Source organism: Papaver somniferum, chromosome 4 (genome assembly GCF_003573695.1).
Source record: "Papaver somniferum cultivar HN1 chromosome 4, ASM357369v1, whole genome shotgun sequence".
NCBI lineage: Eukaryota > Viridiplantae > Streptophyta > Magnoliopsida > Ranunculales > Papaveraceae > Papaver > Papaver somniferum.
Genome location: NC_039361.1, coordinates 54,119,124 through 54,191,212, shown reverse-complemented (window position 1 = coordinate 54,191,212; position 72,089 = coordinate 54,119,124). Strand labels below are relative to the sequence as shown.

At 35.5% G+C, this 72,089-nt stretch overlaps 2 protein-coding genes and 1 long non-coding RNA gene across 4 annotated transcripts; 1 reads left to right on the top strand and 2 right to left on the bottom strand.

The window, feature by feature from the left end:
* Positions 1-37,825: 37,825 nt before the first annotated feature.
* LOC113275531 lies at positions 37,826-41,331 on the top strand. The gene is made up of 7 exons (XM_026525061.1): positions 37,826-38,508; positions 38,852-39,099; positions 39,198-39,256; positions 39,379-39,457; positions 39,546-39,684; positions 40,472-40,585; positions 40,872-41,331. The coding sequence occupies exons 2-7, from the start codon at positions 38,960-38,962 to the stop codon at positions 41,061-41,063; spliced, it is 723 nt and encodes a 240-aa protein (XP_026380846.1). The 5' UTR covers positions 37,826-38,508; positions 38,852-38,959; the 3' UTR covers positions 41,064-41,331.
* A 166-nt stretch (positions 41,332-41,497) lies between these two features.
* Positions 41,498-43,331, bottom strand: LOC113275530 (tubulin beta chain-like). The gene is made up of 3 exons (XM_026525059.1): positions 42,858-43,331; positions 42,492-42,761; positions 41,498-42,375 (listed from the first exon to the last, which is right to left on the bottom strand). The coding sequence occupies exons 1-3, from the start codon at positions 43,249-43,251 to the stop codon at positions 41,699-41,701; spliced, it is 1,341 nt and encodes a 446-aa protein (XP_026380844.1). The 5' UTR covers positions 43,252-43,331; the 3' UTR covers positions 41,498-41,698.
* A 1,330-nt stretch (positions 43,332-44,661) lies between these two features.
* On the bottom strand, positions 44,662-46,989 carry LOC113273885. 2 transcript variants are annotated; one of them, XR_003322649.1, is made up of 6 exons: positions 46,915-46,989; positions 46,590-46,625; positions 46,372-46,390; positions 45,992-46,212; positions 45,723-45,915; positions 44,662-44,864 (listed from the first exon to the last, which is right to left on the bottom strand). It is a non-coding gene; the product is annotated as an uncharacterized LOC113273885 (long non-coding RNA). The 2 variants fall into 2 exon arrangements; XR_003322650.1 differs by lacking the exon at positions 44,662-44,864 and adding an exon at positions 44,969-45,599.
* Between the last annotated feature and the right edge of the window lie 25,100 nt (positions 46,990-72,089).

Sequence of the window (72,089 nt, the reverse complement as noted above, 5' to 3'; positions counted from 1 at the left end):
GATTCCAAAAATCTTGCCTATATTTGTTATGTACCTTTGTCCAAAATGTTTCGGCATCTACCCTTACAGAGTACTGATTTTTAATTCGAGTTTCGGCATACCATACTTTGGTGATTGTCAAATCTTTGACAGAGTTAAATGATCCAATTTCTTGTATGTGGATGTATGAAATGAGTAGTTGTGGAGTATATGCAGTGAGAGGGAATAGAATGAGCAATTTTGGGGTATATGGGGTTCAAGGATGAGGTCTTTATATATAGAAAAAGATCCCAACGACTATTTTTTTCGAAAAAAGTGAAATAATTTGGCACAATCGGTCTCGAAGATCCATATAATTCGATTATGTTTTTATGCCACCAAGAATCGGTCTTTATGTTATCCGATATAAACCGATTAAAGACAAGTAAAAAATCTGAATTTTCACCGACAATAATCGGTTTATATAACTTCACATATGATCTGATTCTATATAGAAATACATATAGAAAAAATCGCAACAATAATCAGATTATAATGACCCCACACATAAACTGATTTTTTGATGGACCCTCGACAATCGGGTTATGTTGACATATTGAGTAGCCCGATTGCTTGCCTATGTTTGGAAAACAAAATTATTGAGCATGCATAAACTTGTTTTACGATACACACAATTATAATTAAAACTTTAAGTGCATTAAGTTCAACACCAGGATCATCCAAAATATAAAACTTAATCATCCCAAAAAAATGTTAAAACTTAAACAACCAAGTCTTAAAACCTCAAATAAACTTGTTTTACGATACACACAATTATAATTAAAACTTTAAGTGCATTAAGTTCAACACCAGGATCATCCAAAATATAAAACTTAACCATCCCAAACGAATGTTAAAACTTAAACAACCAAGTCTTAAAACCTCAAACTTTTAATACCTAAAATTTAAACTTATAAATCATGGAGCATCAGGAGCAGCAACACAAAGGGGGAGATTGTTAGAGCACTACTCGGTCAAACTCGCAAGCGTTGCTATCTCAAGCTTGTTTGTCAAGTTTAATTGATCAAAACTATATACCTAGTCTACTTATAGCTATGTCTCGGATTAGGATAGAAGTGTGTAGTTGAGCTTTAGACTTCACGGTGTTCACCAATTGAAGAACAAGAGCTTGGAGAAACTTTATCAACAAAAGATATGTGGAGACTAAAACCTATTTATCACTCAGAAGTCTATTATATTCTTTCTTCTAATGAGACTAAGTCATATAGCTATATAGACTTTTACATTATACAAATATGATATTTCGAGTCGAGTTTATCTCGTATATCAATTTCTCAAAATATGTTCTGGAAGCTTTTAACTTTAGCTAAGTTCATCGTATTCTTGACGAGTTTAGTTGGAGACAATTTGTTTGTTGGAAATTAAATATTAAGTCAAAGATGATCTTGTGAAAATTACCTTGAACATCTTACATGATTTGTGTGAGACAATCGTTTGATGTCAACTTGGGAATTTTCGTATTGATCGATTAATCACTTGAAAATTACTTGAAGCTAGTGGTATGTGTAAGATTACTGTTGTTGTCTTCCAAGGATGTTTCAACAATTAAATGAAAGCTTTAGAATGACTACCATGTCTAGATATAATACAGGTTGTATACTTTGTATACTAACTGTGTAAGTCTGGTTCAAGTCCGGAACTATTGTTTGAGAACTGGTTTACCTGTAAAGGTCTAGAGTTGTTGTTCGCGTACCGTGTTTGTGAACGGGCTAGACAAGGCCAAGTCCGGAGCTGATGTTTGCATACCTTGTTTGCGAACGACTGGACAAAGTCAAAGTCCGGAACTCTTGTCCGCGTACTCAGTTTGCAAACATAGTGGTCAGGTTCTGAAACCGACAAGTATGGATTTTCATATTTATCAACTCAGGTTCGTTTGCGAACTCAGTTTGCGAACTAAAGTCCCTGGAACTTTAATGAAATAAGGTATTTGAACTAGTTTTACAAATGTTATAGCATTGCTCGGTTGAACCCACCAAGTGTTGGTATGTCAAGTTTGGTTGTCATACGTTAGTGAACCAAAACTCATCTAAAGAGTCGCTTGATTATTTACTAGAGTCAACTTCGTATAGGTTAGCTAGAAAGTTATTAGGATATGATACTTACAAGTATTACTCGAAGACTTGAAGAATGTGAAGAAGTAAAGGGCTACATCGACGACATCATCCTTCCTCTTGAGGTTAGTAATATTTTAACTTGAACTGTTTCATTACTAACATATCTTTCAAGTCGTGCTATATTGAAAACATAAATGTGAGGCTGCGAATGATTATACTCTAGTTAGACGTAGAATTAAGGAATTATAATACGAAGTATATAACGCCTATCTTTTGAACTTCGTATATAAGACATCGACATAATCGTATGAATGCTATTGTGATTATGTATGGGTATGGGTGAAGATTTCGTCCTAGGAAACAATATATTACATTCGTTTAAAGGAAGTACAATTCATAAACTTGTTTTGTGAATCGAAAGGGAAATCGCTAAGCTTATTGGTATTGTTATTCATTGTAAATATTTGGATTACTGACGAGGTGTCGAACTCGCAAAAATAAATTCCTTACTTCTCTTACACTAACTAGTAGTACAATGACAAACAGGTTCGTTCCTAAGGGAGAGTTGAGCTAAAGTTATCAATTAAATTTTTGTATAAGAAATATGCAAATATGAGGATGAATATGATCAAGGACTCTTTCTCAGTCACAAAACATGAATCTTATTGATATAGCTAGTTTCTGCAAAGTATCTTGTAACTAACAACCCTAGAATAATTAGTACGCTCAATTATTCCGTTATTATCTCCTAAGTTCACCGGATATGGAAGCGCTCGACTACCGGTTTCTACTTGCCAAGTTTCCTAGAAATACGCTCTCTAGGTGTGACTTAAACAAATGCTTTACGCTTTATGAGATAAGATTGCTCCTAGTGATAAAATCAAAAGCATGAATTACCTACTAGTGTCATTCAATACATATGATTACTTAACAAAATCCCATCGTCAATAACCACATATTACTACTTGTACTCGGAACATCTAAACAATTACTGGTCGAAGAGTTCTCGAATTAGCAATCGAACCATCCATAAACCAATTTAATTTGCAACTTAAACGATTCACAAACAATTCGCATAAGCAATAATGGCACGGTAGAGAATGAACAATAAAAAGACAGATTGCAAGAAACATGCAGTTTTAAATATCAATTGTGAATCATGTTCGGACGTCGAAATCGTCCCTAATCAAGATGCTTAGATACTGGAGTTCATGGAAAAGAGATAAATCAAATAGAAAACTCAGAATATAAACCAACTACGCAAACCAACAAGCAACAGATGAAGTGAATGGTGTATGGACTGGTGGAGCCTTGCGACTAGTGATAATGAATATTGTTGTACGTGGACTGGAACTGGTGATGCTGTGTTGATGCTGTAGCTGCAAACTGGTCTCGATGCAATGGACTGACGGTGTGGAGTATGAACTGCAGGTGATGGACTTGGTGGGTGTAGGTGCTCTGCAGATGGAGATGCAAGTATGTATGAAGATGGAGATGGATGCAGGTGGTGAAGTGATGTTGTATATGAATGGACTGATGGTGGTAAAGGTTATGCAGGTGGATGGAAGATGATGTATGCAGTGGAGATGAACTGGTGAAGTGCAGGTGGTATGGATGCAGATGATGATGATTGGAGAGGAGAGGAGCAGAGAGCTTGTCTCTGTTGATGGTGTTGTGCAGTCGCAGAGGGGGTATGAGATGTAATCTGTAGATTTTAGGTCTTCTTATATAGCTTCACCGTTTCCTGTTCTACAATCTCGCTCATCAGATAGATACCCAACTCCTATTTCCTCTGGTCTTCTAAATTACACACCTAAATCTCACCATTCATTACTTCAATCAAACGGCAGCAGCTAGTTTCCTTCACTTGCTGACTTCTCGCTCAAAACTGAACTCCTTCTAATCCTTGGTACAGACCACAAAAGTCATGGTACAAATCAGTGTATCTTGCTGTTTTCTCGGCTCAGAACCTATCCCCAGCTTCCCCGACTTTCCAAGCCTCTGAATCATGTCTCAACCCTTCCAAATACGTCCCATTTAATCCCCACAGAACCCTTGAAGATGAGCCTTGAACCATGGGTTGTCGACGCGTGAACTGGTGCAGTGAACAACAAGAACAAGTCCTCTTCTTTGGGCTATTTCAAATTCACATACTCTGCCAAGACTAACCCATATCACCATCATAACTCAGTCCCTTATTTGTCTCGTTGTTGGGTGCCAACTGTTCTCTCGACCCTTGATAAGAAGCCACAAGAATCATGGCTAATAGCTGCAGAGAATAAGACGGGCACAACACTCAGCCAGTTAAGCCTTTTATCGAACAGCCTGTGTGCGTCTAACCATCTGATGAAGGTTCTGTATTGCTTGTATATTGGAGATTGCACAAACTTCTTCCCTGTAGCAATTGTAAATTCAACACACACCCATTTCTCTTAATCATTCAGTGCTCAAATCCCCGACTGATTCTCACAAAGAACTATGGCAGCAGCTCCTTTCTTTCTCCCTGACTGATTCTCGATGAGTACTTGTCCAATTCAGTGAACAATACATACCCAGTCTTCATTTGCTTCTCAACTTCGATCTCCCCTCTTAACTCTTCAGTAATCTTCATAATCAAGGCAACAGCTTCAGTTCTTCACTGGCTTTTCTCGGTTCAAAAGCCTGACTTGTTAAACATCTTTTCCTAACCCAACAGACTATACAGAGTGTACCTTGCTCTTCTCGATTGTGAACTCGCTCATGGACCCCTGACAGCACCACATAGGACCTGAACTTTCCGGCGTGAATGAGCTTGGCTGCAACTGATAATGATAAGAAGAAATATAAGCTCTCAATTGTCTTGTTTGTGCTCGAGCTAGTTGTAAACAAGGAGGAGGTGCCCCCTTAACGAATTACAGTCTGCACAATATGAATCAATCAGCTGGTTGCCCCTTATCCTCTTCCGGGCTCCCAGTAGTACTTTGCCTATGAAGTGACAATTTTACTCCTTTTTGCACTTATTTCTCCTTTTTCACTCGAATGACTCCAAAATGCCTATAAAATGAAAACAAAGCGCAATATACGAAAAATACAAGAGGGATAGCTAAGAAAAGCGTAAGAAATTGATATTCAAAAGATGTATTTCAGACCCCTATCAAATTCCCCCACACTTAATCTTTGCTAGTCCTCGAGCAAACAGAACAAAACTAAAATACAACAACTCCATGTCGTCGAGGTTACGATTACTTTTAGCGAAAATAACAAGCCTTTAAACTCCTAGGTGTCCCGAGTGGACGAGTTATACTCTCGTGAAGGTTTACAAGAGGTGTACCTACAAAACCTATATTTCCAACTCCAGATACCTGTGACAAATCTATGAATGGATCCAAAATGATTACAGGAGGAAGTACCTTGATGTGAATCCAATTTATATATAAGTAGAGCTTTTCTCAGAAAGTCGAACAAACCACAATACTCGGAATCTAACTAACCACAATCACACATGAATAGATTAAGAAAATGGATATAGAAATAGATGTTTGCGAATGTTGACTAAGTGAACGGTGTTTCCCATATCTGTCTGAAGGTCACCGCCAAGATAAACCTAAAAATCCTATTGATTGAGATATTGGTCTGAATTCTAATATCAACTCAACTGGCATATACAAGAGAACCAGTGGTCGACAATCTTAATTCTAGATCAATTCATCTGGCATATACAAGGGAACCAGTGATCGACTTATTAACAAAACAAATAATAATATAACTTTCTTTTCTTTTTCTTTTTCACTTTTTTTTTATCAAGTGACAACATGATTAGATCTTTTGGATCCAAGCGCATGCTTCTTTTCAGCAGATTACATGGTAATTCCCATGGATCCTGCGTTCCATGCTTGCTTAGGCGACGGAGACAGGGAGAACACACACATATTGCTATCAAAGTGTCATTTTTTTTTCATTTTTTATATACTCTGGTTGGTCTAATTGGTCTGGTCTTTTTTTTTTAGCAACTCAATCACTCTATTTCATCCTAACAGTAATAACAATTCGATGTTAGTGATCCACCAAATCACTTAGAGAAACAAAAAATTTGCAAAAATAAAAACAGAAAGTGATATGGTGATGATTCCGAGATATGGTAACAACTATCATGTTACAACACTTGAGCTCTGTCCTTTTAGTTAGTGGGTTCCTCAACTCCTGCAACCAAGATGGTTCCATCCACTTATATTGGTAGTGTCATCATAAAGGCACAAGTTTCTAGATTTCGGAGTTTATAATTATTATTTTTTAACTAGAGGCATCAAAATCTATAAATTATATACAAATTACATACTACAAAATAGAGACTCTAACTCGTAACTACTTCTGAACAATAGAGGATAAATACTAAACTAGCTATTTAGTTGGCATCTAATCCCGACTCAGCTAAAATATACCTCATTGTGAATAAAAAATGCCATCTACTTAGAAAGGCTAGTGTTCATTCTAAATTGTTCAAAAATCTCTAAAAGTTAAAGTTTTGTATACGTCACTTTTTGTCTTATGGAACCCTACCCCCACACTTAAATCAAACATTGTCCTCAATGTTTCAAACCATTGCAAAAAGAATAAGATGAATACTTGAAAAAGACAAGGAAGTAAGAATTGGAATTGTTCACCTGATTGACGCATACGAGAAACATTCAAAATAGACTCCCCATATATCAACAATCTGAAAATTTGAGGATCCACCCACAAAACAATCTGCATAGATAGCAAAAGCTTCACAACAATGTTAGCAAGTGGTCGGAAAAATGAAATTATCATCCCACGAGAGTCACCCCAACACTTAGTTTTTTCTACACTCGGAAGTGTATACAAAACATAAGTGGAAGGAACTTCAATCGGCTCCTCTTTACAAACCTGCATGGTGTTAGGCTCAAACACATATGTTGGATACTTAGAAGCAAGAAATTCAGATAAAATTTTTGAAGCACATAATTCCAGCCCCAAATGAGGTATCTTCCTAAAAGATGGATTAACAACTCTTTGGAAAACTACTACTAATTTGGAAGGATCATCATTAGATACAGATTCACATAAAGGTTTAGACAAACCTTGCAAAACCTCATGTATTACCGGATCCTCGGTACTGCTGGACACTTCCATTCTCACATCACAAGTATCATTATTCTCACTCGAACTCTTGTCAAGACATTCATTGGTTTCTTCTATAACCAAGTCCTCCTCATCGGAAAAGAAATCAGAATCTTCCATAATCAAATTATCGTAATCCTTACGTTCTTCACAAGTTGACTTCTCATTCAAAGTATCCACTATCTCCGAATTTTGGGCATGATGCACAAAAAAGTCATAATCATCATCGTTCTCATACACAACGTAAGTCTTACCATCAATAATTGTAATGTTTCTAGACTCAACTTATTCCTTTTGAATAGGAGAATGATCATTATGATCATGAGTTGAGCTAGTAGCATCGTCATTATCAATATTTTCCAAAGGTTCATCATCCTCGGAAACTTCTTCTTGGGGATCTTCTCCATTATCAACATGGCGGTTAACCTCCATATGTATGGCCCTAGAAATTGCTTGAAGAGTATCTTCCGTTGCTTCATCTTTTTCCAACTTCACATATTGTTTAAAGAGTTTCTTTATGTTCACACGTTTTCCGCTACTACTCATAATAGGTTCTTTAGACCACGTCACTTCCCATTGAATGGGTGAAAGATCATAAGTACGATCCGGAACAGGTCTAAATACACTATCATATATTTCACTTGGTACGAAACTTGGCATATTGGGAGTTGAGTTAATATGGTTCCATGTACATCGCAAATTATCCTGCATGAAACTAGATTGGAACGTATGAGAAGTATAACTATCCCCTCATACTGGTGATTTTTCACTTACATAGCCGTCGTAGCCACCGTAAGGTTGCTGTGGTGTATGAAAATCACAAGGTCTTGTAGAATAGTCATCATAGCCAAAAGATTGGTTCTGATTGTATCTCACATATAGTCGGAAGTTATTGTAAGAGTGAGATTGAAAATCAGAATTATTTCCATAGTATGCTTGGTCTTGTGAACCATATATGTTGTTTCCAAAAGAATACATCTTGCACACAATTCATTTAGAGACTTACCACTTGTTCCCAATTGTGCACACACCAAAACGAGTGATTTATTGTACCTGAAATAAGATTCTAAAAAGATAAATTAGTAAAAGATAGGAATAAAACTAAATGAAAAATCAAAAAAGTAAATAACAACTCAAACTACTAACTACTCCCCGACAGCGGCGCCAGTTTTGACGAGGTGTCGAACTCGCAAAAATAAATTCCTTACTTCTCTTACACTAACTAGTAGTACAATGACAAACAGGTTCGTTCCTAAGGGAGAGTTGAGCTAAAGTTGTCAATTAAATTTATGTATAAGAAATATGCAAATATGAGGATGAATATGATCAAGGACTCTTTCTCAGTCACAAAACATGAATCTTATTGACATAGCTAGTTTTTGCAAAGTATCTTGTAACTAACAACCTTAGAATAATTAGTACGCTCAACTATTCCGTTATTATCTCCTAAGTTCACCGGATACGGAAGCGCTCGACTACCGGTTTCTACTTGCCAAGTTTCCTAGAAGTACGCTCTCTAGGTGTGACTTAAACAAATGCTTTATGCTTTATGAGATAAGATTGATCCTAGTGATAAAATCAAAAGCATGAATTACCTACTAGTGTCATTCAATACATATGATTACTTAACAAAATCCCATCGTCAATAACCACATATTACTACTTGTACTCGGAATATCTAAACAATTACGGGTCGAAGAGTTCTCAAATTAGCAATCGAATCATCCATACACCAATTTAATTTGCAACTTAAACGATTCACAAAAAATTCACATAAGCAATAATGGAACGGTAAAGAATGAACAATAAAAAGATAGATTGCAAGAAACAGGCAGTTTTATATATCAATTGTGAATCATGTTCGGACATCGAAATCGTCCATAATCAAGATGCTTAGCTACTGGAGTTCATGGCAAAGAGATAAATCAAATATAAAACTCGGAATGAAAACCAACTACGCAAACCAACAAGTAGCAGATGAAGTGAATGGTGTATGGACTGGTGGAGCCTTGTGACTGGTGATAATGAATATTGTTGTACGTGGACTGGAACTGGTGATGCTATGTTGATGTTGTAGCTGCAAACTGGTCTCGATGCAGTGGACTGATGTTGTGGAGTATGAACTGCAGGTGATGGACTTGGTGGGTGTAGGTGCAGTATTAGAGCTGTCAATTTCTAACCCGGCACGCGGGTTGGACCTAGCTTGGCTTGTTTTAACCCGGCTCGGCTTGGCTTGTTGTCTAAACAAGTCGGGTTAGGGTTGTCATATCTAGCCCTAGTAAAAACAAGCCGGGTTAGGGTCAACCCGCGGGTTACCCGTCAACCCGTCAATTTCATGTGAGTTACTAATTTAGGAATTTTAAGTTACTAATTTAAGAATTTTAGGGTGTTGTGCTAGAAATCAAAGTTCATATTTCCTTAAATGATTTAATACAATCCAAATTTCATTTGATTTAGGATTACGGAGTAGTGATCCCTCTGCCCACTAAATTTTTTATACATTTAAGTGATTTTAGTTTCAACCACCCCATTTAACAAGCCAACCCGCAACCCGTTAGAGCCAACCCGTCTAGGGCTAGGGTTGGGTTTTTTGGCTTGTACATGAATAGTACTAGGGCTAGGGCTGACCCTAACCCGTCCATGGCTTGTCAAGCTAGGGCCGGGTTGACCCTAGCTTGCCCGTTTGACAGTAGTATGTATGAAGATGGAGATGGATGCAGGTGGTGAAGTGATGTTGTATATGAATGGACTGATGGTGGTAAAGGTTATGCAGGTGGATGGAAGATGCTGTATGCAGTGGAGATGGACTGGTGAAGTGCAGGTGGTATGGATGCAGATGATGATGATTAGAGAGGAGCAGAGAGCTCCTCTCTGTTGACGGTGTTGTGCAGTCGTAGAGGGGGTATGAGATGTAATCTGTAGATTTTAGGTCTTCTTATATGGTTTCCTTCACTTGTTGACTTCTCGCTCAAAACTGAACTCCTTCTAATCCTTGGTACATACCACAAAAGTCACGGTACAAATCAGTGTATCTTGCTGTTTTCTCGGCTCAGAACCTATCCCCAGCTTCCCTGACTTTCCAATCCTCTGAATCATGTCTCAACCCTTCCAAATACGTCCCATTTAATCCCTACGGAACCCTTGAAGATGAGCCTTGAACCATGGGTTGTCGACGCGTGAACTGGTGCAGTGAATAACAAGAACAAGTCCTCTTCTTTCGGATATTTCAAATTCACATACTCTGCCAAGACTAACCCATATCACCATCATAACTCAGTCCCTTATTTGTCTCGTTGCTGGGTGTCAACTGTTCTCTTGACCCTTGATAAGAAACCACAAGAATCATGGCTAATAGCTGCATAGAATAAGACTGGCATAACACTCAGCCAGTTAAGCCTTTTATCGAACAGCCTGTGTGCGTGGTTCTGTATTGCTTCTATATTGGAGATTGCACAAACTCCTTCCCTGTAGCAATTGCACATTCAACACACACCCATTTCTCTTAATCATTCCGAGCTCAAATCCCCGACTCAATCTTCATTCATCACAAAGAACTATGGCAGCAGCTCCTTTCTTTCTCCCTGACTGATTCTCGATGAGTACTTGTCCAATTCAGTGAACAATACATACCCAGTCTTCATTTGCTTCAGCTTCGATCTCCCCTCTTAACTCTTCAGTAATCTTCATAATCAAGGCAACAGCTTCAGTTCTTCACTGGCTTTTCTCGGTTCAAAAGCCTGACTTGTTAAACATCTTTTCCTAACCCAACAGACTATACAGACTGTACCTTGCTCTTCTCGATTGTGAACTCGCTCATGGACCCTTGACAGCACCACACCGGACCTGAACTTGCCGGCGTGAATGAGCTTGGCTGCAACTGATAATGATAAGAAGAAATACAAGCTCTCAATTGTCTTGTTTGTGCTCGAGCTAGTTGTAAACAAGGATGAGGTGCCCCCTTAACGAATTACAGTCTGCCCATAATAAATCAATCAGCTGGTTGCCCCTTATCCTCTGCCGGTCTCCCAGTAGTACTTTGCCTATGAAGTGACAATTTTACTCCTTTTTGCACTTATTTCTTCCTTTTTACTTGAATGACTACAAAATGCCTATAAAATGAAAACAAAACGTAATATACGAAAAATACAAGAGAGATAGCTAAGAAAAGCATAAGAAATTGACATTCAAAAGATGTATTTTAGACCCCTATCAATTACCAATATGTGTGTTTAGTATAACCGCTCATAACTTGTTATGTATCTTGGTAAAACTATTCACAATGCCTGACTTATGTATCGGTATGACTTTTATTAATGAAACCAAACTTAAGTAATCACCTGAGATGGTATGACCGATATTTATAATTGGTGTGACCATTCCTAGTTATTGGGTAACCGATTCTAGAACTTGGTGGGACTAATCACAAGATGTGTAATCGATCCTTGTAGTAGGTTAACAAGTTTTAGTAATTGGTGTAACCGATCCTATAACTTGTGCAAACGATCACAAGTAATACCATGAGATAGTGGTAACCGATCCTGGTACTTAGTTAGCCATTTTATGGAAACTAGTGTAACCGATCCTAGTAGCCACTTGGAGGTAGAACCGAAACTTTGTGTTTGGTAGAACTATTAAACCCATAAATGGTGATTGAATGTTTTTGATCAATCACATAGTTCTTGGAAATCAGATGAACCAATTCTAAACTCGATTGGAAGCGTAGCAAATCGGTTCCAAGATTGTAAATATGAAAAAGGATTTATAAAGTAAAGATGTCGACATACTTTGAACATGTGCAATAATTCTTATCTATTATTGTTCAAAGATATTCCTTAATAACTAAAGGAGAATCCCAGATCGAAATAAATTGAGAATCTTTTAATTAAGGTTTTTAATTTTATATGCTTTTAATTTCCAGTAATTAGATGCATATCTTTAGAAAATAAAAATTGGTAATGTGCATTTATTAATTGGATATTTTCTACTGATATTTCGGTCAATATTTGGACATAGCACTTCCAGGAATTATGAAAACCGATTTTGGCTTTACTGCATATCTTTGAGAATATTCGGTTTTGGAAATTCCTTGGTGTCCAAACTTCTTTGGTCTATAAATATTGAAGTTTGCATTTCGAGCTAACTAATCCTCAGAGCCAGCAAAACTACCTAGTTGTGTTATTACTGGTGGAGCCGTCTATTCGGAGAGGAAAGTAGCCTAATTAGGCGAAATCTCTTACGACCGCTCGTTTTAAAAGACTTCTTTGGGATTGAGAAGCTCTACGAGTACCTTTGGTGGGAAACTAGATAATTGCAGTTTATTATTAGTTTTCGGTTGATTTGATTTACAACTGTTGTTTAACTTTGATTGCACCTAGTTTGTTTATACATGAGAATCTTCTCTTCTGATATAAGATTCACTCAAACTAGATCGAAGTATCGACGTGGATCTTTAGACTGTTTGTAGATCTAAAGACGTCTTGTGATAATCCATCGTTAACAGACTCCGCTCTGTGTGTGATTGATCAAAAGAGATTCAAGTTGTTTGTGTGCAGGTGTTTATTGAAGATCTAAGAAGATTTGAAGACAAAGAAGATATCTTATTTAAGTTCATAATCCTTGGTGTGCACAAAACTTGATCGGCTGGGGATAAAACTATAATAGGTTTATCTTTTGATAGATTGGATTGATTAGTTGCGTAGATCGGCATCAATTCATTTCTTTGTGATTCATAGTATTGATTGTATAGTCTAAACAATTACTTTGGTAGTTGTTGAATAGATTAATCTAGAACCCGACAAAGGATTTTATTGGTTAAATGGAAGAGCCTTTTGTCAAACTCGTATCACATTCTTTGAAAAGAGTTGTTACCGAACATATTTGTTGTTCCTTTTGTTAGAGAACTGCTCGGTCGAGCTCGCAAGCGTTGCTATCTCAAGCTTGTTTGTCAAGTTTAGTTACCAAAACATTAAGTCTTGATTTCTAGTCTACTTATAGATAAGTCTTGGACTAAGATAGAAAGTGTAGTTGAGCTCTAGACTCCATGGCGTTCATCATGCAAAGACGAAGAACTACTCAAGGAACTGGTGGAACTTCATCGACTAAAAGGTATATAGAGACTTGAACTTATCTATCACACAAAAAAGTCTATATACTCTATATCCTATCTTGAGACAAAATTCGCATTGCTATATAGACTTCGATTGTACACATTTTCTATTTCGAGCCGAGTTTATCTCGCTTATCTATTTCTCGAAATATGTGTTGGTAAGCTTTCGCTTTGGACAAGTTCATCTTTACAAGTGACGAAAGTCATGTTGATTATTTCAATATCTTGAAAATTGCTTTGATGAAAAATAGTGTGTGAATAACCTCTATTTAACATCCTCTAAGAATGTTTTAATGATTGAAATGAGAGTTTAGAATATATAACCTTGAATCGTTATAAACATTGTATGTAAACTCATACTTGTGTAAGTCCAAAATCCTTGAACTAAAGTATGCGTACTTTACTGTTCAGGATGTCCAGAAGCTAAGTCCGCGTACTGCCGGAAGTTCACATCCCGTGAATTTCTGCTGGAGTTTGTGAACTGAAAACAAACTCAATCCGGGTACTTACGTATGCGTACCGGTATGCATACTTGAGTGAGTTATTTTCTGAAAACGGTTTATTCATGAACTAAGACTTATATAAACTAAGGAATGTATATTTGCAAACCGTGGCTATAATGTTCATGAATCGATTCGAATGAATCAGAATCGTTTTTGTTTCGATTGTGTCTTATATATTTCTATAATATCTAAGCAATTGAACAACTCTATAACTAGTTCTTATGAGTCATTTGAACTAGTTATGGTGAAGATGAATAAGGTTGATATGAAAGTGCTCATATGGCTAACCACTGGTTAACTACTGTTGAACCAACTAGGTGTACACGTTTAGGTATGGTTACACAAACCTAAATGAACGTGCATTTCATTTGTGTATAACAAGCTAAAATTCGATCTAACAGTTGAAAGATATTAGCTTGAATCTAATCAGGTTTTCATCTAACAGTGAACATTGAATGCTTTGTTACCAAGGTATTATTGATTGCAAACCCTGATTTGAAGACTATATAAAGGAGAACTCTAGCAACTGGGAAACCTAATCCCCACACCTCCTGTGTGATACTAGTTGCATAAGCTAGAGTCGATTCTCCTTTAACATTAGGTTTCTATCGAGACCCTGTAGGTTAACTACTTGAAGACTTCATTGGGATTGTGAAGCCAAACCCAACTATTTTCTCTGTAGTTGCGTGATCTGATCTTGTTGTTTCTATCGTATTGAGTACAATTGTAAAATTGGCTCGAGATTAAATTCTCCGATAGGCAAGATAGAAAAGTAGTCACAAACATCTTCGTATCATCGTTTGTGATTCCACAATATCTGTTTCGCTAGTCGATTAAGATTATTGTGAGGTGATTGATATTTCTAGGCTGTTCTTCGGGAATATAAGTCCGGTATATCAATTGGTTCCTTTTCACCTTGATTTATCAAAAGACGGAACAAAACTTGTAGGTATTTCTGTGGGACACATATTTATCTATTCCTATGTACTTTTCTGTGTGATACAGATTTGTTTATTAAAGTATTCGACTTTGGGCCGTAGCAACTCTTAGTTGCGGGTGAGATCAGCTAAGGGAATCAAGTACGTAGTATCCTGCTGGGATCAGAGACGTAAGGAGCGCAACTGTACCTTGGATCAGTGTGAGATTGATTTGGGTTCAACTACAGTCCAGAACGATGTTAGTTTGTAGTAGGCTAGTGTCTGTAGTGGCTTAATACAGTGTGTGTTCAATCTGGACTAGGTCCCGGGGTTTTTCTGCATTTGCGGTTTCTTCGTTAACAAAACCTCTGATGTTTGTGTTATTTCTTTTTCGCACTATATTTTTTTATATAATTGAAATATCACAGGTTGTGCGTTGAATCGATCAATTGATAAATCCAACCTTTTGTTGTTGATTGAAATTGATTGATCTTTGAATATTGGTATTTAATACCGTTCAAGTTAATTTCTCTTGTATTCAATTAGACTCGCATATTCCTATTTTCTTGAGTAAGTATTGAATTGAGAAGTTGAGATATAAGTCCTTGATATACTTTTCTTAAGATTGAGTCTGACTGTCTAGTTGATTCTTTTGAAAGTATATTGGAGTTAGTCCATACAGATTGCTAAGCGAAATATTGGGTGAGGTTGTTAGACCCCACATTTTCAATTGGTATCAGAGCAGGCAAACACGTTTAAAGACCTTATAAGTCTGTGTTTGTAGCTATCTAACTCTATGGACATAAATTCTATCTCCATAAACGTACCACCAGTCTTCGATGGCACAAAGAACTTATGGTGGAAAATCTCTATGCGTGTTTTTCTTCAAGCTCGTGATCCTCCGGCTAATGGCTATGATCCTCCGGTTAATACATAAGGCGATTTTTCTATACCCAAGGATATTGGTAGATATAGTTCATAAGAAATCCTTGCTGCAAAGAAAAATTATGACGGATTAAATGATATCATACGTGCCATTACCCCAGATCTTCAGCACTATGTGACTACGTGCACAAAGTCTAAAGAAGCCTGGGATATCTTAGAAACAGTATTTGAAGGGAATACCTGTGAAAAAGAAGCTAGGCTTCAAAACCTAAATTCTGATTGGGAAAACCTTCGTATGGCATATGAAGATTCATTTGATGAGTTTAATCACAAAGTGTCTGAAATTGTTAATATATCCTTTATATCGGGTAAGACTATTCCTGAAAAAGACATTGTGATGAAAATTCTCAGATCGCTGCCATCCAGATACGATTCTAAGAAGCATGCCATCGTTGAAGGAAATAACCTTGATGAGCTTTCCATAAATACTCTAATTGGAAAGTTAAAAATTCTTGATCAAAAAACAGTCAGGACTTCTGCGTTCAATGTTGTGACCAATGCAAGTGAATCTTCTAACTTGTCTTGGTTTGATGAATGTTGTTCCGATCATGTTGATTTTGATAAATCACTGATAACAGAAAAGATCAAGGATTTTGCAAAAAGAAGAAAAAGATGTGATAAACGTCTCTCTCCAGTTAATGCTTCAGATGATTCAAATAAGAAAAATCTTCCCTGGGTGTCAACGTCTTGGATGCGTCTGATGTGTGCAATGAACTTTCAGCTCTTGCAGCAGAAACCTCCACCTACTCAATTTATGATTCAGAGTTTGAGTCTGACACAGAGATTTGTGAAATCTTGAATAAAAGTAGAGAGATTCACCAAGAAAATCTTGAGATAGATTGTATTAATGATGAATTCACCGGAACCGTGTCTCTAAAGGAAAAAAAATATTAATACTCTTAAGAATGACCTGCAAAGGTTATCCGGAAGTTCTGACAAAATCTCAGCAATGTTACTTGGTCATAAGTCCTTTGGATACACAAATGGTTTGGGGTTTAAAAGCAAAACCGTAAACACAAACAACTCTCTTGTTCCAATTAATGCTGGAACAGTGTATGTTGAGTGTTATGACAAACAGAAGGCATTTCAACAAGACAAAAAATCTTTATTGATTTGTTTGTTTTGTGGAAATGCAAATCATGTTCAAAGTATGTGTTGGAGATTCAAGAGGAACAACAAAAGAATTACCAAACTTCAAGAGAACATGCAGAGGATGAATCTGGCGTTGGATGATCAACAAGGTTTTCATAAAAAATCCAGAAATTCCAGATTCATACGAGGTAAGAAATATGTTTATACAACAAACCTTGATAAGCCACTAGTTGGTAAAAGATGTGAGCATTCGGCTCACTCCGTCACTGTCTAATACCAGTGACGTTCGCATTCCCATCTTTAGCTTGAGAAAATGAGGCTTGCATCAAAAGTGTCTCAAGTCCTTGTATTTGTGTATTCTTTTCTTATTTTTGTTAAGAAAATATTCTCCTAGTAATTCAGATAATGGATAATAAACCATGAAAAACTTTTTCAAAGTTCTTCTAGGGTTTTTGTGGGCATAAGCCTATTTATAATCATTTGTTATCAAGTCCTTTATCTCTTCTCCCCTTGAAAGATACAGTTTCATGGCTCCTGTAACTAGAGGTACCACAAAAAGGGATGCAGTTGAAGCATTTAATGGGTATCTGTGTCAAGGAATCAGTTCCTAAAGGAAGAAGAAAGAGATATCTACAAATGATGGAGAAGGTTTTTCCTCTAACTTCCTCTTGTCATTTTGTCACTTTGATAAGGACTTTAGAGGTATGGTGAAAGACTTCATCAGCAAAATAAATGATTTAAAATCTCAAATTATTTCGTCTTTAGAAAAGATAACTCACTATGAGAAAATGTTGTCTCTAACAAAAAACACCTTGCGTGAGATAAAAAGAGAACTTAGTGAGTTGGCTGATATTTCTGAAGATATAGAGGAATTGAATGATCCCATAATCAATGGGTTTTTCAATAATGATAAGGAATTCTCGGTAGATGCTCTGAGAAAGATCTACAATGTCTAGGAAATCTTCTTATGAGAATTTCATTCTTGTGTTTTTAAGAAGAATAACAAGGGTTTGGAATAGCCATTATTGTGACTACACATAGCTATGTCCAACGTTTTCATCTTGCAATGTTTTTAGATTTATTTATTTAAATTCTAAAGTTTGTTTGGAAGATGATTTTGCAGTATTAATCTTTATGGTTTTATATAATTGCAATTTTTTATGAGATATGTGTGTTTGCGTCTGTGAACTATGATTGTCCCATAGTGGTCAAAAGTTAAGTCTGTCGTATGTCGATATGCAAGTATTGATAAAAGAATGAATGAACTTTTGACAAACAAAAGTTAAGCTTTTTATGTCATTATGCAAATATTGATGGAAGAAAGGATGAACTTTTGTTTACAAAGATTAAGTCTATTAGATGTCATTGTGTAAATAGTGATGAAAGATAGAATGAATATTTGTTTATTCCACAGTATTGATCTTCCCTGATCCATGCGGCTCCGTAAGTTCTCTTATTTTGAGCATTTCCGACTAAATTAATCATGGGTGGTTCTCTTGTGGTTAATTTAATTGAGTATTTTGGATACAAATTCATGCTCCATGTGATTTGTAATGTCCAAATAAATCCTTCTTTTCTTGTGAAAGTAAGGTCGCTCCTGTTGTTCTTTCGGGAATGACATTTTGTGAGGGAGATTTCTTAATTGAACTTGTGCTTAATTTCCAAATCTTTGTGGGGAGTGCGGCTGTGGAATATTATAGGGGTTATCTTAAATCTTTATAAACTCCTTGATGAATGCATTTAGTTTCGTCTATATGATTGCATCTAAAAAGTTGATATGTGCTTTCTTTTGGTCATGAAGTGTCTCTATGGAAATTTCATTAGGATCCCACTAGTTTTCGTACCTTTGCCAATTTTATTGAAAAAAAGGGGGAGAATTAATGTGTAGTTCATACTAAAAATACATATGGTTTTCGGATCATTATGTAAGGGGGAGTGGTTTCACGTGAGATGAAGTATTGACTAAGGGGGAGTGACACATATCACCATAGTATTGTTGTCAAAGTTGTGATACAATTGAACTTTGATGCTGTGTAATAATACTATGACACTATGTAACAATGCTTGAGAGCTTTTGTTTTCTCATTTTTATGGCTACGGAAATTCAGCAACGATGACGCTGATTTGAATATCTTTGGAATCATTGGAGTACTTGGAAGTGACGAAGATTTCGAGTAATATTGAAGAACCAAGGAGATCATGCATGTGAAAGAGAAGCTGCAAAGTTAATTTATTTTGTATTCCATATGTATTGATAGTTTTGTCACTAAAATTGACAAAGGGGGATATTGTTAGAGCACTGCTCGGTCGAGCTTGCAAGCGTTGCTGTCTCAAGCTTGTTTGTCAAGTTTAGTTGCCAAAACTATAAGTCTTGATTTCTAGTCTACTTATAGATAAGTCTCAGACTAAGATAGAAAGTGTAGTTGAGCTCTAGACTCCACGACGTTCATCATGAAAAGACCACTCAAGGAACTGGTGGAACTTAATCGACTAAAAGGTATGTGGAGACTTGAACTTATCTATCACACAAAAGTCTATCTACTCTATCTCCTATCTTGAGACAAAATTCATATTGCTATATAAACTTCGATTATACACATTTTCTATTTCGAGCCGAGTTTATCTCGCTTATCTATTTCTCGAAATATGTGTTAGTAAGCTTTCGCTTTGGCCAAGTTCATCTTTACAAGTGACGAAAGTCATGTTGATTATTTCAATATCTTGAAAATCTTTGATGAAAAATAGTGTGTGAATAACCTCTATTTAACATCCTCTAAGAATGTTTCAACGATTGAAATGAGAGTTTAGAATATATAACCTTGAATGGATATAAACATTGTATGTAAACTCATACTTGTGTAAGTCCAAAATCCTTGAACTGAACTATGCGTACTTTACTGTTCAGGATGTTCGGAAGCTAAGTCCGCGTACTGCCGGAAGTTCATATCCCGTGAATTTCTGCTGGAGTTTGTGAACTGAAAACAAACTCAATCCGGGTACTTAAGTATGTGTACCGGTATGCATACTTGAGTGGGTATAATGTTCATGAATCGATTCGTGTGAATCAAAATCGTTTTTGTTTCGATTGTATCTTATATACTTCTATGAGATCTAAGCAATTGAACAACTCTCTAACTAGTTCTTATGAGTCATTTGAACTAGTTATGGTGAAGATGAATAAGGTTGGTATGAAAGTGCTCATATGGCTAACCATTGGTTAACCACTGTTGAACCAACTAGGTGTACACGTTTAGGTACGGTTACAAAAACCTAAATGAACGTGCATTTCATTTGTGTATAACAAGCTAATATTCGATCTAACGATTGAAAGATATTAGCTTGAATCTAATCAGGTTTTCATCTAACGGTGAATATTGAATGCTTTGTTACCAAGGTAGCATTGATTCAAACCTTGGTTTGAAGACTATATAAAGGAGAACTCTAGCAACTGGGAAACCTAATCCCCACACCTCCTGTGTGATACTAGTTGCATAAGCTAGAGTCGATTATCATTTAACCTTAGGTTTCTATCGAGACCCTGTAAGTTAACGACTTGAAGACTTCATTGGGATTGTGAAGCCAGACCCAACTATTTTCTCTGTAGTTGCGTGATCTGATCTTGTTGATTCTATCGTATTGAGTACAATTGTAAAATTGGCTCGAGATTAATTTCTCCGATAGGCAAGATAGAAAAGTAGTCACAAACATCTTCATCTCATTGTTTGTGATTCCACAATATCTTTTTTCGCTAGTCGATTAAGATTATTGTGAGGTGATTGATATTTCTAGGTTGTTCTTCGGGAATATAAGTCCGGTATATCAATTGGTTCCTGTTCACCTTAATTTATCAAAAGACGGAACAAAACTCGTAGGTATTTCTGTGGGAGACAGATTTATCTATTCCTATAGACTTTTCTGTGTGATACAGATTTGTTTATTAAAGTCTTCGACTTTGGGTCGTAGCAACTCCTAGTTGTGGGTGAGATCATCTAAGGTACGTAGTATCCTACTGGGATCAAAGACGTAAGGAGCGCAACTATACCTTGGATTAGTGTGAGATTGATTTGGGTTCAACTACAGTCCATAACAAAGTTAGTTTGTAGTAGACTAGTGTTTGTAGCGGCTTAATACAGTGTGTATTCAATCTGGACTAGGTTCCGGGGTTTTTATGCATTTGCGGTTTCCTCATTAACAAAACCTCTGGTGTCTGTATTATTTCTTTTTCGCATTATATTTTGTTATATAATTGAAATATCACAGGTTTTGCGTTGAATCGATCAATTGGTAATAACCTTTGGTTTTTGATTGAAATTGATTAATCCTTGAAAATTGGTCTTTGGTACCGTTCAAGTTAATTTCTCTTGTATTCAATTAGACTCGCATATTGCTATTTGCTTGAGTAAGTATTGAATTGATAAATTGAGACATAACTCCTTGATATAGTTTTCTTAAGATTGAGTCTGACTGTCTAGTTGATTCTCTTGAAAGTATATTGGAGGTCCATACAGATTGCTAAGCGAAATATTGAGTGAGGTTGTTAGACCCCCACTTTTTCACCTTTACTGTTTGGAATATGAACCAAAGGAATTGTTCCAAGTGCGTGACTTATTGCAAGTTGGAGACGCAGGGATACTGAGGGAACTAGGTGACTTTTAGGTTTAGTTGCTTGGTCTCAACCATACCAAGTTGGTTTAGATTTTGTATAACGGCTTAATTCTGAGAGTATTCAATTCTGTACAAGGTCCCGGGGGTTTTCAGCATTTGCGGTTTCCTCGTTAACAAAATATTGTCGTATATTTTACTTTTCTATTTCCGCAATTATAATTGATTTATTATAATTAGAAGTAAAATACACAAACGTTAATTCCTAATTACTTGATAGCAATCCTATAGTGTTTGGTTAAGTCCGAACCCATTATCAAGTAATCATGCTTCGTTGTTGTATTGTCTCGATCTTGTATCAATATTCAATCACACAAGTTATCTGGTTGTCGTATTGTCTCGATCTCGTATCCACATACGATCACACGAAGTGTGAACCGATTCGTTTTATTGTCTCGACTCAGTCCATAGACAATCATTTTCGGATAAAGGACTTATAGGTGGAAAAGTTTTAGATTGAGGTATATTTGGGTACCCTCGTATTTTCAACAAACCATGGCATTATGTTCATGAATTAGTTCATGTATAAGTACTTTGTACAATTACAAACCAAACCGATTTTGTCTCAAATGGTTTATATATATTTCTATAAGATGATGAACATTTGAACAACTCTCTTGAAACACATTTAGATTCACTTGATTGCCAATCATGATTGATTGATCATCATATTTGATCTAGTAAGTGTTAATATGGCTAACTTCGGTTAACTATTATTGATCATACAAGGTATACACGTTTGTGAAAAAACAGGGGTCTAACAACCACATCCAATATTTCTCTTAGCAATCTGTATGGACTAACTCCAATATACTTTCAAGAGAATCAACTAGACAGTCAGACTCAATCTTAAGAAAAGTATATCAAAGAGTTATCTCTCAGTTTCTCAATTCAATCTGCAATCTAACAAATAGGAATTTGCGAGCCTGGTTGAATATAAGAAATAACTTGGATGGTATCAAAAAACAAAATCCAAGTGTCAATCAATTTATATCAACAACCAAAAGTTGGATTATCTAATTGTTTGAACTTACGCACAACCTGTGATATTTCAATTATATAAACAGATAAAATGCGGAAAACAAATAACACAAACACCAGAAATTTTGTTAACGAGGAAACTGCAAATACAGAAAACCCCCGGAACCTAGTCCATATTTGAACACCACACTGTATTAAGCCGCCACAGACACTAGCCTACTACCATTTAAATTCGGAATGGAATGTAGTTGAGCCCTAACCAATCTCACACTGATCAAGGTACAGTCGCGTTCCTTACGCCTCTTGAACACGCCGGATTTTGCGCACTTGATTCCCTTAGCTGATCTCACCCACAACTAAGATTTTCTATGACCCAAAGTCGAAGACTTGATAAACAAATTTGTCTCACACATAAAAGTAGAGTGAATAGATAAATCTGTCTCCCACGGATATACCTACGAATTTTGTTCCATCTTTTGATAAATCAAGGTGAACATGAACCAATTGATAAACCAGACTTATATTCCCGAAAAACAGCCTAGTATTATCAATCACCTCACAATAATCTTAATCGATTAACAAAACAAGATACTGTGGAATCACAAACGATGAGACGAAGAAGTTTCTGACTACTTTTCAATATTGCCTATCGGAGAATAAATCTCGAGCAAATCTTAAAGAAGATAGTACTCAATCACAATAGAAAACAGCAAGATCAGAACACACAACTACAAAGAAAATAGTTGGGTCTGGCTTCACAATCCCAATGAAGTCTTACAGTCGTTAACCTACAGGATTTTGGAAAAACCTAAGGTTAAAGGAGAATCGAATTTAGTCGCAACTAGTATCACACAGGAGGTGTGGGGATTAGGTTTCCCAATTGCTAGAGTTCTCATTTATATAGTCTTCAAATCAGGGTTTGAAATCAATGTTACCTTGGTAACAAAACATTCAATAGTCACCGTTAGATGAAAACCTGATTAGATTTAATCTAATATCTTTCAACCATTAGATCGAACTTAGCTTGTTATACACAAATGAAATGTACCATCATTTATATACAGGTGACCGTCCCTAAACGTGTACACTTAGTTTGTTCAACAATAGTTAACCAATGGTTAGCCATATGATCACTTTCATATCAACCTTATTCATCTTTATCACAACTAGTTCAACTGAATCAAATGAAACTAGTTAAAGAGTTGTTCAATTGTTTATATGCTCATAGAAGTATACAAGACACAATTGAAGCAAAATCGATTTTTATTCACTCGAATCATTTCATGAACATTATAGCCACGATTTGCAAAATATTGCATTCCTTATTATATAAATATATTAGTTCATGAACAACCCGATTTTAGAACATAACCTACTTAAGTATGGAAATGGGTACGCATATCTAAGTAGACGTACTGAGTTTGGTTACGCCAATACTCGTACGGGTACGCATACGATACTACACTTCCAAACTCCACCAGAAATTCACGGAACTTGAACTTACGCCAGTATGCGTACAGGTACGCATACTTAGTTCCCGGACTTCCAACAACCAACCAGTATGCGTACAGGTACGCATACCATGGTTCTCGGTTTTGGACTTTACACAAATGTGAATACACACTATGTTTATATCCAATCATGGTTACATGTTCTAAACCCTCGTTTCAATCATTGAAACATTCTTGGAAGATGACAATAGATGTCTCACATAAACTATTAGCTTCAAAGCAATTTTTTAGTGATCGAACGATCAATACGAAACATTTCGAGTCTACATAAAATGACCGTCTCACACAAATCATGTAAGATGTTACAAGGAAATTTTCATATGGTCATCTTTTGATTTTCATCAAGAATAAAAGATGAACTTGGTTAAAGCGAAAGCTTACCAACACATATTTCGAGAAATAGATAAGCGAGATAAACTCGTCTCGAAATATCAAATCGGTATAATTGAAGTCTATATAAATATACGACTTTTATCTCAAATAGAACATAGAGTAGATAGACTTTTGAGTAATAGATGAGTTCAAGTCTCCACATACCTTTTGTTGATGAATTTCTACAAGTTCCCTTGAGTAGTTCTTCGTATTCATTCGATGAACGTCTTGAAGTCTAAAGCTCAACTACACTTACTATCCTAATCCGAGACTTAGCTTTAAGCAGACTAGAAATCAAAACTTATAGTTTTGGCAACTAAAATTGACAAATAAGCTTGAGATAACAACGCTTGCGAGTTCGACCGAGCAATGCTCTAACAATCTCCCCCTTTGTCAATTTTAGTGACAAAATTATCAATACATATGGATTACAAAATAAATAAACTTTGTAGATTCTCATCCAAATGCTTGATCTCATTGGTTCTTCAACATTATTTGAAATCTTCTTCACTTCCAAGTACTCCAATGATTCTAAATGTGTTCAACTCAGCATCATAGTTGTTGAAGATCCATAGCTATAACAATGAGAAAACAATAGCTTCAACCATTGTTATACAGTGTCATAGTATTATTACACAGCATCAAAGTTCAATTGTATCACAACTTATAAAACAATACTATGGTGATATGTATCACTCCTCTTATTCAATACTTCATCTCACATGAAAACCACTCTCCCTTACATAATGATCCGTAAACCATATGTATTTGTAGTGTGAACTACACATAAATTCTCCCCCTTTTTGTCAATATAAATTGGAAAATGTACGGAAACTAGTGGGATCCTAATGAAATTTCCGTAGAGATACTTCATGACCAAAAGAGAACCACATATCAACTTTGTTTAAATGCAATCATATAGCCGAAACTAAATGTACTCATCAAGGAGTTTATAAAGATACAAGATAAGCCCTATAATATTCCACAGCCGCACTCCCCATAAATATTTTGGCAATTAAGCACAAGTTCAAATAAGAACTCTCCCCCATAAAATGTCATCCCCAAAGGAACAACAAGAGCGACCTTACTTTCATAAGAAAAGAAAGATTTCTTTGGACATTAACAAATCACATGAAACATGAATTTGTATCCAAAATACTCAATTAAATTAACCACAAGAGAACCCATGATTAATTTAATCGGCAATGCTCAACATAAGAAAACTTACGGAGCCGCACAATATTTACACAAAGATGTGGATCATAACAACCAATACTGTGGAATATTCAAAGATTCATTTTATTTTTCATCAATATTTGCATAGAGACATATAATAGACTTAATCTTTGTAAACAAAATTTCATCCCATCTTTCATCAATATTTGCATAATGACATAATAGGCTTAACTTTTGTTTGTCAAAAGTTCATTCAATCTTTTATCAATATTTGCATAATGACATATAAAAGACTTAACTTTTGACCACGTATGGACAATCATAGCTCACGGACGCAAACACAAATATCCCAAAACAAGTTGAAATATATAAAACCATAAAGATTAATACTGCAAAATCATCTTCCAAATAAAGTTTAGAGTTTAAATAAATAAATCTAAAAACATTGCAAGATGAAAATCGTTGGAAATAGCTATGTGTACTCACAATAATGGCTATTCCAAACCCTAGTTATCCTTCTTAAAACACAAGAGTAAATTCTCATATGAAGTTTCCTAGACAAAATATGATAAGATAAAAGAAAGAGAATTTTAGGCATCATCTTCATCATCGGAAACCATCAAAGTAGCTTGAATCTTATCCATATCTTCCTTGATATCTGGAAACTTGGTTGCAATAACACACAATTGTTCTTGCACACACTTTACCTTGGAATTTATCTTACACATACCCTTGTGAATTTGATGAAGAAGACTCAAGGTGGTAGAATCACAAGAACCGGCAATGGTATCACATCTTTGTCTCTTGCAAGCATTCTCCTTCATACGTTTAAAGGTACAAGGGCGAACAAGCTTGGGAGTTCCAATAGAGTTGCCAGTAGGAGCAACGGAGTAGGTGTGACAAATTTTCTCAATCAAACAAGGAAAGTATAACTTCTTGTTGGAAGACGTCATCAAACCCATTTGAAGAATGATGAATCCACAAATGTCGAGTCTTTGAGTACCCAATTCAAGGAAATAGACCAACTCCGCAAACTCACGACTCCACCGATAATTCTCAATTATGGAGGGACAAAGATTAGATATTCCAAGTTTTCCAAAGGAAATCAAGGAAAAATTAAGATAATTAGTAGGAAATTTTCCATTGATCCAATCAACACTTTTCCCACAAAGACCATTAGAAATGGTTTCATTGGATGTTCTTTCTTCCCTTAGTCTAGGAAGGCGAAAATTACCCAAAGAGATTTTGGTAATTCTTGAAATCAACTCTCTATTAACAAGAATCCTTTATATATTTATCATGATCTTGAATTCCATGTCAACAAGATCAACATCATGGATGTTAACATAGAAAATTATTGTTAGAGTGTCAAAACCTTCACCAAGACCATTAAAGATGTTTCCAAGCTTAAATTTTTAAAAGAAAACCAAATCTTCTTAATGACCACTAACCATATCTAATCTCTTTTCTAGAATGAACCCATTAGAAGAAATTCTTTCAAAGGTATCACTACTTGAATCATTGATAAATCTAATTCTAATAGAATCTTGATTTTGAGGCATAGTCATGCTAGAAGATGATGAATCCAAGTTTTTTGAAACCTTCTTTGAAACCTTGAAATTCCCCATGAGATCTAGGAATTGAGAGTACAAGAAGAAGGGGAAAAAAACTTACTTGGTATTCTCCTTGAAGATGAGGAAAGTACTTAGTCTCTTTTGAATCTCCAAAAAAATTTTTAATGGAAATAATACATGAACCCTAGAATAGTTCACGTACGCGGACTAGAAAGGGAAGAAGAAAGGTACACGTACCATACTTCTTATATACCCATTAATGGGCTTGGACCCGTTTGTGAACCGCGACCCGCAAGAGAAAGACAAGATTTCTCAAAGGTATCAAACAACCAAGGTTCGCACACTGAAGGGATCACTACTGTACAGTAAAGGGAAAGTAGGAAGAACTTCATCACCTTAATTAACCTTGGATTGAGAGAAAAAAGATAAAAATAAATTAACCTAAGCACAAAAATAATCCAACTGTTACTTGTCCCATTTCAAGTTATATACAAATGGAGTAGATCCAAGCTTTTTACCAAGAGGCGTCATGTGCAGAGAGATTATCATGCAACATTTTTGGTTGATATTTGTGAAATGTACCAGAAGTATAATCATAGTAATGATGATACTCAAGGTTAATATAATTTTTTGAATCTCTTTTCTTTTGACCAAGATAAGATTTTTTCCGACAATTAGAACCTACACCGAAATCACAAGACATCTTTTTATCAATTTCACATGAGTTGGTAGTAAGCCTAGTTCGTACATCATGAATACATGATTTGACAGGTATTCTTATTCTTAATCGAAATAAGCTTTTCTAAGAATTTAAAAACGCTTTCAAAAGCTCTAAATCGATCTTTGTCAATTGATCCATCATGATAGTATTCCTCAAAAATATTAAGAGTTAATCTAGTGAGATTCCATATCCTTGAGCGTTGACTAAGTTTGATCAACTGTCCTTTCTTAGAAGAACTTTTAATTTTTCCTTTAGACCGTTTCTCATCATCTAAGTTTTCCAAAGTCTAAGATGGAGCGAGATTATAACGAGAGAATAGATGTCTAATGGATAATATGCTCTGAACAATCTTTAAGGAGTTCTGGAGTGCGTTACAGATGCCAAGAGCAAGTTTTCCAAAGAAATTTCCCATAGGGATACACTTTAGGGATCAGTCAAATACAAACTTATTAGGTTTACAGTGTTTGCTTGCTCTGATATCAGTTGAAAAAGCGGGGGTCTAACAACCACACCCAATATTTCGCTTAGTAATCTGTATGGACTAACTCCAATATACTTTCAAGAGTATCAACTAGACAGTCAGACTCAATCTTAAGAAAAGTATATCAAAGAGTTATATCTCAATTTATCACTTCAATCCGCAATCAAACAAATAGGAATTTGCGAGCCTAATTGAATATAAGAAATAACTTGGAAGGTATCAAAAACCAATATCCAAGTATCAATCAATTTATATCAACAACCAAAAGTTGGATTATCTAATTGATTGAACTTACGCATAACCTGTGATATTTCAATTATATAAACAAATATAATGCGGAAAAGAAATAACACAGACACCGGAAATTTTGTTAACGAGGAAACCGCAAATGCAGAAAAACTTCGGGACCTAGTCCAGATTTGAACACCACACTGTATTAAGCCGCTACAGACACTATCCTACTACTAGTTAACTTCGGACTGGAATGTAGTTGAGCCCTAAGCAATCTCACACTGATCAAGGTACAGTCACGTTCCTCATGCCTCTTGAACCACGACGAATTCTGCGCACTTGATTCCCTTAGCTAATCTCACACACAACTAAGAGTTTCTACGACCCAAAGTCGAAGACTTGGTAAACAAATCTGTCTCACACTGAAAAGTCTATTGAATAGATAAATCTGTCTCCCACAGATATACCTACGAGTTTTGTCTCTTCTTTTGATAAATCAAGGTGAACAGGAACCAATTGATAAACATGACTTATATTCCCGAAGAACAGACTAGTATTATCAATCAAATCGCAATAATCTTACGCGATTAACGGAACAAGATATTGTGGAATCACAGACGATGAGACGAAGATGTTTGTGACTACTTTTGAATCTTGCCCATCGGAGAATAAATCTCGAGCAAATCTTAAAGAAAATAGTACTTAATCACAATAGAAAACAACAAGATCAGAACTCGCAACTACAGAGAAAATAGTTGGGTCTGGCTTCACAATCCCAATGAAGTCTTCAAGTCGTTAACCTACAGGGTTTTGGAAAAACCTAAGGTTAAAGGAGAATCGACTCTAGTCGCAACTAATATCACACAGGAGGTGTAGGGATTAGGTTTCCCAATTGCTAGAGTTCTCATTTATATAGTCTTCAAATCAGGGTTTGAAATCAATGTTACCTTGGTAACAAAGCATTCAATATTCACCGTTAGATGAAAACCTGATTAGATTTAAGCTAATATCTTTCAACCGTTAGATTGAACTTAGCTTTTTATGCACAAATAAAATGTACCATCATTTAGATAAAGGTGACCATACCTAAACGTGTACACTTAGTTGGTTCAACAATAGTTAACCAATGGTTAGACATATGAGCACTTTCATATCAACCTTATTTATCTTTATCACAACTAGTTCAAATGAATCAAATGAAACTAGTTAAAGAGTTGTTCAATTGTTTATATGCTCATAGAAGTATACAAGACACAATTGAAGCTAAATCGATTTTCATTCACTCGAATCATTTCATGAACATTATAGCCACTGTTTGAAAAAAAAATTTGTTAGAGCACAACTCGGTTGAACCCACCAAGCGTTGGTATGTCAAGTTTGGTTGTCATATTTTAGTGAATCAAAACTCATGTTAAGAGTCGCTTGATTATGTACTAGAGTCAACTTCGTATAGGTTAGCTTGAAAGTATTAGGATATGAGACATTACAAGTATTGCGAATTCTTGAAGATGTGAAGAAAAAAGGATATACAATGACAACAAGCATCCTTCCACTTGAGGTTAGTGATATTTGACTTGAACTGTTTCATTCCCTAACGTATCTTTCAAGTCGTGCATATTGAAAACAAAACTGCGAAGCATATTGAACTCTAGATAGACATAGTATTAAGGAATACAATACGAGGTTTATTGCTTAACCATTAAAATTTGTAGATAAGACATTGCCATAATCATTTGAATTCTATTGTGATTATGTATGGGTATGAGGTGAGGAATTCATCCTAGGGAACAATGTTTTACATGTGTTCTAAGGAAGTAAGTTCATAAACGAAAAGGAAATTTCCAGGTGTTATTGGTTTTGTTATTCATTGCTTATCTTATGAACAACCAATATGTGTGATTGAGTATAACCGCTCACAACTTGTTTGTGTTCTTGTTAGAACTATTCACAAAGGCCTGACTTATGTATTGGTATGAATTTTATTAGTGAAACCGATCTTAAGTAATCACCTGAGATGATATGATCGGGTTTGTGTTTTGTCTGACCAAATTTGGGAAAGGGGAACCGATCCTAGTAAGAGTTGCAATACATCACAAAGCGGCACCGATCCTTGTATGAGGTGCAGCAAGGTTTATAGCAGAAAGGGGAACCGATCCTATGAACATGTGCAACACGTTATTAGGCAAAGGGGAACCGATCCTATGGACATGTGCAACACATATAAGTTAGATACCATAAATATGTGGGGAACCGATCCTAGTACCTAGTCAACCGAAATTTGGAAAGATAGTGTGACTATGCACATTACTCACATGGAGGTAGAACCAAAACTTTTTTTGGTAGAACCGATAAACCCATGATTGTGATTGAATGTTTGTTTGATCAATCGCATAGTTCTTGAAAGTCAGATGAACCAATTCTAAACTTGTTTGAAAGTGTGGCAAATCGGTTTCAAGGTTGTAAGTGTGAAAGAAAACTTACAAAGTAAGGATGTCGACATACTTTGAACACGTGTTGTGAATGTTTATTTCTTTAATTGTTCAAAGTTATTCCTTAATAGCTAAAAGAAGAAAATCCCAGGATCAAAACATAAGTAAGTTAAGAATATTTTAATTAAGGTTATTAATTTCATTTTGTAATATAAGAATTATTAATGTACATTTTACTAATTAGATTTTCCGAGAGATTTCGATCATTATTTTTGGACAGAGCATTTACAGGAATTATGGAAACCAAATTTGTGCTTTAATGAATATCTTGAGAATATTTTCGGTTTTGGAAATTCCTTGGTGTCCAAACTTCATTGTCTATAAATACTTGAAGTTTGCCTTTCTAGCAAACTAATCCTTCTTAACAACATACTTCCTATTTTGTTGTTGTTACTGGTGTAGCCGCCTATTCGGAGAGGAGAGTAACCTGATTAGGCGAAATCTCTTACGGTCGCTCAGTTTAAAGTCTTCTTTGGGATTGAGAAGCACTAGCGTGTACTGTTGGTGGGAAACTAGATAATTGCGGTTTATCTTTTGTTTTCGATTGATTTGGTTGACAAACGGTGGTCGAAACCTGATTGCACCTAGTTTGTTTATGTTTGAGAATCTTCTTTTCTGATATGAGATTCACTCAGACTAGTTCAGAGTTTCTACAGGGATCTTTAGACTGTTGTTAGTTCTAAAGACGATCTTGTGATAATCCATTGTTAACAGACTCCGTTCTGTGCATGATTGATCACAAGAGATTCAAGTGATTGTATGCAGGTTTGTATTGAAGATCTAAGAAGATTCGAAGACGAAGAAGATATTGAAGATTTCTGATTTGTGAGTTCATAATCTTTGGTGTGCACAATACTTGTTTCGGTAAAAGAGAATCCAATTAATAATCGGTTTATCCTTGTGGTAGATTGGATTGATTAATTGAGTAGATAAGCATCAACATAATTCTTTGGATTAAGAGTGTTGTTGGCTTAATCTTAAACGATTACTTCGGTAATTGAACATACGATAGATCTAAGGACCTGACGAAGGAGTTTATGTTAAGATAAACAGAAGAGCCTTTGTTCGACTCATATCACTTTGATACCAAACAGATTTGTTGTTCCTTTACTGTTTGGAATACGAACCAAAGGAATTGTTTCAAGTACGTGACTTATTTATAAGTTGGATGCGTGGGAATACAGACAGAACTAGGTGAACTATAGTTTTAGTTGCTTGGTCTCAAGTATACAAAGTTAGGTGTAATTTTGTGTAGCGGCTTAATCCTGGGAGTATTCAATTCTGTACAAGGTCCCGGGGTTTTTCTGCATTTGCGGTTTCCTCGTTAACAAAATCTTGCTGTGTCATTTACTTTATATTTCCGCATTATAATTGTTTTATTATAATTAAAGTAAATTACACCAACGTTAATTCCTATTTACTTGATAAGCAATCCCATTGTGTTTGGTTAAGTCCGAACCTTTGTATCAAGTAAACATACTTCGTTGTTGTATTGTCTCGATCTCGTACCCATATACGATCACACGAAGTGTGAACCGATTAGTTGTGTTGTCTCGACTCAGTCCATAGACAATCACTTTCGGAGAAAGGACTTATAGGTAGGAAAAGTTTTAGCTTGAGGTATATTTGGGTACCCTCGCCTTTTCAGATTTCATTTATTATTATATAAATGTATTAGTTCATGAACAAACCGATTTTAGAACATATCCTACTTAAGTATCCAAACAGGTACGCATACCTAAGTAGTCGGACTGAGTTTGGTTGCGCCAGTACGCCTACGGGTACGCATACCATACTATACTTCCAAACTCCAGCAGAAATTCACGGAACTTGAACTTCCGCCAGTATGCATACGGGTACGCATACTTAGTCCCCGGACTTCCAACAACCAACCAGTACGTGTACAGGTACGCACACCATGGTTCCTGGTTTTGGATTTTACACAAATGTGAATACACACTATGTTTATATCCAATCATGGTTACATATTCTAAACCCTCGTTTCAATCATTGAAACATTCTTGGAAGACGACAATAGATGTCTCACACAAACTATTAGCTTCAAAGAAATTTTGAAGTAATCGAATGATCAATACGAAACATTCCAAGTCTACATCAAATGAGTGTGTCACATAAATCATGTAAGATGTTACAAGGCGATTTTCACATGATCATCTTTTGATTTTCATCAAGAATAAAAGATGAACTTAGTTAAAGCGAAATCTTACCAACACATATTTCGAGAAATAGATAAGCGAGATAAACTCGTCTCGAAATATCAAATGTGTATAATTGAAGTTTATATAGAAATATGACTTTTGTCTCAAATAGGAGATAAAGTAGATAGACTTTTGAGTGATAGATGAGTTCAAGTCTCCACATACCTTTTGTTGATGAAGTTCCACAAGTTCTCTTGATTAGTTCTTCGTATTCATTCGATGAATGTCGTGAATTCTAAAGCTCAACTACACTTACTATCCTAACCCGAGACTTTGCTATAAACAGACTAGAAATCAAGACTTATAGTTTTGGCAACTAAACTTGAAAAACAAGCTTGAGATAGCATTTCTTGCGAGTTCGACCGAGCAGTACTCTAACAGTTTCGGTATGGTTCATCCATATCTAAATATAGGTATATTTTATTTGTGTGTATCAAGCTAATACCATCTAACGATGGAGATTGATTGCTTAATTTCAAAGCAGACTTAGCTTGAATATTAAATCAGGAGTTCATCTAATGGTGAATATCAATTTCTTTGTTACTAAGATATCTAACTTTGATTGTAAGCAATGCTGATTTGAAAGACTATATAAGGGAGAACTCTAGCATTTGGGAAACCTAATCCCGGCACTTCTGTGTGTCTTAGTTGCAAACTAGAGTCGATTCTCTTTTAACCTAGGTTTTCCAAAATGATTATTATTCTCTTTTAATACTTTCGTCGATCTTCAGTCTTCGAGGGTGATGTCTGATACTCAATTACCAACTTCTATACCTAGTCCGAGGCTTCACTTGGTGGACTAGAAATCAATATATAGTTTTGATCAACTAACATTAACAACAAGCTTGAGATAACAAAACCATTGGGTTCAATCGAAACACAAAAACTATTCTTAGGGTCGATGTCCAATGAGTTGGTAATGTTCCACCTATGTTTAATCCGTCGAGAGACTGGTCGGGTGTTGACCCGCCAAAATACAAATTGAATCGATTCGCGGATATATGTGTTTTTCTCACCCTACAATTGGACTCCTATGCGCAGCATGCTTCCATTTTTCATAATATACATAAATACCATGCCAAATATTTTCAAAAATATTTTTATGCTACAACGATCTTTTAGAGGATGCATACTGAAAATGAGAGGGTACCAAGTACACAACGAACTTTTTCGTTTGGAAACTTGTATGGACAAAACCTAATACAATTGCAATAAGATATAATCAAATATTCTTGAACAATATGTGTATAGAGTTTTCTCTTATCTCTTCCACAATCAATATGTCTAGAGAACAAAATCGGTAAACCTTATTGTATTGAAGAGTTCTTGGAAGATCTCACAAATCAATATCCATGATCAATCTAGTTCTATCCAAATCAAGAGGATTTAAATTCTGCCAAGTATTAAACTTGTTATTTATCTTTCAAGATACGAATTCTACAAGAAAAAGTATCGTAATTGATCACAAATAATAAGGACTTAAACTACCTATATTGAATATGCACTATTTATGATATTCCTATTATAAAAATAAAACAATATAGTGCCTAAAAGGAAAAACACAAGACACCAGAAGTTTTGTTAACAAGGAAAACTGCACTTGCAGAAAACCCCCGGGACCTTGTCTAGCTTTGAACACAAAACTGTATTAAGCCACTACAAACACTAGCCTACTATCAGACTTTGGACTGGAATGTGGTTGATACCGAACTAACCCTCCAAGCAATTTAGCTGCAGTCGTGTTTCTTACGTCTCTTGAACCTCGCAAGTCTCTATGCAATTGATTCCCTTAATTGACGTCCTTTACAGCCTAAGAGTTGCTTCAACTTAAGTGAAGACTTTTGATACCAATCTTAATCTTTCTCTAACAGATAAGATTATTTGATTTCCTTTTATATTGTTTAGATCAAGTCTTGGAAATATATTCGCAATAGACAAAGCTAGAAAACCTAACGAATCTGAAACACTTACGTTCTATTAGTTGAGAAGCCTATATTACCAAACACCTCTCAAGTACAACCTTAAATCGATCAGCAAATAATATTTTTAAATATCTATCTTGAGGAAAGTCTGAGACGAATAAAACATTTTTCGATTTCTATATGTCTCGTTCTTGATTGGATATTGATGAAAACCTCGACAATCAATAAAAACAAAATCAAGGTACACGAACTATCAAGGCAAGATAGTCGTACCTGGCTTCACGAATCCCGAAGTGATTTTTTTTAGTCGTAAACCTAATTATGTGTCTCAGAAAACCTAGGTTAATAAAGGACGACTCTAGCATACAACTAGGACGCATAAGTGTCAGGGATTGTATTCTCAGTTGTTTGAGTTTCTCTATTTATAAAATTTCAAGACTATAGGTAGCTTTGAATTCAAGTTAAAATAACTTGAGATTCAAGCAAACACTTTCTCAATTTAGATAAAACTCTTGTAAGGAGTTCATGTAAGCATGTGAGAAGTTCATCTTGAAATTACTTACATAAAAGAATATACACTATGGTCCAGGGTACTGGAACCGTGTACAATGATAGTTCATGGAAAGTATGCCATATGAACGTGTAAGCATAATCATGTTCATTTGACACTCAAGACTTAAATCATGATTCACAAACACAAAGTGATTTAGTGATCAATCATATCTTAGAGGTGTTTATGAGAGTTGTATCAATGCCAAACATATTTGCGAAAATAGTTTGTGAGCATCTTCTTAATTCGTACTAGGTAGGTATGTGTAGAGTTACATGTACGTATGGACCAGTTCGTGAATTCAATGGACCAGTTCGTGAATTCATGATGCTAGGGTACGCGTACTGGGTATGTGTACCCGTAGCAGCTCACGAATTCATGCCCTTGGGGTACGCGTACTGATTATGCGCACCTGCCTCCTCTACAAATATTCAAAACCCCAGGGTACACGTACTGGGTATTGTACTTACCTACGTTTCAGAACTCAGATGTCTAGAGGGCGTGTAATGGATATCCTGTGTCCACATTTTAGTTGTTCTGAAAAACTCTCTTTCTTGTTTCGAAACACTCTCAATCCCATAGATATGAAATATCATTCTTGCGAAATTTCCAAATGAAACAAAAACAGTTCTTGAACAATAAATTTTTCTTAACCAAGATTGCTAAGGATCTATAAAAATTCATTGCTTGAATCATATTTCGAGATATTTAACAAGACAAGATTGACTCGAACTTCTTCTTTGCAATATGAAATCTACTAAAATCAGGCGACATAGTCTCATAAAGATTGAATGGTAATGCCGTGATTAAATAGGACGGTTCAATATTCACATACTTCTTTGTTGATGAAGTTCTCCAAATGTCTTCATTTGATCTTCAGTCTACAATCTTCGAGGTTTATTCAGCAATGTTTGATACTCAACTACCATAAACTAATCCTAGTCCGAGATTTGAGTTTAGTAGATTAGAAATCAGGATATGGTTTTGTACTTCTAACATTGACAACAAGGTTGAGATGACAAAACTTGTGAATTCGACCGAGCAGTGCTCTAACACATATACGACTTTACTAGTATACAACATACAACCATGTTTCACATTTTAAAATTATGCACCTATAGTGAATATTTTACATGGACGGACTAGCAATAATAAAAAAAATCTTTAGGCTTGGTCAACCTAACAGTGATTCTCTTGCATGGTTCTTGCACTTGTAAATCAAATCACAGCCATAACAAAACTTTAAAATAAAGAAGTCGGGATCTCTAACTAGATCTAGGGGTGAGCGAAATACTCGAATCCGCAGATTTTACTCCACCCAGCCGCATTTTGACGGGTGGACAACCAATCTGTTTCTTGGAAGGCTAGATGCAGGTGGATTTTTAAACATGTAGTTTTTACGGATTGGATGGAGGTAACACATCACCTTTTCGTTGGATAACATATCCTAATAACAATGCTTGTATTTACATGTTATATGAAGGTTCTTATTGGAAATTAGTAAAAAATATACATAGTTTCCTATTGATTAGTGCTTAGTCTTTTATCTTCCAAGAATTTTGTTTCCTAATACCTCTATTCAGCAGTTCTCTCCCTTGTCCTCTTTTAGCAAGTAATATATATGTTTTATGTATATTTTCTAATTGATTTAGATTAAAACTTCATATCGTTGAATGTTTTACTCTTGTAATGTTGTAATTACTTAAATTTTAATAATCCAAATTTTTAAAATAAGTTGCATCATGTTGGTTAAATATTTACCTATCCTTTTTTTTAAATCCGTCAACCTTTTTGTATCAAACCCGCTCATTTGTATACCTGCGAATGCTAAACTCATTGAGTAATAACATCGTCGTAGAAATTCCAAATCCGCACTTTATATGGGCTGGACGCGGATGATTCCTAATCCGCATCCACCGATCCGTTACTCACAAAAGGTAGATAGTTGTATGAACACGTGTTATAAAAAAATGGCCCACCATTTTGCCACCTAAAGAAGAATCTAGAAAACTCCCGTCAGTTCCCACCTCCATTCACAGAGATAAGGATCACCTAGTTTATCTTAGCCCTTAAGCATTTGAGAGTCTTTTACCGACTCACTCTTCCCTGGCTATAAATAGCCACCTGCTCTATCCATTTTGATGTAACAAAAACTTAAGAAACAGAAGTAATATACTCCACCTTTACATTTCTCTTGGCTACTTGGTTCTTTGGCATCTGATTATTTCAGTGTACAATTCATTTGTATAAGTGAGCCTTGCCAAACGATTTGAATAAAACACAACATAGAATCATAGATCCATTTTACAGGACCACATAAATACAAAGCAACCAAACAGTCAAACACAGTCCCTTTAAAGCATCTCCAACAACAAAAACTCTTAACAAACCGAGAGAAAAAACATCAAAGAAAACCGCCTCTCACAAACGTCTTCCGAGGAACTGGACCCACTGGGATCCACAAATAAAAAAAAGAAAAAGACTGTGAGACGATTTTAGCCTGGTTTCTTTTTCTCAGAGAACTACTGAATTGGATCCACAGTGGGCTTGTAAACCCGAATGTAAAAACTAAAGAATATCCACCGGTAATAAGAATAACAGCATCAAATAGAATATGCGTAAGGTTTATTACACAGGGAGATACTTTCGGATTCGCATATGTGCTTCTTTCTCTTTCGTCTGTTTTCTACGGTTTGGATTTATCCAATCAAAAACGTTTCTGTATTTAACCCACCTGTGACCTGTACTATACTTTCCCCATGTGAAGGGGTCGGAGAAGAAGGAAGGAAGGAGAGCAGCTCAAACAAAACTCTTTCATTCCATCCAAGACGACCAACATTCAAAGGTTTTTCTATTCTCTTTTCTCTATCTAGAACAATTTGATGTCTTGTTTATTCTTTGAATTTAGTGATCATGAGTTTTCAATTCTTCAAATTTCATGAAAAAGATGGGATTTTTAGTTGCTAGCATCAATCGTGTTCTTCAATTCAGCTTATATTTAGTAATTATTTAGTTATAGTTTTCCTTTTGCTTTGTTTTGTGGTGAAGTTGTTCGTTTGGTTAAGGATGTTTTTTCCCCGATATGTTGGGAAATTGTTGTATCTTTCTTCTTGTTCTCAAAACCTAATGCTGCACAGAGCTCTTGATTTTGATCAACAAATGTTTGGTTTTTGTGTTTGTGTGTTTAGATTGGTAGAATGAGCATTGGAGTTGGTTGTTCTTGGGGTATTTCTTCGGATTAAAGACTGCAAGGTCAGGCTTGCATCTACTGGAGAATTTATTAGGAATAAGAGCTTATGAGTCCTCAAAGTACATTAAATACTAGTAAAGCCCTGGAAGGGGTTCATGGGGTTCATCTGGTGCCCCATGCACCTTTTGCAATTGAAGAGAATTTCAGTCGGTTGTGTACTGAAGCTAATCAGATTCTATTAATGAGGTGAGTTAGGGTGCTTTTTACAGCACTTGAAAATTTCTGTAACTCGATTTCTTGTAGTGGTATATAGCAGTGTATTGATTTTCTTTTGTCGTCTTCAGAAACATATGGAAGCAGAGACCAGCATGCCTGATGCCAGTACATTGTTGTAGTCTTCAAGGTATGTTCCTCTAGTTTATCTCAGCGGTGTACTTCTAGTCCCCCAAAGAAAAATGCTTAAATGCTTTAATTTATCTCAGCGGTGTTGCTATCTTTTGTTAATATCCATGCTTTTGCATATAGGTGATCGAACCATCGCAGAAACTGTTGTTAATGTACTCACGTCGCTTCCTTTTATTGTCCTCGGGATGCAAGCCCCAAGGCAAGTTATCCTTCTTCCACGGTTGACTTTATAATTATCCTATGTTCCTCTAGTTTTTTCTAATAGAAAGATTATATTATGAATACAGGAAAAATTGGAGTACTAAACTTTATGCTAATTCATTAATTGGAGTTGGTGTGGCCTCAAGTCTGTACCATTCGTCAAGAGGAGAGTTGCGGAAGTACTTGAGATGGGCCGATTATACAATGATAGCCACCACAACTGTTGTAAGTTACAGCGTACATTAAAAGCTTTTGAATAATAACTTAGAATATGGTCAAAACATCCACCGAATCATCAAGAAATTGCAAAATTTGACTTGACCTGAATAACTTCAGGAAACTAGAATGTTAACCCTTCATTCATTTAATGAAGTTACCCAATGTTTCTGATTTCTTTGCCAAAAAGCAACTCTAGAGCTTACCAATGGTGTGGTTTGCTGCATCTCATATTTCTATTTTCTAGTATCAAACACATTCATTTCATAAGTAAGATCTGATACGGTTACTACTATCTATTGGTATAACCTGAGGAAAAATAAGGTGCACCAACCATTTTCATGTGTATGCTGATTTCTGTTTCTTTGTGAATCTATGCTGGGTGTTGCATTACAGAAAAAATAGGCAAGTTAGTGTTACTAAATTAGTACCAGAAATTTTGAGGATTTAGTAGTACTTGTTGTTGGCAGAGAAAGTGGCTGTGCAAGAGGGCACATTAACCCTTTTCTGAAGCTGATGCCATACGTTCGATGAAATTTGCCCACTCAATAGTCTAACAATGCCTTAAAATGTTCCGGATGCTTTTTGATTTCTGATCTCTATAGACGCATCACTGCAGTGCTCAATATTGTAGACTAATTTGCATATATGCTACTATATATCTCCAATTGCTCATTATTTGATGGTCAAGTTGTTCAGCCTCTGTTGTTAGGATATGGAAAATTGGAGATTACTTTAAAGAATAAACATACAAAAAAAATATAGAAATAATAAATCATTGTTCATCTTTCTGCAGTGTCTTTCAAGAGCAATCAGGAATGAAAATCCTAAATATCTGATGGCTGCATCTGCACTTTTTCTACCTATCCAGCCTTTAATGGTTTCAGTCGTTCACACTGGAATGATGGAGGTAATCGACTATTTCTTCTTATATGCAAAGTTTAGTATTAATTTAGTGTGTCGTGGTGAATTGCAGTATTAGTTGTAATTCATTCCCTCCCTTAACATATTTGTGCAACACCAATTTCTTTTGGTTTCTAAACTTTTCTTAAGTTCGACCTTATTTTTTACTCTTTTATATTACCTCCTGTTTAGTGGTCATGCTAGATCTGTTTCGTGCATCCTTTTGGTTACACACACACTCAAACCTGCTGTTCTTATCAGATTTCATATCTTCTGCCATTGTTTCTTTATAGGTAGCTTTTGCAAAGAGAGCATTAACTGATCCAGATTTAAGGATGGCCCACAATGTGCACAAAATGTCATCACTCTTGGGAGGTCTGCTATTTATTGCGGATGATTATTTCCCGAGTACTCCGTATATTCATGCTGCTTGGCACCTTGCTGCGGCTATTGGTGTTAGTACCTGCAATAAGCTTCTTGAGTAATGTTTGAGATTTGATCACCGAAACATCCCCTTGTTTGAATCCATCAGCAGCATTTGTAGGAAACTGATACATACCAGACAATAACAAGATTCCTATGTTAGTTACCCTAGTTTACCCAAAATATGGGAAAGCTCCCAAATTTGCCGATATTACCTAGGGGATAATTTATCCAACTGATTGTTGTATAGATTCCCTTCAATGTTATATATATATATATATATTCTAGTAGAAATTTAAAGAATGCATCCCCTTTATGGATTTGTTTTTAGTTTTTCTTCCCGTCTCCAAATTAGCACCATTGAATATACTTTGGAGTTTACTAGCATAATCTCTTTCATTTCTTTTGCTTACATTCTCATTTTTGATATTTTTTGTTTGTGTTTGTTTTCGTTTCCGTGTCGTATGCAATACGGCAAAATAGACGTAACAAGTCATTCACTTTCAAATGGTATATATTCATCTCTGAGTCCATATGCTGTCATGAAACAAAACAAAAGCTTGCAAGGAATAAGCACAAAATCAGAACAAAAGAGACATACATTGCTGCCAAACCACAACACTTTCGAAAAACTGATTAACAATCAACGGAAAACAACAGCTTGAAACATCTTTAGCAGTAATGAACTCGAACACCTTCAGCTTTCCAGGCCCTCATCTTCTTCGTATTCACCATCATTGTCATCTTCAGCTGTAGCATCTTGATATTGCTGATACTCTGAAACTAAATCATTCATGTTACTTTCTGCTTCAGTAAACTCCATTTCATCCATTCCTTCACCAGTATACCAATGTAAGAAAGCCTTCCTCCTAAACATAACAGTGAACTGTTCACCGACTCTCCTAAACATTTCTTGTATGGATGTTGAATTCCCAACAAAAGTCGACGCCATTGCTAACCCTTTCGGTGGCATATCACAAACACTAGACTTCACATTGTTTGGTATCCATTCGACGAAGTATGATGAGTTCTTGTTCTGTACATTTATCATCTGTTCATCAACTTCTTTAGTACTCATTTTCCCCCTGAACATTGCTGATGCTGTCAGATACCGACCATGACGCGGGTCAGCTGCACACATCATGTTCTTGGAATCCCACATTTGTTGGGTCAGTTCAGGAACCGACAATGCTCGGTATTGTTGTGATCCTCGAGAAGTTAATGGTGCAAAACCCACCATGAAGAAGTGAAGTCGTGGAAAAGGGATTAAGTTAACAGCTAGCTTTCGCAGATCGGAATTCAGTTGCCCTGGGAATCGTAAGCAACATGTAACTCCACTCATTGTCGCCGATATCAGATGATTCAAGTCCCCAACTGAACCAAAATCAAATAACCAAACTTAGCAAAGCAATGGCACAACCTTACAAATGATGCACTCCCAAATAGTGTTGTAACTAAGCTTGTGTTTGGCCATCAATTCTTGTACTTACAGCTTGGTGTGGTAAGCTTAAGCGTCCTGAAGCAGATATCGTACAACGCCTCATTGTCAAGGACCATACACTCATCGGCATTCTCTACTAGCTGATGAACTGATAGTGTTGCATTATAGGGTTCGACAACAGTGTCAGATACCTTTGGAGATGGAAATACCGAGAATGTTAGCATCATTCGATCCGGGTATTCTTCCCTTATCTTCGAAATGAGCAGGGTTCCCATACCAGATCCAGTTCCACCACCAAGAGAATGACAAACCTGGAATCCTGCAAAAACAAACCCAAAGCCGCTAACTTCAGGCCAATTGCACAAGCTAATCTGCTTAAACAAAATAAGATCATATATGCTTATGATGAACCAACCTTGTAAGCAATCACAATTCTCAGCTTCCTTTCTAACTACATCAAGAACAGCATCAATAAGCTCAGCTCCTTCAGTATAGTGTCCCTTAGCCCAATTATTACCCGCACCGGATTGCCCGAAAATGAAGTTATCCGGTCTAAAAATTGCACCATAAGGACCAGTTCGAACACTATCCATAGTACCCGGTTCAAGGTCCATAAGTACAGCACGAGGTACATAGCGTCCACCACTCGCTTCATTATAGTACACATTCACTCTTTCTAGCTGCAAATCGGAAGTTCCGACATAACTTCCGGTGGGATCGATGCCGTGCTCGTCACAAACCACTTCCCAAAACTTTGATCCGATTTGATTCCCACATTGTCCTCCCTGAATATGAAGAATTTCACGCATTTTTGGACTCAAGTTAAAGAAGAAAGTATTCAAAGTACAAACTACCACTTGAATGCCTATGGGGTGTGAAGTTTGAAGTAGTACAGGGAGAGTGGCATCTTTATATAGAGATTTTGTGAAAATGAACGGTGAAGATTGAAATAGTCAGTGTGATCTAGCGGTAGAGGATTTCCCGACTTGATCGGAGAGATGCTTTGTCAATTATTGAGTTGGTGGTTGTGCCAGTTGTTTGACACTTGTAAGTAAGTTGCTTACTGTTTATTTAGGTAGTGATTAGCCGGCTTGATGTGATATTGCACCATATAAGAAAGAAAAATGGTCTCAATCTTCTTTAAATATTGATATACTGATTTTATAAATTGATATACTGATTTTACAAAATTCAGACAGAACCCTACAGAGATGTTGCTTCACTGATTACGGTTGTATTTCTGCGGAAGTAATCTAACTCCATATACCGTATTTAAAGGTGGGCTGTATATGCCATGAGCAGGCCCAGTGCTGAAACTTTGTGGCCTATGGCAAAGAAATTTACTATTAGGGTTGCAGAGGTGAAATTTTAAGGTCGACAAGATGACAAAATAAGATCATCAGGTAGTAGACAAAAGATCCCTTTGTCCATAATTTTTTTTTGTAAGGGTTAATTGCCCTCTTAGTTCCTTAAGAGTTTAGTTACTTTAGCGTTATGGATTGGATTAGATTAACAAAAATTAATAGGTAAATTTAGAAAAAGAAAGTTAATTTTTTCATTCTACCGATGGGAACACGTAAACTCCTAGTTGTAGACTACTTATACTAGTTCTTCACCCGTGCGATGCACGGGTCTATTTCTTGCTTGTGGAAAATTTGACTGAAAAGATTCTAAAAACATTTTTGAATTATCTTTATCTTGGTAAAGAGTACAAAAAATATTGACTTCCAAGACCATGAACCGTACATTTCTCAAAATTCATGGTACATCCAAATTAACGAATATGCTTGATGCATGTGATGTAGCAAGGAAATTCTACCTATTAAGGCAAGGACACGTTAGATAGGCAATGTCAATATTTTGAACAACTGATCTCATAAGGAATATTTAGTATTCAGAGTACTCGCCTAGGTGTTCTCTTCCAAAGGATCATGTAACCATGATGATTATTGGACCAGTATTACCACCTCCCAGGCTCCCACGATTCCATTTTTTACTCCCTCCCGGTAACATAAATTTTTATGATTTTCCATGTTTTACCCTTTATCTTATTCATAACACTATTATCTATGTACCATAAATAAGGGTATGCTTGGAAATATTCAACTAGGAAATTGGACTCCACCTATATATTGGTACAAAGAAAAACGAAAATTCCGCCTATATAATAGGTAAGGAGGGAGTATTACTTTGGTCATTCATCCCATAAAGTCACCACCATAGTAATTGCACTGTATTAAAATTATATTAATTAGCCAGATATATACATACAATTGCTAAAACAAAGATTTTTCTACCAACGAAATGCATTACTATTCATTTTCGATTATTACTCTCGTAGGGACTTCTTTGTATTTCTCTTGGTTCTCAACTGGTTCCTTAATTATCTCAACTCACGCATCCTTCAACTTCCCAATAACAACTGCAATAAATTATTGAATTGAGTATACTTTATTTATTTAATTTTATTTAATAAACGTATGTCATTTCAAGCGGTAAGCAGTAGGCCTTACCTGAATCAGGTTATTGTAGAAAATTCAATAATTCATAAATAATAACTAAAAAATAAAACAAAGTTAAGAATCAAATTAGCTCCCGATAATATTCCAGAACCATTCCATTATTATCTTGAAGAATCACACCTCTGACCTCTTTCTCCTATGGTTTACTTGTTTGTTTTCTATGTTTTTTTTTCTTGACGTGAAGTTCTTCAGGGTAGAGATAAATATCCTTTGCATTTTCATTTGTTCTTTAAATCTTCCATGTTCTTCTTGTCGTGAATTTGTTGGTTTTAGCCATTTTTTTCTTTTTTTTTGTGATTACTGCGTGTAGATAGTGATACTAATCTGTTACGCGAATCTTGTAGCTTCATCATGTGATTATTGCGTGTAGACGTACATCAATGCATGAACATATAAATCTAATATTTTATGTTTTAGATTTTCTTCAAAATGGTTGAGTTTTGCGTTGGCGTTGGCTCAGATGAATCCGCTCACAAGCCTATTCCAGGCACACATGTTGCTACACCTTTTAATCGATTAAGTTTTTGTATTTAATCTGACTACAAAGTTTTGGTTACAATAAGCACAAAGCGTATTGAAGAAACCTTGCTCATAAAAAGTCATCCATACCACATCATATCGCCTCCGTTAGACAACTGATAAAAAGAATAACTATCACAATGCTGGAAAGTTCGTATCAATATGAATCTGTTCCCGCATATTGTTTTTTTCTAGACCATGAATAAGAAATGGCCAAAAAAAGAATCACACCAACTTACCTGATTATTTCTGCATAAATCTTATGAAAGTCCAAGCTTTTTCTCTCTGAAACCTCTCATTTTCTCGCTAATTTTCACGCATCAACCTCTCTTCCACTTTCCATCTTTCATGGACATTTTTTCCATTTCTTGACGTATTTGCTCTTCTCTTCACAATTTGGAAGTAAGATATTTAAGAAAGAAAAGAAGTGATCTAGAGAAAAAAAAATAATAAGATTAAAACAACAAAAACTTTAAAGAAGTAAGATACGCGAGACTGAGAAAAACACCTTTACTTAAAATATCTAGTTCCTTTATCTCTTTCCGAATTCGTTTCTCATGAGCTTCGACTTCCATTGCTATTCTTACTTCATCATTTTGCACAACTTTAAATACATAAAAGTTAATCTTTTTCTCAGAATGAAAAAGGATGTGCAGATAACTGGGGCTAATATAGGATACTTGGCGTTTCCTCTAAAGTCAGGCTACTTCGTCTTCATTAGACATGCGCCTGTCACCACAATCCAAAGAATGAATCCGTCAATGTAAAAATGAAACCGTAAAAAATAGATCATCCTTCCATTGATACCAGGATGATCTCAGAATTATGGTTTAATTCTTCAGTGTGTGGTACGACTAAAGCCAACAAAAGAATTTAAAAGAATATTACCTCTAAAAAAATTGGTTTCCTAATAGAGTTTATATGATCCGGTAGATGAAAAAAAATAAAAGAAAATATAAAATCAATAAAAAGAGTAAAACCCATAAAAAACAACCAAAAACAACAAAATGGTTTCCTAATAAAATTATAGGAACCACAAGGAAAAAGTAAAAAACAACGATTATTACACTTAAAAAAAATACCCCGAAAGTGAACCAAAATATTACATTTCATCATTAATTCCGATGATATATCACCAACAACTGCAAAACAAAAATTGCAAAAAAAAAATCAGTAATTAGTAAAAATGTAAAACCCGATTTTTATTATGGCGACAAAGATTCATAATATAAAAAAGAGAATATAAAAAAGAAATTACAATCACAAGAAACAAACACTGCTTAACAAAATATTAAATTTATCACCTTTATAAATACACAACACAATCACATAGATTGATCTATCGTCAATATAAATATACCAGCACTGCGGATCAAAAATCACCATTTAACTGATATATTGATAAAAAAAAACTGAGAAAAAAAAGCAAACCTCTAGAAGAAGAAAAAATCAGCACGAAATTGATGAGACATTGAGACCTACGTTTGTTGAGTGCTTTATATAGAATGCATCCAAGCCTAGAATTTCCAGAAAAAATATTCCGTCTATGGTAAAAAAAAGTCAGTGGTTTAGGAAATAACAACCTAATAATTATGAAATTTTCCTATTTTTTGATGGGATAACTTGTGGTTTTTGATGGGATAACTTGTGGTGGCGTAGTACTAAGAAGAGCATTTGGTTGGATAACTTTGCCATGCCTAATTGTGTATACGAAGGTAAAATCATTGTCCTAGGTAATAGTGTGCGCACAACTGCAACCTGATAATCCAGATATGTACCCATTTTACCAAGCGGAACATAAAGTTTCCCGAAAGCGAAAAATGCGATTGCATCTATATCAGAGTATATCGTTTTCTCTGACTAAATTAATCCATCTATACTGTATAAAGGGAAATTAAATAACAACTTAAATGACAACAATACAGAACTTCATAGTATGTACAAACTAAAGCAGCTTAATACTTTTGTTTTAAGGGACACTGCATTACCAGTAGAACTGTCTGGAATACTATAGGAGTTGGAAAAAACTGATTGGTCCAAGTATGCTAGAGTATATTGTTGATTACATACTTATGTACTGAGTTTGATAGTACAGTGAATAACGTGTGGCTTCGACTTATACCGGAAAGAACATTGGTTTCGCTAGCTTCATTCTGGCCACTGGAACAAAAGAAAAGGAAACACACAGAATACTTAGATGAAAAGTGACGTGCTTAATCCATGTTTTTGGGCTTATAAAGAATCATATGCAGGTTTTTTATATGATCACCATGTAGAAGAAAAAGCTTCTATCACATCGTTTTGCGATAAGAATCAGGTCGAGTGTACTTATCAAATATTGCAAATAAAAGCTACTCCCCTCCATTTTATACTTTGGAGATGATTGATTCTAAGTTTCGTTGCAGATTAATGAAGATATGAGAGAGTTTACGTCTAAAATTAAAAATATTTGTCCAAGCAATTATAAATCCAGTGAAATAAAATAAACTTTGATCAAATTCTTACCACGATGAGTTGTATAGCTGATTTTCTTTTTGATATTAAAGATGAGATATAGCTGAATTAAGTTAGGTTAAATGTGTCTAATCACAGAAGCTGTGGGGGTAGCAAAAATTAAACTGAATACTAACTGAATTCAGCTACTCGTGCCATCACCATTCTCCTATCGGTGTCACATATGGTAACTTGCAAGTGCAATACAGGCGGAATCTCCAAATTAAAAAAGCCCATGAAAGACTCAATTCTCCGAAGAAAAATCGTGAACGGTTTTAAACAAAATTGTTTGTGCCAAAGTGAAGTAACAAATTTAACTGTAAATACGCTTAATCGAAAGCCAAACTGAAGAAATTGTTGGCTTACTGAAGGTATCATAAATATGACTCCGCACTCTTCTTCTGTTCTTCAGTTGCCTGGATGTATATATACTCATGGGAACGTCTACCTGCTATCCAATGTAAGGGAGAGTAGTTGTATTTATGCCAAAAAAAATATATATATATATATATGGAAAAAATTAGATGCTCATGGAAAACAAGAAAACAAAGAAATCTTAAATATAGGAATCCATCTTAGAACCTATTATATGCGGTTCTTAGTCCTCACATCTTTCCAATTTCACCAGCTCAACCATCACCAAACAATAAAAGCAGAAATGGCTGCATGTCTGCACGCCACTAAAATTACAATATATCATTTAACCAAAGATTTTTACATTAAATAAAAAAAATTAATTGAGAAAAAGAAAAAAAACTCACTACTAAGATGTCTTCAACACGATTTATTGCTTTAAGAAATGCAAAATAAAGTTCACTAAGAAGAAACAATAAAATCAGAAAGTCCGGATTTATATAAAACTTTATATACAGGCATCAAAAGAAAAATAAAATTAAAAAATGTAATTTATATGCGGCACAAGATAAAAAAAAAAATAGTTTGGAACTCGAAATATAGAAGAATGAAGTCTGAACTAACCTTAATTCAATATACCAGTGGTTATAGAGCACTAAACGCTTTTCTCAATATTATCAATAAAAATTTGCCATTCGCCTTGTGAGCTATCAAATAAAACTACTTTTTCTATTTCTTTCACCTCCGTGCTCCCATTGTTTAAGTGTGGAAAACTTTTCTCTGGGTATGGCTCTCTCCAACTCTCCTTCTAACACATATAAAAAAATGGATTTCTGTACACGCTAATATTTTAAAGACATAGAGATTTACCAATTTCTTCCGTGCACATTCAATTAGAATTTTCATTGAAATAACATTTGCAGTGCCAACAGTCCAACAAATGGTTTTGAAGATGCATGCAAAGCAACAACAGCCCGCGGATCAAATAACAAAATAACAAATCATTAAACAAAAAAAGCTAAAACATTAAACAAAAAAAAGCTAAAAAATCGATTCAATTAAAATTTTCATTGAAATAACATTTCCAGTGCCAACAGTCCAACAAATGGTTTTGAAGATGCCTGCAAAGCAACAACAGCCCGCGGATCAAATAACAAATCATTAAACAAAAAAAAGCTAAAACATTAAACAAAAAAAAGCTAAAAAGTCGAAGCTCATTAGAAGAGAAGGGCTTGGATAGTTGGTTTATGATCCATGCTTTATATAGGAGATACATTACCCAAAACTAAGAAGATTTTGTTTTGAATTTTTTTTAAACAGTATCTAAAAATATTTATATTTTTTTATAACAAGATAGAGTTTTGAAAAAATATTAAATAATATCTTAAAAATCTAAAAAAAAATTATTTTTTGCTAGATTATTTACCTATTGTTTTATTTTAAAAATCATACTTTTACCATATTTACTTGCATAAAAAAAGAAGAAAAAAGTTATATTAATATGGAATGATCAATATTAACAAAAATTATTTTGAAAGTCATCCATTTTGGTAGATTACACTTTTCGGTGGACATTTTTATTTTTTCGTTCTTATTTTTGCTAAATCATAGTCTAACACTTCCATGATTTTTGGTTAATGATTTTGTATTTTGACTATTGAACATGGTTGATAATCGATTTTTTTTGTGGAAAAAGAAGCAAGTTTCGACCTCAAGTAAGCATCCACATTTCTCTTTGTGCATTTTATGTGTATTTGATCAGTAAATTTTGATTATTGATTAAAGGTTTTTTAGTATAACTGGAAATGTAATTGGGGTTAGTTTGCTTATCAGTAGATCAGAATTGTAATTAAGAATAGTTTTTAATTATAAAGAAAAGTTGTAACTGGACATTGGAAAAATTATTGTTGTTATTATTATTATCATGGTATGATCGATTTAATTTTGTGATGAATTTCTGATGAAATCACGATGTGTTTTTTTTCCTAAATTTTTTCCGTATAATGTTAGGATTAAATAGTATATCTTTGGAATGTTATAAGATTTTATAGATTTAGTTATTTTAGCTAATTTATTTTATTCACTGTGATTGGCTAAAAGATATATTGTGGGGAAAATATATTATATGTGTTTTTTTTCCTAAATGTTTTCCGTATAATGTTAGGATTAAATAGTATATCTTTGGAATGTTATAAGATTTTATACATTTAGTTATTTTAGCTAATTTATTTTTTCACTGTGGTTGGCTAAAAGATATATTGTGGGAAAAATATATTATTTTTAAATATTATTGGCCAAAAAAAAAAACATGGTGGGGCCAGAATCAACCAGGAACTCCGGTTAACCACAGCGCTCGAAAAAAAATCTATTTTTATATAGAGAATGGCTGAGAACTCGAGAACTCTCGGCCGTACAATACTTTTACGATTGGGAACTCATAGACTCCTGGTCGTAAAATAGAACTCATGGCTAAGAAATCATGAATTTCTGGTCGTAACTACTTTTACGACCAGGAAATCTTCTTATAGTATGTTAAACCTTCCTATTTCTGTTTCACCTTCTTACTCGCTATCAAATCAAGTGAAATATTAAGTGAAGAAGTGTTTTTTCAAAGTAGGAGAGCAATTATAATATACTGAAAGGCTCATGTTCAACCACTTGAACCAAAAATTCACCTAAGGGGTTGTTCATGTGCCGCTTGAGAAGAAAAATTCACCCAAGACACTGATCATATGTCGTTTAGGATGAAAATTCATCCAAAAGGCTGATCATGTGCCACTTGAGATGAAAAATAACACAAGTGGCTAATGATCGGCCTCTTGGTTCTGTCATTTGGTCTTGTGCCTCACATCTTCAGCTGTCACACTCAATATATTTAATATCGGTCTTACCGGCCAATAATATCTTAATTTCTGTCACACTCAATATATTTAATATCGGTCTTACCGGACAATAATATCTTAATTTATCGTGTATTGGCTTTAACCCAAACGATACGCAAGATATCGACGATACATATATATTCCAATTATATCGGTCATATTGTTCGCACCGGACCGATATATCGGCACAATATCGGCTGTTAATATCGGTAAGGATACAAATATATTTATTAGCAATATTTGTTTTGTTTAAATTTTTTTTCCCATACAAATTCTATGCTTGGGGATGTTAGGTTATCAAGTCAAACTAGTTTAATTGATGTTTTTACATGATAGATTCCTTCCATTAAAACTTTGAGTAACATAATACACATCTACCTATAAATTATAAAATTGGAAAAGTGGGGGGTATGACAACCACACCCAATAATTTGTTCGGAAATCTGTATGGTCTATACTCCAACTTAATTCCGAGAGCACTAACTTAAAAGCGCGACTCAATTAAGAATTATATCTCTTTCTCAATACAATAAGCAAAACAAACAGATAGAAATAACTTGGACGGTATCAAAGACCAATGATAGACACATTTTTGTGTCTGAATTGTCCTTAGTGTCTCTATTGCTAGTGCTTGATTTTGTACTTATTATGTTGTTTTTATGTTTGTGTAGGTGTTTTTGGAGAAATACACTTGTGCGGAAAAAGTTGCTCAAAAAGTGATATTTGGACCCCTGGAGGACATTTGCTATACGGACCCCAGATTTGGCTAAGGGACACCCAAGGTTATGCGTAGCCCAAATTCATCCTCAGCACCCAAATTTGTCCTCAGCACCCATCTGCTATTCGCACCCCAAAAAAGGATAGGGGCACTTCATCTTCAACATTTCAAAAAAATATTTTGGCGGGAAAATATTTCCATTCTCTAGCAGATTTTTCGATCGGATTTTGGAGGAGTTTTTGTGCGGTTCAATCGCTGAAACTTCATGGGTAGTTGTGATATGTCCTAACAGAGCTGGTATGGGTGTTTGTTTCGATCAAATTTGGCTGAAAAATCCGTGAGAAGAAAACAGGACAACACGTGCATGAAAGGAGCAGTTCACGGGATTGCATGAGTTTTTGGAGAATTTAAACGTGTTCTGCTCATATTTGATGACTCGAGCAACACTTTGGACCTTGAAAAAGATAAATAAGGTGATTTTGCAGATGTAGAAACGCGTGAGAAGCTAAATAAGGGAAGAAAATATTCCCAGAATATTTTCTTTACTGCCCGAGTTCAATGAAGAATATTGAGAATTATGGCGTGATTAAATGAGGCTGGGGAGTATAAATAGATTGCTGGGATCATAGATAAGGGGGACGGAGAGTTTGGGGTCGAGAGGAGAGCTCAGGAGGCCAGAATCAAGAGTTTTCAGAACTCTGTTTCTGCTGCTGCACCAAGAACACGAAGAACAAAAGACTACCAGAGGCAGTCGTTTTTTAACAGTGACAACGACAACCACGTGAGGGTCGCAGAGTTACAACAACAACAGTTCTTTTCTATCGTTCTTTGTAACAGTGTTTTGCAACAATTATAAACGTTGCAAACACCCAATTTTCATCATTTTCTCCATTTCATCATTTGTACACCTACTTTGAGCAATGAAATCAATTTTTGAGCGTGTTTCCAACATCATGATGAGATGAACCCAATCTTCCGGGGCGATGGAGGAAGCCATTCTTCCAAAAGTTATGTGGTAAAATTTATTTGAATTTATTTATGCAATTCTTTTATGATTATTTGCACCGAATGAAAATTGAGTAATGATTCTTATTAATTAGTTGTGTTTTCTCTTGATGAAGTATGCTTAGTTTAGGGATTTTGATACTTCATGCTTGCGATTAACAATTGATGTTTTGAAAATCTAATTTAGGCAATGATTAGAATCACAATTTCTTTTGATTGGATTTATATTGTCTAGAATTGCATGATAAAAAATTAACATTAAATTACATGAATTTTAGTGAATGGTGAAATCCTGAACCCCGGTCTCTCTAATATCATCAGTTTTAATTTGCTTTATTTTCTTTAGTTTTAAAATTTAAATCTAAAAGCACAACCTTCACAAGTCTTGAGCGAACTCTATTTATTACTACAACAACTTTGAAAACAAATTAAATTTTTGGCACCGCCGACGCGGACTTGTCTTTAGGCTAGAGTTTTTAGATTTTTTTTTTTTTTTAGGTTTTTATTTTATTTATTCTTCTTTACGTTTTTGGGTTTTGACTTTTTCTTGCAGAATTCGGAATTTGGAGCGAAAGAAAATTTTGCCAAAGCTTTTGGTGAATACTTAAAGACTTCGAGTGAAAGGCAAAGCGAAAGGAGCGAAAGAAGAAGATTTTTTTATTTTATATAAAAAAAAGAGAGACATTTTTATTTTTGTAGATTTTTTTTTAGACTTTCTTTTTCTTTTGCACTTTATATTTTTGGACTTTGGACTTTAAATTTTGGGACAATATTTTTTTTATACCCTACAAAAGGGCAGTTTATATATAAACTGTTTGCAGAGAAGGACGGTGATTACGATATCACCTCGGCCTCTTGGGTTCGTACATGACATAGGAGTCGTGGCCCGAGTCTACTACAAAGGTTCATCCCCCGTCTGGTACGGGAGGTAAGTTTGTTGAAACACTCGCGATTCCCCTGTCAGCGAGTTACTGTCTTCCTTCGTATGCATATATGTTGAGGACTTGAAAACGACTGCTTTAATTTCCTAGTAAAGGGAAAGGACTGGCCATACAAGATAAGGGTTCGGATTTCATCACCGTTCTCTTCTTGCCCTCCTTAGAAAAACGACACCAAACGCGAACCTAAGCCTAAAATTTTGACTAGAACTAGACCGATAGGGTAACGAGCTTAACATGAAAGTCATTCGAAAGATATTGGTTACTCTTTTAAGCATACTTCGAAGTTCTTGACGGTTACTGTAAGTTGAATGCGTGACTGCACCGCCTTGTAATACCGGTGAGGCCTTGAGTATCAAAGCTCCACCGAGCTTCCCTCGCCTCTATTCAACTTACTTTAACTCGGATTGATTCCAGAGGGGTTTGCTTAAATTGTAACGAATTCCCGTTCGAAGGATTAGAAGCTGGTCTAGAAACAATCTAAGTGGAGCCATCATGCTTTTTGTTTGCTAGAAATCAGTAGGTTTGCTGTGGTGGAGTCAACCTTGTTTGTGTTTGCATAGAACATCCCTTCCTTTTTAGGGATTTTCTTTTTGATTTTTTTTTTCTAGTGTATGCCCGAAGTTTTTAAACGAGCTTGGAAAAGAAACACTCTAGGTCGTTTGATTAGTGAAAAACCTAGTAGTTCTTCTTGTGAAGACGGGGAGCTCGAAGACTCTTCTTTTGAGAGCCCCGTTTTTGGAAACTTCAGTTTTGAGAATCTGTCTCTTCGTGAGGAAAGTACCCCTAGTACTCCTAGTCCTTTGGTAGTGCCAGAAATGGCAACTTTGAAAACTTTGTTAAACCCAACTAGGACCTCTTGTCCGTCTTGTATCAAGTTAGCTGAAACTGGGGCAAATTAAGAACTGAAACATGGGACTTTACAGATGCTCCCAATGTTTTTAGGGAAGGAGAATGATAACCTTTATTTTCATGTTAGGGAATTTGAGGAAGTTTGTAGTACTCTGAAAATTAAAAACCTAAGTGATGATGCGTTGAAACTTAGGTTATTCCCCTTTTCCTTAAAAGATAAAGCCAAATCTTGGCTATATAGTTTGGATTCTGAGTAAATTGAAACCTATGACCAACTTACTTCTGCCTTTATACATAATTTTTTCCCAAGGCATAAAACATCGTCTATTAGGACACAAATATGTACTTTTGCCCAACAAGAAGGAGAATCTTTATATAGGTACTTAGAAAGGTTCAATGACTTGATATCTCAATGTCCTCATCATGGTTTGGAGAAGGTTAGGCTAGTTCAGATCCTTTACGAGGGTTTATATTATTCAACAACAACCATGGTTGAGTCCTTATGCACAGGTGGGTTTGAGAATAAAACTGTTGATGAAGCGATGACATTTTTGAATGAAATCGCCGATAAGACCCAACAATGGGAAAATAGTAGGGAACCCCAGAAAACAATTCTTCTAAGTAGAGGGAATGTTAAAAGGATAGAATGATCTTATGAGTCATATGCCAAAATAGCAGTTATAGCCAAAAGGTTAGAAGCCTTAGAATTAGGTTATTCTAGTGGTAGTAGTGGAAGAAATGAGCCTTTTTGGGAAGGCCATGCTGTTGAAGAGCAAGCCAATGCTCTTTATAACAACACTAGGTTTGATAACCAACAGAAGTTTGACCCATATTCAGAAACCTATAACCCTGGCTGGAGAAACCATCCAAACCTTTCTTGGTCCAAGGTCCAGAATCAAGGTCAGTCTAGTAATGCTCAGGTTCCCCCAGGTTTTGGCTATACTAAGAATCCTTCAGCTCCGGCACAGTTTCAGAACCCTTCGGATAAGAAGATTATGAGTTTAGAAGAGTCTCTTGCTTTGTTAACTCGTAACACTGTGCAGTTTCAGCAATCTGTTGCTCAAGGTTTAGAAGAAAATAAGAGAATAGTTCAGGCTAACTGTCAGGCTATTTCCGAGTTGAAAACCCAGGTTAGTCAGATATATGAGACATTGAGAGAAAAAGGAAAGTTTCCTAGTCAACCACAACCCAACCCTAGGGGAGTCCATCAAATATCTTTAGCTGGTGAGAAATCATCCAACCATGTGAACTCGATAACAACCCTTAGGAGTGGTAAAACGGTAGGCAATAAGGTAGCCATGCCTAGTGGACATACTGTAGTTCCACCTTCTACTTCCCAAGAGGATCCCGTAGACGAGGAAACTGAAACAGTCTCTAAGGATTCCCAAGAAATTCCTGATAGGTATACCTTTGTGCCTAGAGCCCCATATCCACATTTGTTAGCCCCAATAAAGAAGGAGTCGACTTTCAACGAGATAATGGAAAAATTTAAGCAGGTGAACATCAACATTCCGCTATTATAAGCAATTAGGCAGATGCCTTCTTATGCCAAGTTCCTTAAAGATCTTTGTACACGAAAGTGTAAGCTTAATGTCCATAAGAAAGCTTTTTTAGCTGGTCAGGTAAGTTCCATTCTTCTGAACCAAACACCCCCTAAGTATAAGGATCCTGGATGCCCCATCATATGTTGTGCGATTGGTAATCACATGGTCGATAAAGCTTTACTTGACTTAGGAGCTAGTGTTAACTTACTCCTGTATCATGTATACACCCAGCTAGGTCTTGGTAAGTTGAAACCGACTAAAATGACACTACAATTAGCTGATAGGTCTGTCAAATTCCCTCGTGGTGTCATAAAGGATGTTCTGATTGAGGTTGATAAGTTTATTTATCCTGTGGATTTCGTTGTTCTAGACACCCAGCCTGTTCAGGACCCAAGTCGTCAAATCCCAGTGATTTCAGGTCGCCCATTTTTAGCCACAGCTAACGCTGTCATCAACTGTAGGACTGGGCTTATGAACATATCCTTTGATAATATGACCACTGAACTAGATATCTTTAATGTTACTAGACAACCTTCTGAGAACGATGATTTAGAAGAAGTGAATATGATTAGCACTTTAGTTCAGGATTTGGTTCAGGATAATTGGCTTGACACTTTACTGGTAGATTCTTTAGATGATTTTGAGGAAACCATTCTCTTAGATCAGATATGTGATCAATCTTTAGAAGAATCTCTTGAGTATTTTAAAGATTCTGTGGACCCAGAAATTCAGGCAATAGTTTTAGGTTTTTCTGAGAATAATGATGACCCTAAGTTTGGGGGTAGAGAACTAGAAGAATCTCTTGAGTATTTTAAGGACTCTGAAGATCCGAAAATTCAAGAAATAGTTAGAGGTTTGTCTGTGAACCCTAAGTTCGGGGGTACTGATGGTTCTTGTGATTGTATCGTATCCCTAATTAGAGTCCCTAACTTGGGACTCGAGCCTTGTACATCTGAGATATTACTTGAGTCTTTTCAGACTCCGCAACCCGATCCTCCTGATACTGTCCAGGAGGTAACCCAGGTATTAGAGACCCTTTTTTCGGATGAATCTATTTATCGAGACACACATATGAAGTTCAATTACGCGTCGCAGATAAACCCAGTTGTCTTGACAGAAACCTTAGATGAGGACGTGCTCCTTCTTTTCATTTTTCTGAATCAGTGCAGTTGTCTCATACTGGTGTCAGCTCTATTTGGTCTTATGGACCCACAATTGTTTCGACTATTGATATATGACTTTGGAAGGTGACAATCCTTTTTGAGGTATTTGATGTCTAGCTAAAGACTTTAAATTTAGCATTTCCTGGGAGGTACTCATGCTTACGGTAATATCCTTCCTTATTTCTTTTTTCCATCCATCAAGTGGTAACAATTTCTTATTGTTCATGCTTTTAATTTCATCTTTAGAACATTGAGGACAATGTTAGATTTAAGTTTGGGGGTGGGGAAGAAACTTTTTGTTAGCTTTTAGCTGCAACAAATAAACTTCAGAGCCTAGAAATTTATGCTTATTAAGGATGGCACTAACCAATCTAAGTGGATGGGAACATCTTGGTTGTAGGAGTTGAGGAACCAATCTGATTAGATGGAAACATCTAAAGAGTCTACTCATAAAAGCACATAGCTCAGGTGTTAGAATTAACAAAAAAACATGGTAGTTTCGCCATATCTCGTTGAATCCTAATCCTTCTGTTTTTATTTTTTAAGTGATTTGGTGGGGCACACGATTCAAGTTGTTATCTTTGCTAGGGTGGAATAGAGTGATTGAGATACCACCCAAAAAAAAAAAAAGACCAGACCATTAGACCAACCGGAAAAAATTCAATAAAGTCGACCACTGGTGCCCTTGTATATGCCAGTTTTGTTGACCTAGAGTTATGTTTATCGACCACTGGTCCCCTTTTACATGCCAGATGTGTTGATATTAGTCAGACCGGTATCTTAGTCCATTAGGATAGGTTCACCTTGGCAGAGGCCTTCAGACAGATATGGGAAACACCGTTCACTTTTAATCATCTCTTTATCCATCTTCTTAATCTTTCCATGTGATTGGTTGACTCCGGTTATGATGTACAGAAACTACCTGAGTAGAGCTCTGTCACTTATATATGAATTTTAGTATGCTGAGTGCAAACTCGTGTACAACAATTGGAATTTCGCATCAGGGTACTTCCTCCTATAGTCAATGATTGTATGCCAACCAAGGAGATTCTTTAGTGCCTTCCAAGGTTCTGCGTAGATAGCTAGGGTCTCGAGGACTAGCAAATAATAAGTTTGGGGGTATTTGATAGACACATTTTTGTGTCTGAATTGTCCTCAGTGTCTCTATTGCTAGTGCTTGATTTTGTACTTATTATGGTGTTTTTATGTTTGTGTATGTGTTTTTGGAGAAATACACTTGTGCGGAAAAAGTTGCTCAAAAAGTGCTATTTGGACCCCTAGAGGACATTTTCTATACGGACCCCAGATTTGGCTAAGGGACACCCAAGGTTATGCGTAGCCCAAATTCATCCACAGCACCCAAATTTGTCCTTAGCACCCATCTGCTATTTGCACCCTAGAAAAGGATAGGGGCACTTCATCTTCAACATTTCAAAAAAATATTTTGGCGGGAAAATATTTCCATTCTCTGGCAGATTTTTCGATCAGATTTTGGAGGAGTTTTTGTGCGACTCAATCGCTGAAACTTCATGGGTAGTTGTGATATGTCCTAACAGAGCTGGTATGGGTGTTTGTTTCGATCAAATTTGGCTGAAAAATACGTGAGAAGAAAACAGGACAACACGTGCATGAAAGGAGCAGTTCACGGGATTGCATGAGTTTCTGGAGACTTTAAACGTGTTCTGCTCATGTTTGATGACTCGAGCAACACTTTGGACCTTGACAAAGATAAATAAGAAGATTTTGCAGATGTAGAAACGAGTGGGAAGCTAAATCAGGGAAGAAAACATTCCCAGAATATTTTCTTTACTGCCCGAGTTCAATGAAGAATATTGAGAATTATGGCGTGATTAAATGAGGCTGGGGAGTATAAATAGATTGTTGGGATCATAGAGAAGGGGGACGGAGAGTTTGGTGTCGAGAGGAGATCTCAGGAGGCCAGAATCAAGAGTTTTCAGAACTCTGTTTCTGCTGCTGCACCAAGAACACGAAGAACAAAAGACCACCAGAGGCAGTCGTTTATGAACAGTGACAACGGCAGCTACGTGAGGGTCGCAGAGTTACAACAACAACAATTCTTTTCTATCGTTCTTTGTAACAGTGTTTTGAAACAATTATAAACGTTGCAAACACCCTATTTTCATCATTTTCTCCATTTCATCATTTGTACACCTACTTTGAGCAATGAAATCAATTTTTGAGCGTGTTTCCAACATCATGATGAGATAAACCCAATCTTCCGGGGCGATGGAGGAAGCCATTCTTCCAAAAGTTATGTGGTAAAATTTATTTGAATTTATTTATGCAATTCTTTTATGATTATTTTCACCGAATGAAAATTGAGTAATGATATTTATTAATTAGTTGTGTTTTCTCTTGATGAAGTATGCTTAGTTTAGGGTTTTTGATACTTCATGCTTGCGATTAACAATTGATGTTTTGAAAATATAATTTAGGCAATGATTAGAATTACAATTTCTTTTGATTGGAGTTATATTGTCTAGAATTGCATGATAAAACATTAACATTAAATTACATGAATTTTGGTGAATAGTGAAATCCTGAACCCCGGTCTCTCTAATATAATCAGTTTTAATTTGCTTTATTTTCTTTAGTTTTAAAATTTAAATCTAAAAGCACAACCTTCACAAATCTTGAACGAACTATATTTATTACTACAACAACATTGAAAACAAATTAACCAACACCCAAGTGTCAATCATTTATTATCCAACAAACAAGGTCGGATTTATTAACTGATTGAACTATGCACAACCTGCGATATTTCAATTACATAAAAATATAATGCGGAAAAGAAATAACACAGACACCAGAAATTTTGTTATCGAGAAAACCGCAAATGCAGAAAAATCCCAGGACCTAGTCCAGATTTGAACACCACACTGTATTAAGCCGCTACCGATTCCAGCCTACTACAAGTTAACTTCGGACTGGAATGTAGTTGATCCCTAACCAAGTCTCACACTGATTAATGTACAATTGCGTGTATGGGCTGTCGTAGACTCAACAAATTATAAATATATTTCCCGCTAATTAACTGGTAATATAGCAGTAGTAAGAGATCATTCCCACAGAGAGCTGTGTAATTGATAGGTTATTTGATCATCAAAATAAAGTAAATAAAAAAAGGGGTTTTGGTTGTGAGATAAATAAAAAGACAATAAAGAAGAAAAGGATGATTAAGAAATCCTTCACCGTTACCAAGCGTTAACGGGATTAGAATACTTATCTATTGTTCGGAAGAACCATTCATCACCAACCATAGAATAGCAGCTAGCTCAGTGCTATCCCCAAAACTCCTTATACCACGGATACGGAAGCTCTCTAATATCAGATTCTATTCAACCTAACGACCAAGTAGTATCTCACTCAAGGTGTAATCCAATCAAATGCTTTAAGCTTTGTGAATTAGGTTGATCCCAGTAGTTAAACTCTTAGCTCAAGGTTTACTTGCTGGTGTTATCTTCACACACGATTGCTACACAGAATCCCTCTGTAAGGTCTCGCGATTTCTACTTGTGTAGAGAGTTAATCGACGATTACTTATCTCATAACTTCCACTAGCAACAGAACAATCAATATACTAATCTAGTAGGCCTCCCAAATCAATATAAGAATCACTCATAAACCCTAGATATGGTAAAGACAAACGATGATGATAAAAACTCTCAATAGATTTGTATTATATTGATAAAGCTTTACGCTTAGAACATTGAATTCATCCTTAATCAGCAAAGGATTTAGCTACTCATATTACAAAGAAGATGATAATGGTGGTTTCCCCCTATAGGGGTAAACTCTAGGTTTTTGATGTAAAACTTGTGATATGAGTCGATGATTGAATGATCCTATTTTACATAATCTAATACCTTTTTATAGGTTTACATTTCTTGGTCTCCAAGTATTTAGTTCGGTTTAAGAACCCGACCCTAAATAACGAATCCAAACGTGCCCTTAGGTCTTCCAAGAAGTAAATACACGTTTTCCATTTTCTTAGTTCGCGAAACCAGTCCGCAAGCTTCAAAATCCATCAGAAATTTTCGGAATTAGGTCTGCGAACCCAGTCCGCAAACCCAGTTCGCGGACTTCACTGTCTTCGGTTTTTAATAAAAGCTTGTTTTGGCCACAACTTCTTCATCCGAACTCGGAATGAATTCATTCTTTTTGAATTATTTTTATCTTTCAATTCTATTCAAGATGGTGATGAGAAATCCTTAATTTGAATGAGTTAAGATCGGTCTTTGGCCCGTCTCTTGATTTTGAGCGTTTTGCTCCTTTTCGTCGCACTTCTTCCACTTCTCTTGGACTTGGGCACTTGGATACTTGGAATACTTCTACTCCTATCTCTTTTAAGCACATTGTAGCTCCTGTTTTGATGATTAACCTATTAGATACAAATAAGAGAAAACAAGAGTAATAATACGAAAATATGCAAGAATAATAGCTAAAGCAAGTATGGAATGGATACTAAAATCATAAGAATTATGCACTTATCAAATTCTCCCACACTTATATTTTGCTAGTCCTCGAGCAAATTAAATAAAACTAATCCTAAGTATAACAACTCCATGTCGTGAGGATACGGTTACTCTTAGCATGAATAACATGCCTTTAAACCCCTAAGTGTCCCTAGTGGACGAGTTATAGTCTCGTGAGGGCTTACAAGAGGTATACCCACAAAACCTAATCCAATCTCTCGCCTTGGAAGAACCACTAAGGATAGACACAAAGAAAAAAACCAATTAATTAGCTTGCATATGTTCTTTTGCTGCAAACATCTCGCATACATTCCAATCCGCACACACAAGCAATTACTTACGTGTGACATTCAACCTGATTGCAAAACTCTACTAAGATATTCATCATACTTGTTGCAACATTTGCCACAACACCCGCATACTGAAATCACATGGATAGATAAGAAAATGGAAATAGAAAAGTGAAGTGTGCAAAATGTTGACTAAAGTGAAAGATGTTACCCACAATACTTGTGTGAATGTCGTCAAAGGATCTTTATTTATAGCACAATAGTTGAGAGAAGCACCCATTTAACTCGAACACATGATTAGATACTCTAAGCACGTGTTCCTTTTCAGCAAGTATGTGATAGTTGCCTTGGATCCTGCGTTCCACACTTGCTTAGGCGACGGAGATAGGGAGAACGTTTCACACATACTGCTATCAAAGTGTCAAGAACCTCATCAATAGTCATTTTGACTTGCTATATAATGATGATATGGTTTTTGTGTTAATCGACTATGATTAGTCCGCAATTTCGGACCTATCATTTATTAGTGTCGAGAAATGAAGAGGAGCCTTATATATATGTATTTTTTTTTGGCTCACTCTTTATGAGACAAATGTCTATGGGGATTTTAAATAACTCAACCAATGATTAACTTGCTACAACATCCACGACAGTATAAGGATCCCACCAAATCACTTTAGAGAAACATATAACTGCAAAAATAAAAAGAAAGTGATTCAGTAATGATTAATAGCGAGGATGAATCTTCCAAATGAATACCATATCTTAGTTTCACATTCAATTATGAACGTATATATTTAAGGATTGAAATAAATGGAACTCAATCTATAGCCGTAAGAACTGTTCAACCTTAAAAGGTTTAGAGTGTCATCCTAAATAGCTCATAATTAACTCCAAAAGATGAAGTCTCATGAATGCAAGAAATCAAAGAGCATGATTTTTTTATTATTTTTTTTATATGCAATCCAAACATGCTTAACAAATCCCCCACACTTAAACTCAACATTGTCCTCAATGTTCAAAAACGAAAATTCTGATTTCTGACATAACATAAATTTAAACTAAAAAACTGTACCAAAGGGTAGAGAACTAGGAAAAAAAATCCTAAACTAAAGTTGTTCACCTACGTCTTTTATATAAAGTGTCAAAATTTCACAGTGTTTCGATAAATGGTCTGACTTTTATGGCCTCCGGACTGACTGACATGCAATCTGAAAAAGTTCTGGAAAAATACAGAAACTCAAATGTCCAAGCCTATCGCTCCAACTTAACAGACTCCAAATTAAGATTTTATTTTTGTAAAATAAAGGTATGTCTGTCCTCTTTAAAAGTTGTGGTCAACCACTCAAATCGGACTCCATATGAAGTCTCTCGAGCAAATTTGGTGACAAGTGCGCAGTCAGAATTTTCTGACGAGAATTAGTCAAAACTTTCATTATAGATATAGGACTTTGTAAAGCCTAAGATGGGAATGCAAGATATGATATGAAAAACTAAGAAAACTAAAAACAAAAGTGATAGAGATGCAAAACTGATGGGTTGCCTCCCATTAAGCGCTTGGTTTAACGTCGTCTGCCCGACATTATTGTTATCGTCCGTACACCAATAATCTGAAAATTTGGTAATCATTCCAAATAACAATATGCAATTCAAATAATAGCTTCACAAAAACATTAGCACAAAATATAAATATTGAAGCTATCAATTTGTTGAAATTTTCCCCACACTTAGTCCTTTCTATACTCGGAAGTGGATAGAGAACATAGAATTCGGGAACTTCAAAAGGTTCCCCAGCTTGGTGAACCTTCACAATACTCGAATCAAACACATCAAGTGGTGTATACTTAGAAGTAAAATAATCCGTTAAAACTTTGGAAGCACACAACTCCAATCCTAAGTGAGGTATTTTCTTAAAAGTTGGGTCAACAACTCTTTTAGAATCTACTCTAATAGGATGGAAAGGATCAATAGATATAGAATTATGCAAAGGATTAGACAAACCTTGTACCGGATCCTCATTAATTATCTCTAGTGAATTATTTACCTCAAGTATATCGTGGTCCTCTATCAAACTATTATTATCTAGATCAATTGGGTCTTCCATGACTTTAATCAATTTGATTTCATTATCAATCTCCATCTCTTCAACAATCTCATCATCGTAATCGGAATCCACCCCCAAAAAGTCTAGTTCATCGGTCTAAATCCTAGGGTCTTCCACATGAGTCTCCGATAAAGAAATAAATGGGTTTACTTTTTGCAAATCAACCGGTCTAAAAACATTGTAATATGGATGTTCATTGTAACGTTGATATGCATTTGAGTATGTCACACCGTTCATAACAATGGTTCGGTCATACCAAAGCTCTTCCTTTTGAATAGGCGAATGATTATAATTACGATCCGGAGTTTCCATAACTTCATCATTGTAATAAGAAATTTCCAAAGTTTGCTCATCTCCAAAATATTTGTTTTCGTCCTCAGAAATGTCAGAATTGGTTAGGTTTTGAGGCCAAACTTCTTCTTCGTTCCTTGTCTCCTTGAGTTGAGCAATTTGTAACTTTAAGTTGTCCACATTCCTTTGAGTTTCTTGGAGTGTATCTTCAGTCTTTTTGTTGTACTCGTGCATCATTTGACTTTTCTGGTCCAGCTTATCCGTAAATTGGTACATTAAATCTGCCAGACTAGAAGAATTGTCATTAGAAGCACAACTATCTCCCATCCTTGTGATTGTTCACTTACATGCCCGTCATAAGGTTGTTGACATGTATGAGAATATCCGTAAGGTTCCGTGGGATATTGATTGTAACCAAAAGAATGGTTTTGATTGTACCCATAAGATGGTTGGTAGTTATCATAATATTGAGATTTAAAACCATATTGATTACCACTATTATGCGATTGATCTTGTGCTCCGTACATGTTATTTCCGTAAGGAAACATGACGACTCACAAGAAAGAGAAAATTAAAAAAAATCTAAATAAAATAAAAACAATCTAACAAATAACAAATCAATTAGCAACTGCTCCCTGGCAGCGGCGCCAAAATTTGTATGGGCTGTCGTAGGCTCAACAAATTGGTAAATATATTTCCCACTAATTAACTGGTAATATAGCGGTAGTAAGAGATCGCTCCCACAGAGAGCTGTATAATTAATAGGTTATTTGATCATCAAAATAAAGTAAATAACAAAGGGAGTTTTGGTTGTGAGATAAATAAAAAGACAATAAAGAAGAAAAGGATGATTAAGGAATCCTTCGCCGTTACCAACCGTTAACAGGATTAGAATACTTATCTATTGTTCGGAAGAACCATTCATCACCAATCGTAGAATAGCAGCTAGCTCAGTGCTATCCCCAAAACTCCTTATACCACGGATATAGAAGCTCTCCAATATCATATTCTATTTAACCGAACCACCAAGTAGTAGCTAACCTCAAGGTGTAATCCAATCAAATGCTTTAAGCTTTGTGAATTAGGTTGATCTCAGTAGTTAAACTCTTAGCTCAAGGTTTACTTGATGGTGTTATCTTCACACACGATTGATACACAGAATCCCTCTGTAAGGTCTCGCGATTTCTACTTGTGTGGAGATCTAATCGATGATTACTTATCTCATAACTTCCACTAGCAATAAAACAACCGATATACTGATCTAGTAGGCCTCCCAAATCAATATAAGAATCACTCATAAACCCTAGATATGGTAAAGACAAATGATGATGATAAAAACTCTCAATAGATTTGTATTATATTAATAAATCTTTACGCTTAGAACATTGAATTCATCCTTAATCAACAAAGGATTTAGCTACTCATATTACAAAGAAGATGATAATGGTGGTTCCCCCTATAGGAGTAAACTCTAGGTTTTTGATGTAAAACTTGTGATATGAGTCGATGATTGAATGATAACATTTTACATAACCTAATACCTTTTTATAGGTTTACATTGCTTGGTCTCCAAGTATTTAGTTTGGTTTAAGAACCCGACCCGAAATAACAAAATAACGAATCCAAACGTGCCCTTAGGTCTTCCAAGGAGTAAATACATGTTTCCCATTTGCTAAGTTCACGAACTCAGTCCGCAAACTTCAGAATCCAGCAGAAATTTTCGGAATTAGGTGTACGAACCCAGTCCACAAACCCAGTTCGCGGACTTCACAGTCTTCGGTTTTCAATAAAAGCTTGTTTTGGCCACAACTTCTTCATAGGAAATCGGAATGAACTCATTATTTTTGAATTATTTTTATCTTTCAATTATCTTCAAGATGGTGATGGGAAATCCTTAATTTGAATGAGTTAAGATCGGTCTTTGGCCCGTCTCTTGATTTTGAGCGTTTTGCTCCTTTTCGTCGCACTTCTTCCACTTCTCTTGGGCTTGGGCACTTGGATACTTGAAATACTTCTCTTCCTATATCTTTTAGAACATTATAGCTCATTTTTGGATGATTCACCTATTAGAGACAAATAATATAAAACAAGAGTAATAGTACGAAAATATGCAAGAATAATAACTAAAGCAAGTATGGATTGGATACTAAAATCATAAGAATTATGCACTTATCATTGCGCACTTGATTAACTTAGCTGATCTCACCCACAACTAAGAGTTGCTATGACCCAAAGTCGAAGACCTATAAACAAATTTGTCTCCCACAGATATGTCTATTCTTTATTCGTTTTTTTGTTCTGTCTTTTGATAAAATCAAGATGAACATGAACCAACAAATAATCCGGTCATACACTCCCGGAGAGCATCCTAGAAATATTAGTCACCTCACACTAACCCAATTGATTAACAAGGAAAGTTATTGCGTAATCACAAGAGTCTGAGACGAAGAACTGTTGTGATTACTTTTTATATCTTACCTATCAGAGATAAATCTTGAGTAAATCTTAGAGAAGATAAAACTCAATATGATAGAACAAGTAAGATCAGAAGATGCAACTACAGAGAAAATAGTTGGGTCTGGCTTCACGAATCCCAATGAAGTATTCAAGTCGTTAACCTATAATGGTTTTGGAAAAACCCAAGTTAAAGGAGAATCGACTCTAGTATGCAACTAGGAACTAACATAAGTGTGGGGATTAGGTTTGCCAGTTTCTAGAGTTCTCCCTTATATAGCCTTTCAAATCAGGGTTGCTTTCAATCAAAGCTAAGATATCTTAGTAACAAAGCATTCAATATTCACCGTTAGATGAAATCCTGATTTACGATTCAAGCTAAGTCTGCTTAAAACTAAAGCAATCAATCTCCACTATTAGATGGTCTTAGCTTGTTACACACAAATGAAATATACTTTCATTTAGATATGGGTAACCGTACCTAAACGTGTATATTGAGTTGGCTCAATAACACTTAACCGAAGTTAGCCATATGAACACTTTTGTCTTAACTGAACCGTTGGGACTCTCATCTGAGACATACCGGAAGAGTAGTGTCAAAGACAAGGTAAATAGAATATGACTAACCATTTCAGAGTCTCACCCACGGGCATGGGCCCATTTTCCGAGAAAGGTATTAGCAGAGAAAAGCTCAAGAAATATGAAGATCAATTAATCATGAAAAATAATCAAATGAATCTAATTGTGTTTCAAATAGAGTTGTTCAATTGTTCACTATCTCATAGATATACATGAATAAATTGAATCGAAATCGGTTTGATTCGTAATCGTAAAAAGTACTTATACAAGAATCAATTCATGAACAAAACCACGGTTTACAAAGATTGCATTCCTTAAATCATTAATGTTTTAGTTCATGTGTATGAGAATCATACATAACCGATTCTAGAACTTCACCATTGTGTTCGCCAACCAGGTACGTGAACAACAGCTCTGTACCTTGGCCTAGACAAGACGTTCGCAAACCCGGTTCGCGAACAACCGTTTCGGACCCAACTCAGGTATACCCGTTCACATACTAGGTACGCAAAAAAGAGTTTCGGACCTTCTCAGGTAAATCCCTTCGCATCCTAGGTACGCAAACAAGAGTTCCGGACCTAAATTATCACAATACAGTTCGCATACTAGGTATGTATACCATGTTGTATCCAGACATGGGTAATCGTTTTAAACTCTCATTATGATCACCGAAACATCCTTAGAAGACGACAATGGTTGTCTCACACAAACCATTAGCTTCAAGTAATTTTCAAGTGATCGAATGATCAATACTAAACTCCCCAAGCTAACATCAAATGACTGTCTCACACAAATCATATAAGATGTTCAGGGTAATTTTCACATGATCATCTTTTGACATTATATTTAGTTTCCAACAAATAAATTGTTTCTAACTAAACTCGTCAAGAATATGATGAACATAGCGAAAGCAAAAAGATTCCAACACATATTTCGAGAAATAGATAAGCGAGATAAACTTGGCTCGAGATATCAAATGTGTATAATGTAAAATTCTGTATAGCTATACGACTTAGTCTCGTTAGAAGATATAATAGAATAAACTTCTGAGTGATAGATAAGTTTTAGTCTCCACATAGCTTTTGTTGATGAAGTTCCTCCAAGCTCCTCAGTAGATCTTCGTCTTCAATTGGTGAATGTTGTATAGTCTAAAGCTCAACTACACATTTTATCCTAATCCGAGACATGACTATAAGTAGACTAGAAATCAAGTATATAGTTTTCATCAACTAAACTTGACAAACAAGCTTGAGATAGAAAAGCTTGCGAGTTCGACCGAGCAGTGCTCTAACAAAAATTAAAAAGTGGATTGTATATCGCCGATAAAATACGATATAAGATTTTGTCTAAGTGTATCGCACCTCGCCGATACAATTCCGATACACGATATTAACTACTTTGGTCCCACTTGAGCAACACATGTTCAGCCTCTCCGACTCCATTATGACACACTCATTCATTTGAAGGTGTGTATCAAAGACTTTGGATGAATGGATGAGTATTTCAATTCCATAGTAGCACCTAATTTGGTATTTTTTTCCAACTCCTTCACTTTGAATGATTATTCTTATTCCATAGCCTCCGCTGTTAAACCTTTTTGTTTCCTTTTCACTTTCATATTTCTGTTAAACCTTCCTATTATGCAATCAAAAGATCAAAAACATCAGTAGAAAATAAAATTTCAAGTTTTTAAGCAAATTTCAGACTCATGTACGACCAACAATCAAGGTTACGCAGTCGGCGTTTAGAAAAATACTTATATGGCTAAGAATTTTGTTTTTCAGATTAACATACGACTAGGAGTTCTTCATTTCCCAACCGTAATAAGTATATATATGGTATCCAAATTACGGTTGAGAGTTCATCAATTCCAAGACATAAATACAAATATATCTAAATTACGACTGAGAGTGTATAAATTCTCAGCTCTAATATGTTGCTTATAGTTAGGATTTCATATATTTCTCGTCGTAGGTAGTTCAGGAACCGAAAATTAAATCCTAATTTCATCAAATCTAACCTATTTAAGCAATCAAAATCAATAAATAATGGTGGGTTCTATGAACTTACGTAATAAAAGTCATTGCTTGAGGATTAACTGATGTTTGAACTTCTTGTTGATATGAAGAGAAAAAGAAAAATAGATTTTAGGTCTTGTTTTTATTTTTGAATAATTAATAGACTTAGGTTTAGTTATGGATGAAGGACAAGTTGAATATTTCATATGTGGTAGGTATCCCTTTATTCATGTTTTGGGAACTTGAATCAATGCGGATCTCAAGGAAAAAAAAAGTGCATCTCCAATAATAAGTTTCATGGAGAAGTTCTTTTTGGGGTCCATTATTACGAACAAGGAAAGGACACATGATTAAAAAAAAATCATTAACAATACTTGCCAGAAAAGTATCCGACTATAATAGCCTAAAATCCGATTCTCCGGTATGTTCTAAGTAAGAGAAATTTCGTGACGTCGAAATAAGAAATCTAAAAAAATAAGTGTATTAACTCAAGGAACATCTTTTATATTACGAACCTCTAGATTATGATGAGTCTTGTTATAAATCACAGAATGATGTTAAAGATGTTGATGTATCAATGAAATAAATCAAGACTAACTGATACTGTTAGTTTGGGCGACGTCAAAAAAATTCAATTCATGACCAAAAAGATTAGCAAAATCATTATCATCAATGTAACCCTATAATTCATGCCAATACTCATCATGCTCTGGAGGTTTGTTTCGTACTAGACTCTTTGGAGGTTGATGCACATGTCTTTTTGGATTTTCTATTCGATGTCAAAGATTTCTTTCACAAATTAAAGGCACTTTGACATCTGGACCACAATCATCTTCTCGGCCGATCGTCATGACGTCTTCTATTTGGTCTGCCAAGCTCAAAACATATTCATTCAACTTTCCTAAGAATCCATCTAAGAGATAGGATTATTGAAGAAAATAACTCTTTGAATAAACATGTATGTTAAACTACATTCTTTTAAATTGAAGTATGTTTTTTCTATAGCTTCATGTTCATGCAAGACTTAATAAAGATAATTAATATGGATATGCATGAATTATTGTTTTATGGTATTTATTTAAATCAAAATAACTTAATTTACTTAATTAATCTATTAGTGTTTTAGATGAATTGGTGCTTGGAAAAATGCATGCAACTAAAAATATGTGTTACTCCTACCGAATACACTTATCTGCAAGATCTTTTTCATCGTTGAAGCCAATTGCGTTGAAAGGCTCAATGAAGCCTGTTTGTAAAAATACCAGAATTTGAGATGCACGGCTCTTCTTGTTGAAGCCTTTCCTGAATATCGATTTTGGTATTCCATAAGAGTTCTCTGAAGTCAGTTAAAGCTGTATCGTTACTTATGTTTTCTTTGACCAACAACTCCCAAATTAGGGATGTTAAAATCCCCACCATTCCCTGTATCCAACAAGTCCGGAATCAAGAGTATTTCAATCCACCACCACCATGATCTAAACAAGTGCTACGTATTTATAATACGTTCCACCCTCGACATACAATCTTTTTTCGTCTCTGATACCATTTGTAATTAACTAAACTCCACCATTATCAAATCTTAACCACTATGGTCATTCACTACTGTGAAATTTTTACGGTCATCGTTATAGTCATCCAACAATAGGTTTCCAGGTTGTCATCCATCTTTGGATTACTCTTGCCTCGTCTAACTGCCAAATTTGAAGCGGAAAGGACTTGGTGTTAGTTTCAGGTATACCATTACTTATCTTCCATTTGTTTAATCACTTCGGATTAGACGTGTTCTACAACAACAACAAAAAGGTTGTTAATGTTTTTGGCATATTTTTGTTAAGGTTTAATTTTTTTAATTTTTACTTGTTCTAATGGAGAAAAAAAAATGGAAAATAAAAATTAACAATGTATGTTTAAATTCATTACAATTAATTTTATGCGTCCTACAAAATAGCTTCGATGTACTTTGTTGCAGTTGTGATTTAACTTAATCCATTTCATAAATATTACGAGAAGAAAAAATTGGAAGAATATCTAGATTTTTTTTTAATAGAAAAGAAGATATATTATAAGAGATGATGGTTTAGATTAATTAAAGCTATTTTTGTATCCTATAATACAACAACAAGAAAAAGTTGGTATTATACTTTCGACATCTTTTATTCATGTAATTAACTCAATCGCCTCCAATCTGCAACAATGCATATTGCAGTGTCTTATGCCAGCCGGTAAACTACTTCAAATCATCCATTTACTTCAGAAAATAATGTCCCAGACTCATATGGATAAGAAATCATACAAATTTCCACAAGAATGCATAAAGATGTCCAGTATTTAGGAGTGAAGATTCTTCAACAAGAAAGCAGAGTATCCAACTTCAATTTCCCTATTGAGAAATTTGTAGAAAAACTAGCTGGTTGGAAAAGAA

Coding starts and splice junctions, on each gene's coding strand:
- LOC113275531 (XM_026525061.1), top strand. CDS start 38,960: ATGAGTCCTCAAAGTACATTAAATACTAGTAAAGCCCTGGAAGGGGTT. Junction 39,100..39,197: donor AATCAGATTCTATTAATGAG/GTGAGTTAGGGT, acceptor TGTCGTCTTCAG/AAACATATGGAAGCAGAGAC. Junction 39,458..39,545: donor CTCGGGATGCAAGCCCCAAG/GCAAGTTATCCT, acceptor TTATGAATACAG/GAAAAATTGGAGTACTAAAC.
- LOC113275530 (XM_026525059.1), bottom strand. CDS start 43,251: ATGCGTGAAATTCTTCATATTCAGGGAGGACAATGTGGGAATCAAATC. Junction 42,762..42,857: donor GAATTGTGATTGCTTACAAG/GTTGGTTCATCA, acceptor TTGTTTTTGCAG/GATTCCAGGTTTGTCATTCT. Junction 42,376..42,491: donor TAAGCTTACCACACCAAGCT/GTAAGTACAAGA, acceptor ATTTTGGTTCAG/TTGGGGACTTGAATCATCTG.